This window comes from Pagrus pagrus (assembly GCF_965226575.1).
Source record: "Pagrus pagrus genome assembly, chromosome: 13".
Classification (NCBI taxonomy): Eukaryota; Metazoa; Chordata; class Actinopteri; order Spariformes; family Sparidae; genus Pagrus; species Pagrus pagrus.
The window spans coordinates 9,625,297-9,689,568 of record NC_140197.1 but is presented as its reverse complement, the minus strand read 5'-3'; the positions used below and the strand labels follow the sequence as shown (position 1 = coordinate 9,689,568).

At 42.7% G+C, this 64,272-nt stretch overlaps 1 protein-coding gene across 1 annotated transcript; it reads left to right on the top strand.

Moving 5' to 3' along the window:
* The first annotated feature begins 3,577 nt into the window (after window positions 1–3,577).
* ntn1b (netrin 1b) lies at window positions 3,578–51,632 on the top strand. Its single transcript, XM_084370708.1, has 7 exons — window positions 3,578–3,831; window positions 4,004–5,036; window positions 31,505–31,693; window positions 36,975–37,124; window positions 39,269–39,322; window positions 41,540–41,614; window positions 49,250–51,632. The coding sequence occupies exons 2-7, from the start codon at window positions 4,022–4,024 to the stop codon at window positions 49,567–49,569; spliced, it is 1,803 nt and encodes a 600-aa protein (XP_084226834.1). The 5' UTR covers window positions 3,578–3,831; window positions 4,004–4,021; the 3' UTR covers window positions 49,570–51,632.
* Window positions 51,633–64,272: the final 12,640 nt, after the last annotated feature.

The following is a 64,272-nucleotide window of genomic DNA, read 5'->3' as shown; positions in this document are numbered from 1 at the left end:
TTCCCCTTTTTGTTTCACTGTAATGTAAATGACATGTTTGGGCTCTCTTAACCAGCCAACGTTAACAGCGGATGTCTGTGAACACACTGTCTGTTTCAATGAAGCATCATACTTGAAACATAATATACCCAGACTCATTTTATCAAATCTAAATCACTTGTGCCTTCTTGTGAACGCTGCATTTAATGCAATACATTAAAGGGGCTCTATGTATTAATTTGTAGCAATTTACATGTATTAATCACTTGTGTATCGGCCACATGTGAGCGGATTTTAATGTAATGTTAAAAATGCAGTTTAAGTTGTTTATTACCTTGTAAAAAGCATTTGATAGAGTAGATTTTCCTAAATTTGTCTAAATTTGACATTTAAAAAGACTTGAACACAACCACTCACATTAAATGTTTCTTAACACACTTTTAGAGTCAGATGAATAGAAAAAGTAAAAAAACAACTTCTGACTTGGGACTTTAAAGGTCACAGACAGTGATGAAATGTAACTAAGTGTGTTTACTCAAGTACCGTACTTAAGTACAATTCTGAGGTACTTGTACTTGAGTATTTGCCTGTTCTTCTACTATTTTGGAGGCAAATATTGTACTTTTCACTCCAATATAACTTCAGTTACTAGTTATTTTGCAGATTGCTGTTTTGGAGCCTAAAGTAGCTAATTTTTTACTCAATTTATCAGGAATCAGATAAAATATTATTATAAATATCAGCTGTCAATCCACGTTTTAATTAACATGGTTTATGTTTTGAGTGAAAGTTTACATGAACGTGTCAGAACTGTTTTTAAATGTTGTTTAATGTGCTACTTCTCCTAAAAGATCAAACGGTAAAATAGAAAATAAAAGTCATTGTTAAAAAAAATGTAAATCCTGAAATTGTGATATTTGAGCTGAAAATAACAATGGCTGACAGTGATTTGAGTACTAGGTGTTACACATTAAGGTCTGTAGCTCTCTGTGAGGTTGAGGCCTCCATCACAGCGGGGTGGATCCAACTGGTGACACACACGGCCTCTTAGACGCTGCAACGGCAACAATCAAAAACACAGATCAGTCTTCTGAAACTTTAAAAACACTTTGTTGGTACTGGTACGTTGTTATACTAGAGACACAAACACATACAGAACAGGTGGTTAGACAAGCTGCGATGGTGTCATGTGTCCACCAGGTGTCAGGATTTCCCCTCACAATTAATTATAATAAGTCTTTCAATGAGCAGCTGTCACATCTGTGGGATTAAAACACATCTGGAGAGTCTGCAGCACTCAGCCATGATATGTCTGCATGTTTCTGCTGAGGGACTGTGGAGGAATTTAAGCAAATGAATGCCATTAACTTATAAAATGTGATATAATTACATATTTCTGCTTGTTTTACTTAATTACCTTTGTATTACTTCACTCTTCACTCATTTTTTCATGCATTTATTTCTGTATTCTGTGATCTACCTCTTGTCTTGATCTACTCTTCATGATATCTTTGCCTAACCTATACATAGTATCTTACCTGTACCTGGCTATAAGGGCCTGGGTGATCTGTTCCAGCCCAGCAGGGATGGGAGGAGGAGGTGAAGGGATGGGTGCCTGGCCATAAGCACCTTGCTGACTGCACAGGTGACCTGGCTGCATTATCCCTACTTGACACTGCTCATTGTACATCAGCTGTTGTCATAGTAGGAGCTCCTGTCTGGGGGGGACACACCCACCACATCCTCCAACCTGACTGTGTACAGGCTGAGGCTGGGGGATCTGTTCCAGCCCAGCAGAGTCAGGAGGAGGAGGTGAGGGGAAGGGTTGGTCGTCCAATCAATCATTTATGGCGTCCCGGAGAATGGACAACATCTCTTCCTGATCCATCCCCAATAGAACACGAGCTACATCTGTAATCATCTGCTCCATCTTGGCAGCAGATGATTCATTAACACAGTTTGTGGTCCTTTAATATACTCTCATCAAGTATCGGTTTCCTGACTTTAAAGTAAAGTCAACTTTTAAAAAAACAGTACTTTTTTATTTCTGTATTTGAGGTTGAATTTAAAGGCAGCTAAGAGATTAATTTATATAATAAAGTATTTTACACCAAGAAGTTAGCATACTTGAGTTTTTCCATTTTATGCTACTTTATACATAACCACATCAGAGGCATAATTTGCACTTTTTCTACTCCACTACATGTATTTAACAGCTCTAGTTACAAGTTACATTACAGATGAGGATTTTACATACAACACTTGAGATTAACTCATAAAATATGATGCATTGTTACAGATTTGACTACCATTTATCATTTATTATAACAGTATGTTGTGTGAAGTAAGTAGGCCTATCCTCCATGGCCTGCAAACATTAAATTAAATACATCAGGATGAATTTAAACACATGATATATTATAACTATAACCTGTTACTCTTGAGTGCACTTTGCTGATAATAGCCTTACTCCTGTACTCTCATCCAAGCAAAATGTTGAATCTACTTGTAGAAGTCTATTTTCACATTGTGGTATTTTTACTGAAATGAACTCTGCTCAGACACTGACTAGTGTTCAATTATGTTTGAAAGTAGCAAAAGGTCATATGAAACGCAGTATGAAGAACTCATTCAGACCTGCTCTCGTGGCACAACAGTGTGTGTGTAATGAATCTTTGCAAAGCAGAGCTGGTTCACTGTAAAACTGTTCAAACTGAACCTTTACTTGCATCTAGAGACACCCTCTGGTCAGACAGCTTTAACTTTAGTCTGCTTACATTTGGGTTGGTTATTTATTATTAGGCTGTAGAAGCAGCTTCACCATTAAGTTACTATCTCCATTGAAACACCCCAAAAATGACTCAAACATCACACAGTTTTAAGAATTTTAACAAATATACAACAGCCATTAATTCATTACATTGTTGCCATATTATTGAATGATTATATTTTGCATAAGAAAACTAAATAGATGATCACAAGATAAGAAAGACATTTTAAACATACACACTCCCAATCCTTTAGAAACCTTTAGCCTCGAGCTTTTTTCTCTCACTTCATAACAACAGTCAACTTTGTTTTTTTGCAGCTCATACTGCACACTGACTGTTCTCTCCACATAGATAAGGCACTGTGGATCGGTGAGATGTATAAACCCAGGATATATATCATTTCTTTTTTCAAAGATCGTTTCTCTTAAATCCTTGTATTTCTAACAGTATAGTCAGAAGTGAGATTCTGTCTCAAACTCTTTCAATGAAAGCCAAAAACCATTAAATGTATCATAATGACATGACTGCTGCTGTGATGTGACAAAAGGAAATATATTATTACATAAATACACATTGTATCCATAAAAGGGAAGGTATGGAAGGTCGTGAGAGGCACACATCACAAGATTTCCCTGCATCATATTTCTCTTTATAGGCCGTGGACTTGAGTGGTGTATTTTTCAACATGTAGTACCACTAAGGTGCCAGAAGATGTCGCCGCTCCCTCTCCCTGCGCAGAGACGCTCAGGAGGCTCCAGCTCCTCTCCTCTGAATGACTGGAGCCCCTTTTCTCCATTGTAAGAGAGAGGGAATGGGACAGACAGAGATAGAGGTGGGCAGAGGTGTGACTGAGTGGACAGACAGAGGCAGAGGGAGACTCAGAGCCAGCTGGGCTTTTGCCATATCTTATTTTTATTTAGGGTTTCCAGAGAGCGGAGGAAAGGCTCCAGCGCTCCAGCTGTATAGTTGTTCGTGCGTAAACGGGATAGGTCGCTCTCCAAATTTCTTAGGAGTTGTTCTACACTTTGAGACTGAGCAGTTTGTTTGGAGGTAGTGTCCTGGGTGGAGTTTTCTTTGCCTCGTAAGATTATTTCATTCACATTTAGTTTCTTGCATGATTGTGCGTCCAAGTTCTCCACCAGAGCATCATTTATTGTGATTCTCCTGCTTCTCCTCTTTTGTCTTCACCATCCTCCTCATCATTCATTCCCGTGTTATTAATTCTGCTGCTTTTTGTCTCCGTTACTTTTCAGCGCGCTGCACGGATTACAATGCAAAGGGTTTTGGAGGTTTGGGTCACCTTGGTGACAGTTTCTGCGCTCGCCGAGCGGGTGTTTGGAGGATACGGGCTCAGCATGTTCGCTGCGCAGTCTTCCCCTCCGGACCCGTGCTATGATGAGAACGGGAACCCTCGGAGGTGCATCCCCGACTTCGTCAACTCCGCGTTTGGGAAGGACGTGCGCGTGTCCAGCACCTGTGGCAGCCCCGCCGCCAGGTACTGCGTGGTGACCGAGAAGGGCGAGGAGAGGACGAGGGACTGCCACACGTGCGACGCCGGGGACCCCAAGAAGTCCCATCCACCTGCGTATTTAACAGACCTCAACAACCCGCACAACCTCACCTGCTGGCAGTCTGAAAACTACGTGCAGTTCCCGCAGAACGTCACCCTCACCTTGTCGCTGGGTAAAAAGTTTGAGGTCACCTATGTGAGCCTGCAGTTCTGCTCACCCAGACCTGAGTCGATGGCGATCTACAAGTCCATGGACTACGGCAAGTCGTGGGTGCCGTTTCAGTATTATTCCACTCAGTGCAAGAAAATGTACAACAGGCAGAATAAAGCGGCGATTACCAAGCAGAACGAGCAAGAGGCCATCTGCACGGACTCCCACACGGACATGCACCCTCTGACGGGCGGACTCATCGCCTTCAGCACGCTGGACGGCAGACCGTCGGCGCACGACTTCGACAACTCCCCCGTGCTGCAGGACTGGGTGACGGCCACCGACATCAAGGTGATCTTCAGCCGGCTGCATACTTTCGGAGACGAGAACGAGGACGACTCGGAGCTGGCCCGAGACTCCTACTTTTACGCGGTGTCGGACCTGCAGGTCGGAGGACGGTGCAAGTGCAACGGGCACGCTTCAAAGTGCGTCAAGGACAGAGAGGGGAACCTGGTCTGCGAGTGCAAACACAACACGGCGGGACCGGAGTGCGACAGGTGCAAACCTTTCCACTATGACCGACCTTGGCAGCGCGCCACGGCCAGAGAAGCCAACGAGTGTGTCGGTAAGTCGCCCCCTCTTTTGTCCTTCACTGCGGAATTATTCCACTTTTTTCCTCCTGCTTGATTATTTTATTCGATCCATGTAAAATGTTGACACAAATAAATCATATCTGGTGGTCGGTGTGTCCCGCCATTGCGCGCAAAAATGACGCACAGGCCTGTTCGTTAATTTGAATTTTTTAATATTTTTTCTTCCTGGGAATGACATTTAAAAACAACTCTCATCTGGAAAGTTCATGCTCCTGATTTCATTCTAAAGAAATGTTTGCGCTATAAACCCAGATTAACACGAGGGGGTCTGACTTTAAATGAGGTGATAATTAATTTTGGTTGTGGCTAAATAAATCCCAGAGTGAGAGGAGGAGGCCTCGAGCTGAAATCACACCCTGAACGGTAAAATAAGCATCCGGATCGTAAAAATCAAGAGACGGGGAAAATTATATTAAACATTTAAACTTAATTAAATTGGAGAAGTGACTCATCCGACAACCAAACTGATTTTTGCTTTTATTATGTCCAAAACAAAGGAAACTACTGCTGACACAGGCACAGATGTGTTCACATGAAACACAGGCTTTAACTGTAAATACATCCAGCTTCATTTAGGCCCGAATTAACTCCAAATAGATTAAATAAATTGTTGGATTCAGTCATTAAATTTTGTAGCAGAAATGAATGTAATATTTATATTAAAAAAATCGATTTAAAGACACTTAATTTAGCTGATTTATAATAATCATCACCAAGCCAGCTGTAGCGCACAACACACAGTCTGCCGAGAGAAAACCACAGTATTTAAGTGTTGTTTCTCGTGTTTCAGAGGCTACATATTTTGCTCAATGTGTGCACTTTGTCGACCCCCTGATTTTTATCAACATCCAGAAGAAAAGAAAAGGCCAGGAAGTCATTTCAGCAAACAAAGTGCGCCTGTCCCGATGCGTAATTGCGTTCTGACCCGTGTTTCCGACTGTAGTAGCGCTCTAATAGGAAGGAAACGTTGCAGCTGCAGAGATAGACTGCAGGGGCGTGTTGTGTTTCCATAAGCAGGTGCTATTACAGATTGGATGGGCGATTAAGGCGGTTTTATTGACATTTTTGGCACGTAGAGTATAAACTGCTACTTTAGAGCCAGCAAACTGCTCAGAAAGGAGGACAAAGCGCGAGGTAATCTGAAGCCACATTTGATTCTCGCAGCGAGTGTATTTGCTCTGATGCTTATTTTCAGCAGGGCAGGGTGGTGTGGTGGTGGTGGGGGGGCTTGTATCAACAGCTCCAGCCCCCCCTGAGCTGCAGCGAAACAAACCTGGAAAAGTAACAAGTTCCGACAGTGCCATGGTTTGCTCAACCAAACGGAACAAGTGAACAAGTTGTTCCCTTTGGCCTCCGCCTTTTGCCTCTGCACAGCCAGCATCTCGGTGTATTTTACTAAAACAAAAGGTTGTCACTGGTGGCATCCATCTCGCTGTCAGTGGGAGGCCCCTCTTTCACCATCCCGCTTTTTTGTGTGAGCGGTGTCATCAGATAAAACCGCAGAAAAGCCAGACCGAGCATGTCTCCCGAAGAGGAAATAATAAGGGTGGCCTGACACCTAAGCATAAAAGAAGAAGACCCGGGGGAGGGGTTGTTTCAATTGAGCAGTGGGTCCATATGGCCTGGCGGTGGGGATGCAGAGTGGCCGGTGCTAATGATCTGTCTGGATTCCTCCTCCCTGCTGCAGGACATCCACATACTGAGGGAGGGAGGTGTGGTTATGGGAGAGTAGCTGGTTTCATTCACAGGCGGCAGGCATCAAGGCAGTGAGACAAAGTCAATTTCCCATGACTCTGCCTGCAGGGTTGCCATCATTTTGTCAAGAGGCATTTATGTTGGCAGCAGTGGCTTTTACATTCCAGTCAGCCGGGGCTGCACATATTACACATGTGTGCATAAAACCAGGGCCAGAGCCAGAGGGGTGACCAGAGGTGGCACAGGCCTTCTGACTGGCCACCTGCCAGAGTCAGCAGATGATGGGTTGTTAGTATCATTGATGGGTGGAGCCCCAGGAACAGAATCAGAACCAGACATGACCACAAAGTGAAACCAAATATAAAATGAATATAAAAGGCACACAGAGCGATTATAAATTACAAAGAGATGCAAAATGACTGCAGTGAGAAACAGGATGACAGCAACAAGACACAAAATGACCACGAGAATAAAAATGACTACAAAGAGATGAGAAATGACAAAAAGAGATGCATAATACATAATACATAAAGTGACACAAAATGCTTGTAAAGAAACACAAAACAACCACAAAGAAACATAAAAAGACCAGCCAGAGAAGCAAAATGACTACAGAGGGGCAGGAAATGAGAACAAAATGACAAAACACGACTACAAATAGACACAAGAAGAAACAAAATTGAGAGTTGTCAAATGATTTCAAAGACACAACTAACCACAACAAAGACATAAAAAGAGATGCAAATTAACTACAAAGAGGCATGAAGCGACAACAAAAGCAACATAAAACGACCACGAAGACACAAAACTATCACAAAAAAATGCAAAATGACCACAGCGAGGCAGGAAACAACCACAGACAGACACAAAATGACTGCAAAGAAATGCAAAATGACTACAAAGAGGCAGGAAATGACAACAAAAAGACAAAAATGACCATGAACAGACAACAAATGAACTCAAGCAAAATGCTTACTGAGAGATAACAAATGACTACAAATACACAAATGACCACAACAAAGACATAAAGAGACACAAACTGATTACGACACAAAATGACGGGCCCTTCACATGTCTGTGTCCAGCTGGCTGCAGGCTTTCGGAGTTGATATTGTCTAATTCTAGCTGTTTATTTGGCATTTCCATTTTTAATGTAATGTAACTATAAATAATGTAGGCCTGTAGACTATTAATGTCATGAGTCTTTTTTCATTTTAATTCAATCAATAGGATAAAAAAAAACAAAAAACGAAAAGCTCTACATTTGTGTGATTCATTAATGCACGGTAATGTTTGACCATGACCTGTAATCATTTATGTAGATGAATGAAAGAGATTGAGAAACACACACACACACACACACACACACACACACACACATATGGTGACACGTCAGGCTCTCCTGTCCCAGGCAGCTGCTTCATATTCTCTCCGTGTTCAGCGTAGCACTGACCCCTGACAGTCAGGCCCCCACTCCTCTCCGGCCTGACTGATGGGCTGTGAAGGGAACTGTGGGAAACTTGCGCTTGCCAAGTGGGTTTTGAGGCAAGTTGAAAATGGTAGCCTTAGTCACTCATATGTGTAATTTTGCACGTTTGTTCAATTTCAGCTTTGTTTTTGCTGTCACCCTGCCATGCGATGTTCTGTTTTATAATGGCTGAGAGTCAGCTGGAGCTTCAATCAGTCTTGTTTTGTTACACTTTTGATGTGCTTTTAGAAGAGACCTCTCCTTCACATGTCTGTTCCGATGATTGAGAGGCGTGTATCTGGGTTTAGATGTATCTGATATGACGGGAAATTGAAAAGAGAGCAGGCATGGGATAGAAATCTGTGAATCCTTGATCTCAGAGTCTGTTCTTGTAGGGATCATTTTGTTTAGTGCTCTGTTCGAAGTATTTTGGCATTCATCAAACCTACGCACAAAGCTTTCTGAGGAAGAGCCGACGTGTTTGCCACCCACAAGGTAGCTGAATTAGGATATGATTGTATCAATTGCCGACTGGCTCCGCTCCCAGTCTGTGCAGCACATACTGGTACTCTCTCCAGCGGCTCTAAAAATAGAGTGTGGAATATAAAAACAGGCTTACTGATTTTTAATGAACCAACAGATTTGATTCTAAATATAATGGAAGAGATTTGAGAGCACAAATACACCTCTGTGTTGAAATCAAACACTAGCCTCCTGTAAGTCGTGTAATGAGTCTAGAGCTGTGGTTTTTATCAGACCTGTCAGGTGAACTTAAGTACATCCTTCAAATGTGTTCATCTGACTTTTAAAATGATTTTAAATCGCATGTTTAACATTGTTCAGTGGATCTTGCAATAATGGATTCATACAATTGCGTTGTTAGTTTCATTAATTGCATTTGTATCAACAAAATGTTGTCGTGGTAGAAGCTGGACCAAGCTTTAAACATTTATCCATCGTCTTTAGCTAACTGTTTCAACCACTTATCCATCATGTTTGGCTCACTATGGTCAGGGTAACTTCTCTGTTCAGTTGCTGTCTAGTCTCTACACGCTCTCAATCGCAACACGTGAAGTGAATTCCAATTTCTTTTGTTTTATATCAGTTGAGTTGAGTCAACAACGTTACCCATTGTTGTGCATCACTGGTCTAGACATCAGTTAATACTACAGTGCTTTGAGAAAACAGCATCCTGTCTTTCTTTGAACTACAAACCACTTACATTACAGAAGCTCAGAGAGAGGAAACAGGCACGAGGAGAGCAGACCCTTACAGTACAAGGACACCACATTTACCATTGTCTGTTGTACAGACCCAGGCCACATCTAAGATCTGCTTTCCTGTTTAGTTTACAATTGATTATTTGACTCATAAGATGCCCTCAGGGATGCAGGCTGACAGTGTCTCTGTGCTGGACCAGTCGCTGTCCATGTGTCTGCCCGGGACCATTGACACTGTTTCTGCTGATGGTGAATGTGCCGCCTGCCTCCCCTGGGTTGCCAGGTTGGGCCAGGCCAGGCCTGCTCACCATCTGGGTCGCATTTCAGCTCCGTGGCAGCAGCCCATGTGTCGGGAGAGAAGAATTTCAGTAAAACATGATGTCATAGATGTTCTTGTAATAGAAGTTGCACTGTCTCACTCGTTCTCTGGTATTTCGGCTCCTTCACTCTCCTTCTCTGTCTCCATGTCATTCTTTGGCCCATCACTGTGTGCCAGCGCCAGGGGACAGTCAGCTATTTCCATTTAATTTGTAAGCTGAGACATATTTGAGGGTTTTGACTTCTCACATGAATCCATTCAACAATAGCCAGAGGACATTTCTGTGGTTGTTTTTGTTTTGTTGACTTCTGTTTTGATCGGTCTCATGTTTAAATACATTTCCTTAACGTATTAATGCAGTAACGAAAAACAGGCTGTTTGCAAAGGCAACCACTCGCTTTAACGTGCAGTAGTTATGGCAAATGTGTATGAATTGAGACGCAGGATGGTTTGGTGACGAGACAGATTTTGTTCAACAACAAAGCCTTGGGTCAACACTCCTGACAGTAAGTATGTGTCATACTGAAGTACCCCTTGAGTCCCCACCAGCTCCTCAGGCTCTGACCTTTGACCCCACTCTTGTAGACAAACAGAAATCTCTCCTGTGGGGACGAATTTAAGCATGACAAACACGATATCCAGTAGCAAACATTTAAAGAACACTTTGGTCATGCAGGACAGAAAAACATGTCTGAAAGGAACATTTTACTGAAGGAGAGAAGAGATGATTTCTTTTTTCATTCCCCCCGTTGTCCACAGCAACCTTAACAACATTACAGCCTTCAGATGTGCTGAGCAAATAGTCTAAATAAGACCAAGACCTGAATACAACACAGCAAAGTACCTGTCATCAAGGACATACAAATAGTAATAGAAAAAATAAGAAACAAACACACATGTGGGAAAAAATAGATATTGGGTCAAGAAAGACATGGAATCTGGAGTGGTTCAGAGGAGACAGGTGTGCTGTAGGTTAGAGGACATTCAGGAACATTTTGGGCTTCACAGCAGAATTAAATGTTCCTTGTAAATCCCACCAGGAGCAGAGTGTCGGTTAGATGGGTAGATGAGTCTCAGTCATCCAGAACATGTCGGTGCTTGAGTGCAGCTCGGGGACACTGGGGAGGACAGTTCAAAGGGTTTGACCAGTGGGAGTTCAGAGAAAGCAATGGCAGACGCTAGTAAAGAGAAAAATATATGAAATATATTACACCAATCAGTTTCAATCAGCAAACTCAAATATAATGAGACTCGTGTGTTTTTCTTATGAGCATCTTCTTTTGATTATCTAATTATACCAGTAAAACCGCCTCTCAGAAATGATTCTGAATCCTCTGGTGACACACAGACCCAAACCAGCGACAGAAAACTGGAGCTGAACCTTGTGGAGAATGTGACAGGAACCAAAGTCATCCACAGGGACGTGAGGCAAATTTTGTTTTTACTAACTTTCCTGCAAATCAGTCACAGTGGAGTTGCTCAAGATCTGCCTGTGTGCGACTTCGACACACAGGGCCTGGTTCTCTGCTGCAGTTCATGTTCACAAAGACTGAAACGTATCAGACAAAAGGATTTTGTTTCATTTTTGCTTCCAGTTGTAAACACTTCTCAAGACCATGTGGTAGTCTTGATGTTTTAGCCAACAAACAAACTGTTTTTTTCTAAACTATACAAAATTAACAATTTTTGATTATTTGATTTTTGGTAAACTTGTTAATCTTAATACATTTATTCAATCTATTGCAATTTTGGTGTCTAAGTTATGTTATATTTATAACTGCAGTGAATGTCATTAACTAAAAGAGACAAGATATAAAGCCTTTTTAGAGACAGTGTACCCCAATTTACACCGTAATATCTTAACGGAACAATAACTCTCACACAGTCAGCACTTATCCTGTCTGTGACAAAACACAGTCTATTGTCTGTTTTCTATAAAACTGAACTTGGCTCAATGTATCGTACTAAACTTGAATCAAATTATGGGTTAAAGTATTATGACGCATGTCAAGGTGTGAACAAGCGCTTGTAGAAATAATGCCAATGATTCCTTACGCACATTAAAGCCAATTTTGTAACTACTACTAAAATCAATAAATACATCTGGAGAAGGAAAACAAACGACAAAATCAGTGCCACCTTGTCTTCTGCAAACAGAAAAATACAGAACTAATTTTCATACAGTCCCTTACAAAGTAACGTTTCATGATGACTCTGCCCAAACTCCTTCATGTTTTGTTTTTGACGCTCTCCATTTGCTCTTTGCTTTCATAGACTTCATTCAATTTCAATTAAATTACCATGGCCTCCAGAGAGTGCTGGCTGCCTGGATGTTGGGAAATTAAACCTTAAGTCTTTTTTATGGTTTAGAAAAAGGCCAGTACTGACAACGAGATATACACAGTTTGCAGTAAATTATGTAAACCTTGCATAAATTAGAGAAGGGGATTCAGTATCTTGTTCTGCACTACACAGATTGTCTAGTTAAGTATTGAATTCCTGACGCTACGTTATATTGAGAAAGCTGCGTTCAATAGCACTACCATCTACGTTTCTTTGATATTATCCACACGCTAACAGCAATAACAGCAGCCATTGTTTTGCGACGTATCCTATAACATCCTTTAACTCTGCTGTGATTACAAACGAGAGAGAACAATGCTTCTGGAATTGGTCTTTAATCTGTCGCCTCCAGTCCTTCTTGCAACATAAGCCTATGTGACTTTGCTAAGAGGTTGCTCTGTATACAATGAGACCATAAAACAAAGAGATGTATTTGGGGGATCTCAAAAAAAAAAAAAAAAAAAAAAAATCCAAGCTCTGCAACAATCCGGTGTCCGCTGGGTAAAGGCTGCATGTTTTGAGGATTTTGTTTTGTTGAGCTCATAATTCAAGACAGACATGATGGTTTGAGCCAGAAAGGTTTCACTCAGGCCTTTAAGTGCATACTGAAAAGTCTTGTTCTGCTATGCTGCGGACGGCGGTTTGGGATGGTGACTCAATGTTTAGAGAAATGTTAGCTTTGATTTAGCGTTGGGAGCATGGGCTGTTAGATATCTTGGCATGAATGTTGACCAATATGGAACATATACAGAATACAGTGGGTAAATCAACACATACAGATCATTGTGTTTGACAGAGAGGTGATAAGTGTATCAGCTGGCTTGACACACTGTGTTGTGTCATTATTCATACAGTGAACAGAAGCACTGATGCAGGCCTCTAGTAGGCAAAGCAGCATTCAAGACCTTCCATGATACAGATTCACTAAAATGTAACCAAACAGGCTATCGCTTAGACACAAACACACAGTTACAGACAGTTTTAGCTTCAGCATTGAGACAGTGAGTGAAGTTCAACCTTTAAAGAGGTTTTTTTTTTTTTTTACCAGATTCCTGATTAAGATTTGAAGTTTCTCTCTTTGCACAACTTGATAAATGGACACTCTGAAGTTAGGGACCGTCTCAAAAGTGCATGCACACAATGTCCAAGAGAGCTTCACAGATATTCATCAAGACTTCATACCAACTTTATTTTCCTATGGACTTCCTCCTGATTCATGCACATAGTTTTTGCGAAATCATTAAATAATAATAAGTTATAATAATACATTTTATTTATATAGCACCTTTCACAAAAGCTTCGCAAAATAAATAAATAAAAACACACGCAAAGAGATGGATCAACAGATTTTGAAAAAAAGAATCATGCACTATAGTTAAATGCAATTCTGCCTGTGATTTTACTGTGATATCTAAAACCTTCTATTAATTTTCCATCAATTCAACAAACCATGTTAAACAACCTTTTTGTGGGCGCATAGGGTTTGACATGCAAAGTGGTGGTACGGTTATTAACCATCCAGTTCCTTCACAGCTCTCATTTTGGAGACAATTTAACATTTTGGGGGTGGGGCTCAAAGACCAATTATCATTTTTTGTTTGGATCATTAATTTTTGCAACTGGCCCAAATGTTGTGTTATTTCAACCTCTGGTATGAATATGTAAAAAGATAATTTAGTGACAGATAAAGAGAGAGGATGTGCCCCTGCTGATGCATTTATTAACTGAGTTTGTGTGAACTGTGACCTAAAATGCAGTGTTACCCTTTGGGCCTCATCTCTGTTTGTCTGCGGGCACATAAACACAACAGACATCACTGTGTGACGCAGTCAGTGGATCCTGAATGGCTGGGACTTTTAAAATTGTTTGTTTTCTTGTCTGTTTATTTGAGCTTGTTCATGTTGTGCCTTGTTGTTCACTGAGCCAAGATGAAATAGATGCACATGTTTGTGCGTATGTGTGGATGCTCGACTCTTTGTGTCCACCGTCTGTCTACATGGAGCTGACTGCTGGGGCTTCCAGGGTGGCATCAGGACCACCTAGTGCGTGCACATCGAGCCCCTTTGAGGCGCTGAAGCAGGGCAGGCTGGGAATGATTAATGGGCCAGCGGAGTGACACGCTCCGCAGCTCAGCTTCAGACCCCCAGCCAGCTCTCCTGCTGCGCTGCCACCCGACACAGGCAGCTCAGTGACAGCGCTGTTTGTACGCCCACACACAACACACTTCCCCAGTGTCACTTACCCGACTTACCCCCTGTGCCACTTCCCCCTCTCCCCCCAAAAAGCATTAAGGAACTCTGCAGTGGAGGCATAAGCTCCTTTGGCTGGTACCATCCTCCCTGCTGTGCTGTCGACACAGGGGTCTTTTTACGGGAAGACAAAGGCAACAACTGACAACTGGATCAATTATAGTTGAATAAAGTCTTGATCCTTATTAGCATTACGCTTACAGTAAGTCTGCAGGGCCTTTTCTTACAGTTTTAGGGATATTTTGGAGCCGTCAGTGTTGAAATTAAATGTAACTGCAGCTTAATACTCCAAGCATCAGGAATGTTAGCTGCTAATTACCCCGCTCCTCTTTTCATTAACCGCCACTTATCTGCAGGACACTTTCAAACAAACGAAGTGTAGACATAACAAGCCCGCCTTGGAAAGGAAACGGAGATGTTGGTTCCCCTTTCATATTTATTTTTCCATATAACTTCTGTGCGAGCCTGTCCGAGGGTCTCTGCTGCTCCGTAATGGATTTCTACATCCTCCTGTGCTCTGCCTCCATCTCTCACATACCCAAGTGGCCAATTCTTCTCCGAGAGAGAATGAGGAACCACTTATTGGATTTGAAGGGATATCCAGCAGGAGAGATAGAGGAGAGGAGAACACATCGGCTACCAGACACCGGTCCCTACATGACTATAAATATCCCAGGGCTCCACATCTGCTCAAAGGAGGGAAAACCTGGGGATTCATCAATTGCAATCCTCCCTGTGCACACTGTGTGTTTGTGTGTGTGTGACAGAGGCAGAGGTTGGTCATACGGTGAGCAAAGGCAGAGGATTAAGCCGCCTTCCAGTCTCCCATAACTCTCCCAGTCTGGGTGGACATGGAGACAGAGGCAGCGTTCCCATCCTCTCCTCGTCTCCCGTCCAGGTCACCTGAGCTACTGTGGAGCAGATCCTTCACACGCTCAGTAGAAACAGTAGAAAGTCACTTCCTTCCTCTCCTGATTGGCTGCGCTCTGAGACATACATCAGGCGGTTTTCCTCCCTTCTCTGCCTGCAGGAAAACCAGAGTGTGATGTACGCTCACGGAGCAGCTCACAGCATGCATACATGTGTATGTGTGTGAATATGTGCCACGTTGTTTATTTATACAGATAGCGAGGCTCCATTTCTCATGATAGTGAGTTGGAGATAACGCTCTGTATCTGGTTCCCACTTACGGAGGCAGGCTGGGGAAAGGAATGACCTCAGAGCAGTGAGCGCAGACCACGTTAGATTACACTGTGATGTACAACAATCCTGGAGTGCCTGGGCTCTGTTAAGCAGGTTTTTATGTTCTGGAGTGACAGGATCGTATCTGGACGTACCTAAACAATGGGCTTATCACGCTGAGCAGAGGACAGTGAAAGACACGGAGCTGGCTGCAAGGCATCGTGGTTCAGTTTGGTGACATCCATGGTTACTGGTAGTCACAGCAAGTGCGGTTTAGTACCACATTCAACACTGCTAGAGCAACTACTTTTTGAGAAATACAACAAAAGAGCAACTGGTGCATCTGCTTATAGTGCAGCCAAACAAACCAAATTTGGTGTAAGTAGTTTTTCCACACAACAGAAGCAGCAGCAGTAACAGCTCACTGTATCTGCTCCTAGTGTTTCCATCACTCCCTGGATCTTTTACAAGTGATCCGCTGACTAAAAATGCCTGATATCAACATTTTGTAGGCACAGAACTGTTGGAACTACTACTACTACTACTGCAGTCAGTGCTTCACAATAAAAGCCTCCCTGTGTTTAGCCAGCAGAAGTAGGAAATGCTCTTTTTTGCATTGGATGTAACTTAATCCAGTGTTGGTTACGGTGTTATGGTGTTAGTACATTACAGTAATTAGTGAGTCTGTTATCAATGATTTCAAAATTACAAACACACACAAAAATCTGAATCCAGTGCAGAAATGGCAAACTCTGCCACTAGCAGAGGTGGGAATTGTGGAGTCATCAAGTCATCTCCATGCCATGTATTTGTTCTGTTCATGCACTAAACCAGCTGAGTCCAATCAGCACAGCTCTTCAGCCAGGAAGGTGAGCTAATTAGTGAATGCACCTGGTTCAGTGACTGAACAGAACAAATACATGGCATGGAGATGACTTGATGACTCCACAATTCCCACCTCTGGCCACTAGCTATTAAAAACTATGGTCAGCAGAATGTTAATATAATGAATTGTTAATGTTGAAAAATGCTAGCAATGTCACAAAAACCTTAAGGATTATATCTTTGAAGGGGTTCAGCAGAAAAGTGACAAAAACGGTCAAAAAAACTGCAAGAATGTAAGAACTGGCAACATGTCGGTCTATCACAAGAGTAACCGTTAACTGCTGCTCACTATAGCTGCCTTTAGCTTATTAACTCAGTTAACCTGGTGACTAGCGGTCCAGACTGGGAGCTCCGATTGGAATTGGGAGACAGGACGGGCTGGAGCTAGCTGGTAGCATGCCTACTTTATAAGATATATCTGCAACAAAATACATCGCCATCTTTGACATAACACCAAAATGTTTTAAAGAAAAAATCTTACTTATTGCACCTTTAATGACGTCATCAGGGTTTCCGAATCATCAGAGCAATGGTTGCATTTTCGATGTAACTGAAATGAGCCCAAACAGCTGAGTCAGAGAGGTTTGATTAACAGCTGGGGCCCCCATACTGGATTTTCTCATTAATCTGCAGCTCATAGCAGAGCATTTGTTTTACTCATTACTACTGTGGTTTAAGGTTCACCGAGCTCCTGCTAAGATCGCCAGCGGTCAGCTGGCTTAAGGAAGAACCAAGCCTTTTCCTCTTCAGCTCAGCACCATGTCCTGGAAGCCGCCTAGCAACCAGACCAAAGTTTTGGATCAAGATTAAGGCACTCGTAAAATGACCTCTCTGTATTTCCATTGAAACAATCTTTATCCATTAGTTTCCTTCTTTTTCCGTCATTTACACACAGCGACCGCAGTGTTCAGGTTGTGACCTTTTTTCCTGAGATGAGCTGTGTAACATGACTTTAACACTTGATTGGATTCGTGTAGAGAGCACACGCCGTATTAGTGCAAGGACTCAGCATCTCTGTGTACTGATAAGAAACGGGAAAATAAGTGCACTTTAAATGAATCTGAGATCAGTAAGATATAGGGTTAAATGTGTTGATGCAGTCTAAAAACACACGGACAGATATTTCTGACATAGGGATGTGGCTTGTTATAAATAGGCCCGTGGAGAAAAGGAGAGAAAAGCACAATAAACATGCCACAAGAACGATGGATTGTCACCTCAGCCTTATGATTTACAACCTAGTGGCTTCCTGCCTCCATCTCCCTTATTCCCTCAGCACAGGGGAGCACAGCGGAGAGTGCACGTGCCAGAGTGTTAAAATAACCTCCCCACTCTGTAGGGAAGATTTGGACCCCAGCCGAACACTGGCCCACAGCAACCTGGCCCTGTTTAAATGTTTCGTACAGGTTTAGTCTGGAGAACGTCCCCTCAGAACCACAAGCTCAATTATGCTGCATTCAGATTTACTGTAAATACAAGCTCCCAACTGGAGAGAAGTATTCAGGTCAACCTCAAGTTGGTGATTATGGTTAGGATAAGTGGGTGATTTTCAGATGTCTCCCAATTGTATCAACACTCAGACCAAAAATCCTTTTATCCAAATTACTCATAAGACACAAGGAGTAGGGATTTCACAGTAATTGAGACGATTCGGTTAAAATGGTAGAGAAACAATATGGTGCCACTAAAGACCGCACCACTCACAAATTTTATGTGATATCTTTCATCTGTCGCGACCACATTTTCTGCTGACTAAATTTGTGAGTAAACTTGTATAGGTGATAGAAAAGGATCTGGCAACCTACAAAGAAAATGTTGCTCAGCTAACAGCGAACTCTTTATTCATTAGCTGGATACATGAACATAGCTAAGAATTAAAAAGATACAAGCGCCACTTGACAAAAAAAAGAAATGAATATGATTAAACAGTGTTTTTCCCACATATTAGATCTTTGTGAACATTCGCAGAATTGTTGAATTGCTGAACTCGTTAGCTAAAGGTATTGGATAGCCTAAATGGTTCAATTGTTAGCTAAAGGTATTGTATGAACAATTGAATTAGCTAAAGTATTGGATACATGGTTGTAATAGTTAGCTAAAAGTAGGCTGCTGGATAAACAGTGTGGTCTAACTAGTTAAAACAATGGATAGATATTTGAAAAAGTCAGATAAAATAGGATTAGGATAGGTATTTCAAATAGCTCCAATAATTGTAGAATAATTTAGCTTAAAGCATTGTTAAGTAGTTTAAATAGTTAGCTTAAAGCATTGGATAGGGTAATAGAATGCAACAGTTAGCAACATACTATAGCCTATTGGGTAGAAAATTTAAATAGCTAAAGGTATTGAATAATAGTAGCAATATTTAGCTAAAATTATTGGATGAACAGTTCAAATAGGTAAAAGTAATATTGATAAATATAAAGTTTTGAAAAATAGCTGGGTGAACAATTTCAGTAGCTAAAACTATCAAATAAATGGTTGCAACAGCTAAAAGTAATGGTTAGGTGACTGAAGTAGATATCTAAAGTAAGGGGCAAACACTTAAAATAGTAAAAAAGGGCTATTGGTATGTCTGAAAAAGAAAGATTGAACCATTACAAACCTGTCTGTATCCATGCAGTGCACCCCAGGAAAAACTTCCTTTAGAAAACAGAACAGAGGGAACAGAATTTACTTATCAAGCGTAATGACCGTGGACCTTTTCATCACCTCTCCCATAAACTTGAGGAAATAAACTGGAGGAAGGAAAGGAGCAGCACTCCAGTCATCCTGTTTCCACACCTACAGCACAACTGAGGGAGCGCTCCAGTTCATCAATGGAAACATACAAGGCACCGATATATCACAGATTAATAAGATGTTATGAGATTATTACCCAAGAGAACATTTTAACTGCAGTCACAGCAGGCGTGTGTGTTTGCTGACGCGGTTGCGTGTCTGTTTATACACTCACACACACACACACACACACACACACACACACACACAAAGAGGAAGTATTTCCCAGTCAACGCCCCGAGCTCCTGCCAACCAATGACAGCAGGATGTTCCTCCACCAGGTCATCAGCTTTCTGCATTAATTGGTCATTTTAAGCCTTGTTTCCTCCGCTGGTCCCCTCAGGAAACAAACCTCACATTTGATAAAGTGACTGGATTTAAGATTTGGCTGCAGTTTTACATTTAAACTAATGACCTCTGGTGTGGTGTAAGAGGATCAGGTGCAAGAGAGGCCCTGAGAAACTCTGAGGAACTAGCGGACACTAACATACACGCTCTTCTTCTCTGCTCTCCTTTGTGTCTCTCTTTGTCCCATTCGCTGCCATTTCCTCCCATTTTTTTTTCATGGCATTGCCGCTTCAGTTTAGAGTATAGAAAGACGACACAAATGGGTCGATAGAAAACGGGTGACACGCAACAAAGATCCCAGGCGAGATTGTTGCAATTACACGGCATACGTTCCAGAGAACTGAACCAGCCATACGCCCACTCCCGCCTCCCCTGGACCGCTCCCAGCCCTGCAACAAGAGGATAAATGGGCTGAGATATGCTGGCCATTATGCATTATTATTCATAAGTGAGGGTGTGTTATCGTTGGCACCACCTAGCAGCGGCTGTTTAGAACTTGGAGTGAATAACTCTGGTCATTACTGATTGCACAATTACAAAATGTTAGCTCTTTTTCTCTTGTACCTAAAAAGGGTCCATGGTTCAGATCAGTATGGGCTCACATACTGAGTGTGACATGGTAAAGACAAATAGTAAAGACATCTGATATAAACACAGGTTGTCTCTCAGAGCAGATACGTGTTATAGTTTGTGGTGTTCAGCCTCCGTCTGTGCAGATCAACCAAACCTGCTAGAGAGCACTACCGTTCACGTCAGAGTCCCCACAAACAGGCCATTACTATGACCCACACACGTTATTACCAGCTAATCTTAAATTACACTGGCTGGTGGTGCATTGCGTGAGCTGATGTCACATTGCATTACCTAATGACACACAGTATGCTGCACTGAGAGGGAGCCCGCAGTGCTGCTCCGGCCAGGCTGACTTGGGTGGCTGTTTATGTTGAGGCAGTGCATTCCCCCGTTCGCCAGGCAACCGAACGGTTTACGAGCAGTTACTCACACAAAAGCGCGGGGCGGGCTGATTGCTCAGCTAATTGATCTCCACCAGAGATCACAGAGCTGCGCTCGTAAAGAAAGGGAACGCCTCCCATGACATCACCGCATGCTGCACGGTGAGACAAGGCTCGCAAGTCAGGGGGAGAGACTTATTCCCACACTGAGGGAGGCAGTCTGCAGAGAGAGGAGACACACACTCACACACAGACACACACACACATATGCAACTACTAATTAACAGTTAGAACAAGCAATCGACAGAGTATTCAGCTTCTGGTCTAGAGAGGCTGGCGGCATATAGGCGACCATTTTAGACCTTAGATTAAAACACACAAGCGACATTTGTTATGCAGTGCTGACGTTGAGATCTTAAAGGATGTTTCCAACCAAAATTTCGACTATTCTTAATATGCACAGGGTAATTCCTGAGAGGTCAGAGGTCAAACTTATCTGCTAAAGTTCCCATGGAGCTGATAGGTATTTATTGTCTTTCCCAAGGGCCCAACACAAGGGCTTGAACTCAGATTGTCCAGTCAAAGGTCCAATTTGTACGAATTCCCAGCGAGTCAAATACCGACGCTTTGGGATGGCGGCCGACCAGACCTACAGTCCCACAGGGTCAGTGTGTGACGAGTTGTTAATGAGATTAAAGAAAAAAACTTTCTTACAAGTTGGACCTTTAAAGGTGCACTACGTAGTTTTGGGAATAAATTTAAATCAGAAGAGGGAAATCTTTATTGACAGTTTTTTTTGCTTTCATGACAGAATAAACTGAATAAACAAACTGACCTTAAAAAACACTATTTCATACTGTTTTACTTTGTTTATATTTGGCGGACCCTGCCACCTTTCTAGCTTCCAACAGTGTAACTGAGACCTTATTTTCCTCTGAGAACAGCTTGTTTATTTGAATATTTATTATTATTATTATTATTTAAATTCTGAGTTTGAATTTCTTCTCAGTGCCCCTTCACAGAGGTCTCGCTAAGACGCCTGGGCTGCAGTTACTTAATCATGTGTTGAGAATTACACAATTTGTTCTTCGTGTAGAGCTCTGTCATTGTATTATATTACGGTTACGGTTATATTACCACGCTTCCTAGAAATCGCATTGTTATCCCTATTATGTTCTCGTGACAAATGTAACTGCTGCCTGGATTATGTTCATGGTCAGTGTTTTTTTGGACCACAGTTATCTGCCAAAGTTCACATTCACACTCCCGTCTGTGGTAACGCACGTTAAAGTTAAAGGAAAGATTGTGGTTTCAGCAAAATGTTAAATAACATTGTTACTTATGTATTAAACCTGACTATCTTTGCAAACCTTCATCCAGCGCCTCAACACAACCTTAAAACGTTAAATCATTGCAAGATTGTATATTTTGGCAGGACAAAACAATGAAACATTTGCCCGACATGTTAATGAACATTTCTTCTAATCATGTTGATACAGAAAGTAACCCGGTCTGCATTACGTTTCCTTCTAAATGTATTTTCTGTAGCAATTTACTTGTATATAAACATGATTTCTAGCAGAGAAGGGTTGTATATTTCATTTTTATTGGAGCTGCCATACTGTTGTTGTGGTTACAGAGATTTACAAGAACACACAAAGGTCTCTGGTACAATGTTTCATAATGATCTGCACACAGATGAAGATTTGTTTTCCTTGTTAAATACCCTGTGGTTATGGTATTAACAGTATGCAGCCAAATATTTACCTTCATATCGACCAGACTGAACAGATCTGTGGGAAACGTATGGCTGGAAAACGCTTCGTAAGCCTTTTTATGTCAGAGACTCTTTCCTGGATACTATGTCAAGACTTTTTCTGATCTCTTTTGCATTTCCACTCAGCCTGACCTGTGGCTATAACTGGACAAACATATTGACCAGCAGATTTTTTACACAGACACGAGAACGTGCTCAGACCTGGGCGGCAGAGAAGAGCGAGATGGCTTTAGATAGCCTTTCATGTCGGGGATAACTCAATTCATTAGCTCAGCTTATACCTTTTCATCTCTTATCTGGTCTCGGGGCACAAAGTGCACTCTTGTGTGGTTTGGCAGCTCTTCAGAGGTGAAAGGTGAGCTGAGTGATGGCTCATTATGTTTCTCTGTGTGCTGTTATGGTAGCAGAGCAGACACAACTCCCCACAGGGAACAGAGGTGTTGCTGCCAAATTGGCCATGATGGCATCGTTAGAGTGATAGCATCTGCTCTAATACCACCAGGCAGATGCAGCTCAACTGCTCTGTTGGCCTCCGCACTTGATATTAATTCTAAGGTGGACGGTGCTAATGGTTGAAAAAAATCAATGTGATGTTTTGAAGTCTTAAAGTGTGTGGTTTGTGGCTTGCTGTATCGGCATCCCTGCCATGCCCGCTTAATTGCTGGACGTGTCAGTGGGTCAACACTCGGCCTAAACTAGTGAGAGCGCTGCTAACGGGAGCAGATCTGCACACTTCATCTGGAAACCACAACATTTGGTCCTTCCTCATAGCTGGCAAACAAATGTTAGAGCCTGAGTATCCAGTTAGTCAAGTGAAACTGAAATTAAAATGTACATTTGCTGAAAAATGGGTGAAAAGAAATCTGTATATAGCCACTGTTAGCTGTTGCTTGGTGCCATGTGATTTTAGCAGGCCCTGTGTCACTGTCTGCTGTGGTTTGAATCATAATGTTCAGAGAGTTTGGGTAACAGGAGTAAAGCCTACCTGTTGCTGCAAGATAAAGCTAGCTAGACACTTCTTTGTATAATGTACCCAGTATTGAGTCTTTTTGGAAGTCCCCATCTAGTGGTCATTAAAGGAAATGCATTTCAAAGCACCTATAGATTGACTTTAAAGTCCGTGTAAAGCAAATTCAGCCATTTTCTTCTAAACACATTAAATAGGTTATAAATGTATTTCCTTAAAACATGTAAAAAGCCATTCAGCCATTTATAATTTAGTTATGGAGCTAGGCTGCCAAACTGTATTTCAACATTTCTGTGTTCAGGATTTAATGGGCGGGTCAGAAATCATAGCCGCGTTACGTAACGCGGCTATGATTAGCATAAACCCCGCCCTGCTGCGGAAGCAGTATAAATATGTTCAGTGCATTAGCTTCGGTGGTTTTCCGCTAGCTCTCGAGTCTCGGATAGCATCGCTTATGATAGTTTGCAGCTAGCTAACCAGTCATGTCTCCTCCACGTAGCTCATGCATCTTTCCTGGATGCCACAGTGTGCGGGCCAGGGTAACGGCTCAGTTAGCCTATTTAAGTCTCCTACCGAGACAACGTAAGGAAATGGTGGATCGATGTTGTCAAGAGGAGCTACTGTGGAGAGTTCAAAATCACCACCAACACCAGTCTCTGCAGTGTCCACATTACCCCCGATAGTTACAGCACGGCCACAGGCATTACGTGCCGCCACCGAGCCTCTCCATCCGCCGACAGCGGCTGCTACCATCACGGCCACCGGAGAGAGAGCACCTGCTGTCGGTGGCGGGCACGTAATGCCGGTGGCCGTGATGGTAGCAGCCGCTGTCGGCGGACGGAGAGAATGTGCCCGCCACCGATCCTCTCTGTCCCGCTGACAGCAGGTGCTCTCATCTCCGCCACCGGCATTACGTGCCCGCCACGATCTTCTCCGTCCCCGGCTTGCAGCCTCCCGTCCTGCCGACAGCGGCTGCTACCATCACGGCCACCGGCATTACGTGCCCGCCACCGATTCCCTCAGTCCCGCCGACAGCGGCTGCTACCATCACGCCACCGGCACTACGTGCCCGCCACCGACGGCAGGTGCTCTCATCTCCGGTGGCGGGCACATAATGCCGGTGGCCGTGATGGTAGCAGCCGCTTTCGGCGGGACGGGAGGATGCAAGCCGGGGACGGAGAAGATCGATGGCGGGCATCCTCTCTGTCCCGCCGAAAGTAGGTGCTCTCATCTCCGCCACCGGCATTACGTGCCCGCCAGTGTAAGTGTGTGCTTACGTTATAAATATTGTATTCGTTTAATTAAATGCATTTTGCTGAAGGTGCAAATCCTGAAAGTGATTTTACATCGTGCCCATGTAATGTTAGCAAATGTTATTGCATTTAATCATGACATGATTTGGCCTGATTCCCTGAGCGAGTCCATCTGACAGCACAATGATAATCCACAGGTAATATTTTATGTGCACCAATATAGCTATGACAAGGAATTATATGTAGACTGGGGTTTAAATTACTGGGAAATAAATTACCATTCTGATGGAGCCTGTGAGGAACGAGGCTGAGCACTATCAGTGTCGGACTCAAACAGGTAGTGCTGGGTCCTTCAGACGATGCTGCTAGCACTACCTTCCATTGTTGCTAGGCTACGTCCTTGTGCAGTACACAGAGGGCTCCCCTCCCGCGGTGGGCGTGGTTTCAGTGCCTCTAACTGACACGCCCCCAGCGTTTCACAGCAGAGAGAAGTGCTTGTTTTTCCATGATTTTGAGACCTAATTTTATATACTTAGCAATTTTTTTAATCTTTCAAATTTGGCTCAGTGGTCAATGATACATGTAACTGTGGTGTGACAAACTCATAACACATTTTTTTTGCTGCTTTACACGCACTTTAAAGGTGCAATATTTAAGAATTTTTGTTTAAAACATTGAAAAAAATGTACTATTGTGGAGATATCTATTGAAGTTAGCATGCTAACCTGCCAGCCCCTAGCCACTTTGTAGGGTATTGGTACGATAACAACAACACCAACACTCCCCCGGTGCTCCGGGCTCCCGGTCCGGACATAGTCAGCTAATACGACCGCTAGCTGCACTGCTAACTACAGCAGCTAAAGTTAGCAGCAGTTAATGGTTACTCTGGTTATATGCTGCCCCCTATTTGTTTGGAGTATGAATTAGATTCGGTGGCAAATTCTTACACATTGCACCTTTAACCTTCACTTGATTTTCACTTGCCAGTCGTTTGTTCTGTGACAGGCCAGAGAGGAGACGCTGCTTACTGAGGAAGACTAGCCACCACTCTCTGGAAGCTAATTGGGTTTCAATAAAGACTAAAGAATGAAGTATTCGACTTTGGAAAAAAGCAGAACGCACATCACTATACTTTGTTTCTGTTCTTGCCCTCAGTATGAAGTCTAACTGTGGACTATTTGCCAGTGAGGGCTTGGATTTTTGAGGGATTTTCATGATCACCTTCAGCCAGAACAAAGGAACCATTATTAAATGTCTTGCGATGTTTGATGGTCGCCTGTTCGGGTCCTCGAGGGACAACAGAAGAAATCTGAAAAACATGCATGGACTGACGTCATCATGTTTACAAAAGCCTAAAAAGCTTTGTCATCAGCACTTTTCAGCACGAAGGCAGGTGCAGCAAAGTGAACCCAGGATTCTCATTTTTCAAACATCCTCCGTCCTCCAGCATGTGTCTCATTAAAACCACATAACTCCTCGTGTTCCAGCTCAGTTGTTTGTCTTAACCATGCCATCTCGTTTCAGACTTGATCAAAGAGGAAGGTCTTTAAATAATTCTCATATTGGCACACATTTTGATGCTCTATTTGTTTATGTGACACCACGGTGACGGGGGTTGTTATTGATGAGGCAGTCTTCGGAGGTCATTGCGCAAACTTGCTCGGTCCTGTGCGAGATAGAAATCTCCCTGTAACGGCTCCAATTCTTTTTCTCTCACTGTTTACATTCTTCGCCTCGAGAGCAATCATCAAAAGCAGTCCGGAAACTCGTAAAAGGATTCATCATCTGGAGAGCCTGCTGCCGAAGTTCTTTGTTGTTGTCCTTGCCCTCATCAAAATCACAGCTGCCGCAGTGATGTGTGATCGAAATATTTATTGTGGGAAACGTGCGTCTAATGGAAGGAGTCCGAGGCAGCTGAGGGTGACGGATCATAGCGCTCGCCTTTTATGTTTGTGCATTACCGAGTCGAACGTGCTTCATCGGAGAAAGTCCACGAATGCTGTGTGACAGAAACACTTGTTTGTTGGAGTATTGGCCCCAATAAAAACGAGTCTCAGTGCACCCTGTTAGAGCCGTGGCAGCTGATACCACTTTTCTATAAAACTCCATTTATGACAGTGATTTATTGAACCTTCAAAGCAGAAAATCGCTTATGATTTACTTCCAGCCTTCCAGTACTATAATGATATTTTTGTGCCATCTATTTTTATGGAATATGATGTGATCAGTGACTCTTCATGATGTCTTTATAATCCCAAGGAGGAACTACTTCCAGGAAATAAAAACAGTCACTGACTTAATCGTTGCCTGATCAGCGTCCTGGTTTTCACGCAGCCCTGGCTTCATCCTTCACAGCTGCATTATTCTCTTTTTTCACATCGCAACCCACAGAGTTCAGTGCAGTTACTGTGTTGTTACTTCTTTTTTAATAATTACAGGGCACAGTTATGGCCAATTCATGGTTGTCTCATCCATGAGGATCCATGTGTCGTGAATAATCGCCATCTGCGGACATATGCAGACTTTATGTAGAGTATGCGTACCATTCATCTGTAAAATCTTTAACTTTTTAACTCTCAAACAGCTTTGTCTTGTCACATAATCACCAGCTGAGGTCATAAACATTACTTTTACATTTTTATGAACTGAAGCAAATACAAATACGGGAATAAAGTCCTATACTATAGTCCAGGGTACGCCGACTGCAACATATCACCATGATCATCCGTTGGTTTCTGCACTCTGAAGCCTTGAGTTTGGCATTGCGGCCATCTGCTATTATTTTGGAGACAGAGCTGACCATATTTGGATGAAAGGGTGGAGCTTGGCAGGACATCCTGATCATCCTGAAAGCATACCCGGCAATAAACTCATTAATAATCTGTTAACTGAGGTAGTACCTCAAGTGAGAAGTAGGGTAATTTTCTCATAAGCTTACATACAATCGGATTCCTTTTTGAAACCAGCCTTGAACCACTTCATTCATATCTTGCAGAGTCAGTGGTGCAGATTAGTTTACAGTTTCTTTTCCTGTATTTACAAAAATATTAACACTATAATTTGCGCGCTGTAATCTAACGTGTTAACTCTTTTTAAAACAGTGCATGAGCACTTCACAGACATTAATGCACTTCTGCGACCTCACCCACATATACAATACAGGTGTTACGCAAGCTTTGCATAATCTCTTTATTCTTTGCAGTCAAGTATATTTGATGTAACTTCAACAGCGTATGTGTGTGTGTGTGTGTGTGTGTGTGAGAGAGAGAGAGAGAGCTCAGTGAGAGTGAGGCCGACATGTGTACCAGAGCAATAAAAACACAAAGTAAGCAAACGCCTTAAAGAAACATGTGATACTGTCGAACCCACAGAGATGTTCACAACAAGCGCCGTTTTATTCCTGAGTGTGTGTGAGTGTCTGAGATATCCGACCACTAAATCAACTGTTGTCATGAAAATATGGCTCTGTAATCTGTTAAGGGCCAAGTGTTGTCTTTGCCTCAGATCGCAGGCTGTGATGAACCCTGTTTGATCTGGCACACATCATCAGCTCATGATAGCAGCGACTGTACGGGATTATACACACTGAGAGAGTAATTGATCCTGAATAAACAACAATTGCGCTGGAATCCCATCTTTCTCCGTCTCTGGAGGAGCGGTGCATTCTTCTCAGGGCGGATCAAACCCTGCCTCCAGTCGCTCACATCCACACACATCTACGTTTAAACATCTGACACCTGTTGACAAGGGTTGGTAAGTTTCTGCCGCAGCGGCGCTGAATTCCTGAAACCACCCGTAACCAGATTTCATTAGAGATCATCATGTACAGACGTTTGATTGTTTCTGAAGTGCGCTCTCCTCTGCAGACGGAGCGAAAAACCGCCTCCACCGAGCTGTGGGATGCATAATTTTTATCCAATATGCACACCCACCACGAGCGCTTCCTTCGCTAAGCCTGATAGATGGCACTTGAACATAAATAGATTGGAATAGCATAGCTCTAAGTAGGCCCTTGAAAGCAAATGAAAGCAGACCCAGAAAAGACACCTTGTTGCTTTGGATGTCCAGTGCAAAATCACAGTAACCACTCCATTATACATCCAATTTATATCTGGAGTTTCTTTACTACAATTCTATAATGATATGTGTATTGTTTCCTTTTCCAGTGGTATTTTTTTTCCTCAGATTTTTTAGCTTTTAGTAACAAACCGACTTCTGTTTATTCCAAACAAGCTACTGCTGGCAAAAAACATCACAACACATCACTTCCTGTGGTCCAGATTAATTCACAGATCTGACTCTGAGTGGAGGATACGCACAGAGCAAACATTAAAACTTTTTCAAAGAACAAAACCAGAGAGGGTCACCTGTGCCCTGACCTTTCAATGGTACATTAAATTATTTGGCAAATGTGTGACAGGTGTTGCGAGGGGGCATTTGGAGCCTGTCGCTCTAAACATGTCTTATCAGCGTCCGAGCTATTGTCACTGATGGACAGCTACTGCAGTGGCTGTGTGAGCAGGGCGGGGATGTGTGGATGAGATAGCACAGTGCTCATTAGAAGGGCCTGGGGACAGCTGTGGAGATAGTGCTTATTAGTCTCATGACGCTCTCTCACACACAGGATGAAGTCAGGTTTTACCTTGAGAGAGCAGTCTGCTGACTAAACTGCTGGAAGAGGAGATACATCCTGATGTATAGCCCACTACTGTTTTTAAAATGTAAGTGTGTGGGCGTGCAGTGTTACAATAAACACCTCTGTCTCTGAATATTTGGGAAGATTAAAGTTCACTACCAGCATCGGCTTTCTTCAGCACCGAAAACTAAGAGCATTCCATTTCCTATTCCTGAAGAAAGCCCCGCTGCATTTCCCCTCACACTTCCCTTAAGTGGAGATAACATCTGGGATAAGAGAGCAGTAAAGAGTAAGAGGGAAAGGGAGGAGGGTGTGAGGTCTGTGTGTGTGTGTGTGTGTGTGTGTGTGTGTGTGTGTGTGGTTATGAGTTCTTCAAAGCTTGCTGTAGTGTGTGTTGGATCATCCCTGGGGAGGGAAGTAAGGGAGATAAGCCTGTGACAGCTGCCAAACACCTCTGTGTGTGTGTGTGTGTGTGTGTGTGTGTGTGTGTGTGTGTGTGTGTGTGTGGGCCCCCCATTCACAGTCTTTCTAAATCCCAACCACCTGCCAGCTCTGGTCCCTTATGGCAGGTGTGAGTTGGCTTGTACGTGATTCAGACCGCTGATGAACGTGGAGCATATGTGACAGTCTTATCGCCCGCATCTCCCCGTAATAACATTAAGACGGGCGCGTCGATGGGGAGATTACCGAAATGTGAGGGATGGTGAGGGTTGATCTTGTCTAATTCAGCTTAGTAAAAGAAAAAAGTGACGTAAAGGAAAAGCATCACCGAAAGTAGAGAATATGGAGGCCCAAAGTTATTCTATATTCAAAAAAGTTGTTCTGAAATAACAAATGACGATAATAATAAATTGTGTAGAACATTTAAATGAAACAATAATTTGTGAAACAATTTAAGAAATGAACTCAACTCATTATTAAGGAGTTCATTTTTATTTCAGTCTACGTTTTCAATCTCCAAAATGACCTTTTTCAAATACCAGCATTCATCTTCATAATTACAGTTTTTCTCAATGACAGTTTCCTTTTATGTCAGTTTTTTATTTCATAATGTCAATTTCCAAAACAGTGTTTCTGCTCCTTCACCTTTTGGCCAGTCACACGGCCCATGACTGTCAAGGTAGTATACTCAACAACTGCTACCTAGCTAGCCTGCTAACAAGGTAGGTTTCATGTTAGCTTGGTACTTTAAGGGAAGAGACTGCATTAGTGTTACCTCAGTAGAGTTACCTTGGCAGCATTTATCTTCAAATATCTTCAGAGAAAGACATGTGGTAGCCAACAGGAGCTAGCTAATAATGCTAACACTGTTTCCAGACTTTGATACTGAGTAATGATCCAAGCGCAGCTTTGCTAGTTAGCTGGCTAGCTAGGAAAGCTAATTAATAGAGAGGTGTAGTTAATGTGTAGTAGTAAGATTAGTTTTAATACTTTCTTTAATACTTTTATTAAGTTGTTAGTTCATTTAGGCCGACCTTTTTTTTTAAAAAACAATATACTCATATGATTATTTATGTCTTTTTTATTCATTTAATATTGAACACTTCGGGCTTCCCTAACAGAAATCGTAGCCATGCATCAGTGCGTGAGGAATATGAACCTTTGGGTCAATATTAACGAGAGAAAATAGCAACGACAATAAATCACCAGTCTCTCAGAGTGTGTGTGTGTGTGTGTGTGTGTGTGTGTGTGTGTGTGTGTGTGTGTGTGTGTGGGAGAGCGGAAGAAAGTTTTCCTGCCTGACATCACCAGGGGTCGGAGGTTAAATTCACAAGCAGGTGGCCGAGCGAAAGAGATCCTGAACCAGGACGTTTCTTTTAGAGGCTCCATTATTCTCAGGCCAGACCAAAGCAGGCCAAGCCACGCCATCTGTTTCTATAACCTGTTGTCTGTCTTAACGTCACAAACTCACACCAGGAGATTCACATTTTGTCTTTTCATCTAAAAGCATTTTCTCAGGATCTCAACTGACTGCAGTTGGCTCTGAACCGCAACTGCGAATTGGACGGTCTGTAAATATTGTGTGTTGAGTTCATTGCTGTCAGAAAACAAGCTCATATTTCCAAAATGTCAGCTTGGTCAGGAGCAAAGAAAAACAGCACTGTATTGGAGCTGGATGACACTGCATTTGGTTTCATGAGTCGAAGAGTTTAGAGTTTCTCCGCTGACAGGGGGACTGAGTTACTATGCAACTGGAGGGTAAACATGAACATCAGCAAAACTGGAGTTACATGGTTTCCACATGGCAACCGTGCCACATGGAGTTGTTTAAATACTGAATGTATAATTTCGCTAAAAGGCATTATGACTAACTGATCTGCAAAATGTCACAATCTCACCCTCTCTCTCTCTCTCTCTCCCCAGCGTGCCACTGTAACCTGCACGCCCGTCGCTGCCGATTCAACATGGAGCTGTACAAGCTGTCAGGCCGCAGGAGCGGCGGCGTCTGTCTCAACTGTCGTCACAACACGGCGGGGCGCCACTGCCACTACTGCAAGGAGGGTTACTACAGGGACATGACCAAGTCCATCTCTCATCGGAGGGCTTGCAAAGGTAACAGGATGTGACGGAGGTTGGAGGTTTTAACATTATGTGTGCACAGTCGCCGCTGAAGTGTGCGTCTTATTAAATAAAAGAATGTGGTTATAGATTCAACACTTTCCTCGAAAAGTCAGAGTTACAGTAATGTTTTAAACAGTAATGTGGAAAGTAACCAAGTAATGTACTATACAATTCTGACGTACTAATTCTTACACTGTAAAATCTGACAAAGTGACTTTACTTTAAACCTCAAAATAACCAAGTAGACTAATAATTTTAACTTGTTAAAACTCTTTAGCTTGAAAAACTTGAATATAATAGTCTTCTTAACTAGATGATTCTGAGGGAATCGGTTTTCTTACTTTTAAAAGTAATGTCAACTTCTATTGTTGTCAGGTAACCTAGTTTCTTAATGGGATGTACGCTGTAACATACGCTGTAAGTTTAAGTTGTACAAGCTGAAAATCTTTAACAACTTAAAATTTATTATATCATATATTAGTCTCTTCTACTTGGTAATCGGTTTTCTAAGATCACCTTGTCAGTTTTTACAGTGTACGGTATCAATTTTTAGCAATTTCACCAAAGAAGAAACAACAAAGATTAAAGAAACGTCCAAAATATGAACATAAAGTTGTCTTACAGAACCATATTTGTTATTCTTTCCTCTTCCATTAATCATCTCACGAACCCTTTGACTCCTCAATTCATCCTCGCCACCCTGCCATCAAAGAAAGTACACTTCAGGTATTAAAAGAATTCTTTAAAAAGTTGTGGAGCAAAGCGCCCACCTGTCTGGGTGTCTGTGAGCTGACCCGTGCCGCCTCCGAGCTATCTGAGGTCCTCCGTGGATCCCTGACAAGACAAACATAACAAACAGAGCCGAGGTGTGAGCTGATGCACCCAACAGACTAGTGGAAACAACTCGCTAATCGTCCCTCCCCGCTATTCAAACTCACGGCACACAGGTGTGAGCACATACGTCAGGTTTGAGAGCAGGCGGCTGAGGATTAATGTGCGGGGAGAACAAAAGCTGAGCTCCTTCTGTCTCGCAGCTCCTCGGGGAGTAAAGACAGGCTCCTGAGCAAACACACTGCTGTCACTCAGTCAGTCTGTCTACACACTCACCAGCAAAATATCCCATAAATGCACTAAATACTTGAGCATATCCGTGCCTGTCTCTGTCTTTGTGACAGTATGTTTCCGTACAACCACTGACGAACATTAATGTTAATGACTGTTGTCGTTTCTGCAGGGAAAGTCTGTTTACAGTCTGTTTAAAATGGGGAAATTAACCTTAAACTTTTCATATGCTACTAAACAATATTGGATGTTGTTGTGCACTCACGTCCCAATTTCTTACCACATAATAATGACAAATGAGTGAGTCTGGGCAGACACACATATTGTGGTCTTGAGCAATACCCACCGCCGAGCTGTGATTGCCTGGTGACAGGGTGTCAGGATGCCTATCCTCCGGTGCCCCTATCCTTGGTACACCGCTGGCTGTTCAAACACAGGAACGGCAACATGATATTTCCGACTGCATGCCGCAACAGTCCTCCCCTCCTAATTCACTCTGACTCATTCAACTTTGAATGAAATGAAAGAGAAAACGCGGGCAACAGGGCCTGTTAAAGCATTTTTAGAGGGTTTTTTTTCTTTATATCAGAGACAGTCAGAGATCACTGTCAAACAGAGAGCTGGGATTCAACACAAGCTTCATAGATCATTTGTACTTCGCCGAAAAAACGACAGACGTTTCTTTGCAGCTTCACTCTGCCAGCTTAAACATTTCACAAGCTATACTTTGGGAGTGGTTAGGTTCAGGGGGACGAAGCTGGGAGCAAGCCAGTGTAACACTTTGCCTAATGATGTTGCAACATCCATAGATCTCTGCAAAGTCTTTCCAAACAGCTGGATCAGTACCCTGAAAAGTTCAAGCCCCTCTTCCGATCCCCACATATACCCGGCTCGGTGCTCCGGGATCAAACCCAAACCGCCTGATTGCTGCCTCTCTCCTCAGGTGACAAAAGCAGGGTGATGTGACATCAGTTAGAAACCGCTATATTTATTGTTCAAATCAGCCAACCATCCCACTCTGCTGTTGTTGGACAGGAAACACAGCACCGTGCCAGCACAGCCAGGAGGAAGTCTGCTTTCATTCCCCATTCCTTTACCCCCCCTCCCTCACCAGCACTCCACATCTCAACAAAATGTCCTCTCAACGATTTACTTAATAGTTAGAAGTAAAATGGAAAAAATGGCTCCCGCGCACCATACAGCGCCTACATCTCCTGTGGCAGCGTGGAATGCCTCATGCTTTATTTCCCAGATTAACAACTTCACCCCTCATCAAGCGCAGTGTAAACACGGCTCTTGGAGAACCACAGTGCACGCCCCCCCGCCCCTAACAGTTTGTTTTTTTTCCCCCCGTCCCCTCGTACGTTTGGCAGTCTGAGCCTTTAACTAGGCACAGCGATTCCACAGAGATGAAGCTGGTACATGGTTCGCTGCACCGCACTCCTCCGATCTCCCTCAGCGACCGTTGGGCTCCACAGGCCCCCCGCCACAGGTGGAAATTAATTAATGTGTCCAGCTTGCTGTGGTTTTGCATCAGGGGACTGCAGTGGTATGAAATACTGTCAGTCCACCTGTCAGTACCACAGCGTTCTTATATTTTATTGCTTAGAAACTTTATTCAGTCCATTTTGTGAAGAGTAAATCCAACAATTTGCAGCTTCTAAAAGGAGCAGTTTGACATTTTGAAAAAATTGAATTATTTGCTTTTTGTGCCTAAAGATTGATGCCACTCTCATCTGTACAGTAAATATGAAGCTACAGCCAACAGATGTTTAGCTTAGCTCAGCACAGAGGCTGGTAATGAGGAAACAGCCAGCCTGGACCTGTCTGAAGGTAACAGCAGTGATAGTTACAGTAAGTTCCTTGTAATAAGCATTAGTCAATAGGTATACGATACTTATGAACATGAAGAAGACTATATAAGTGTAAATTAAAGCATAATAAACACATTCATTGTCAGATTATAAGACAGTAACAAGCACAAATAAGTAACATGTTAGCAGTTTATAGCAGCTAAAGAGGCAATTAATCATGAGTTTCTTATGAAGACATTTACTGAGTTACATATGACTGTATGTCAACAATTAACTAACATTTTGCAGCAAGTGACAATAGTTCTTACTTAAAAAATGCTTGCTCGAGTTAATAGATCCTTTATAATGTACTAGTTAACAGTCAACTATGTTTTCTGCAGGTATCAGATCCAAAGCGAGAACAAAAAAATACTGAATTAACAAACAAACAATATAATATATAATATAATATATTTTTTTAATTAGATCATTTTCCTTAACTAAACATATGGAGTGAACCACACAACATACAGTTAAGTAAAGCTCTTTTCCAAGGCTGGGTGTTTTAGTTATTTACATTGTGACCAGTGTCACTGTGTGTTACTTCTGCAGTGGTGTGTCCAGAAGGCGGGTCCGGGGCAGCGCTGGCTTCTTAAGTACAGTATGATTGGCTGCCTGCCCAATGCGAGGCAGGACCTTAGTTTGGATGAGTTTAGTTGGACACACTGTTGTGTTTGGAATCTTTTAAATGCACCAATTGTAAGTCACTTCCAGTAAGTTAATGTAATATTATGTAAAAAAAAAAAAAAATGCCACCCCTGTAGTTTATCAGTGCCACACTTGGGCCACCTCTGTCAGATAAAGCAAGACGGGCCCCTCTTCTGCAGCAGAACCCAGAAGTTTTTGGTCCATTTACGGGACAGATATGAGAGATGTATCAATCTTCTTGTGTAGTTCTGCAAGAAAGCAAACGAGAGTATTTTTTAAAAATATCAAACCATCGCTTTAAAAAGTAGGTATAGACTGCAACTTCATAATGTTGGATTTTACATATAAAATCTCATTGTTCTGGTCGCACCCTAAAATATTTGTAAAAGCGTTAGAAGGTGATGCCCAGACATGAGTTTACTATCCGATTTTTATTTCATTGATTGCTGGTAGGTACCAACACACTTCAGCAGCCAGACGTTGTTGTTGTTAGCCATGCTGATGCTGTGATGTCACCGATCATTTTATTGCATTTTAAGTTTCCATTAAACACCTCAAGATCTCACTCGTGTTTAATTCTCAAAGGAAATGACCTGGATCCCGAAAAATTTCACAGTTTAGTTTAATTTCAGCAACTGTGTGCGAAGCTTTTTTACAATACACATCGAGACGAAGGAAAACAAAGAAGTTAGATTTAATAAGCATCTTTTAATGCTCGTGAAGCTCCATAAATTCCAACCAAAAGCAACTCCAACCTCTTCTGGACCACTTCAAGCACATTTCAAATGACTCTGCTGGTACATCTAACACATGGAGGGCTAATAGGGACTCTGGGCTTCCACTTCAAACACTGGCTTTATGGTAAACGTTTGGCAGAGCGCACGCACACACACACACACACACACACACACACACACACACACAGACACACACACACACACACACACACACACACACACAGAGCAAGAGAGAGAGAGAGAATGAATTTCTCACATTTAACTTGCAATCCCCCTAACTAACAGCTTAAACAGACTTTGAAGTGAGTTCCACTCGTCCATTAATGGGAAACATTATTCAGGCGGTATTTGCAGGGAACTCTTTGCCCAACAGCTTTACATTGGAAACTCAATCTGAAGAGCACACAGTGTGTCTGATCACGACGGTGGAGAGGACACAAAGCCTGCTCTCAAGGAGCTCAAAGACACATTCGCTCCTAAACACACACACACACACACATACCGACATACATTTTGTGTTACACACAGTGGAGTGATACTGTGCGGAGAGAGGGAAATATAATTAATCAAGTTATTTACTCTTCTGCGTGCCTTCCAGAGCAGACCTAATGAAGAATCCTCAGCTTGTAATGGGTGGAGGGAAGCAGGGTAATTTGATTGAGGTTTTTTGCTGGTGCAAGGCCCAGTTCCCCATCTGTGATGGTCTGGAAGGAAAGCACAGCCTGCTCTAATGTGAATGATTCTCACAAGGTTTTACTGCGAAGATTACTTTTATTGTATGGAATATGTAGAGTCAGCAGCAGAGGACAGACCAGAGACATGCTGCAGTCATTTGAAAGCTGATATTTGTTTTCTAACAGCGCTGGTTTTGTAAACCACTCGTGTTCGCATTTTTCACATTGCAAGTTGTTTACGCGGCTACAATGGAGCTTGATGTTGTCGTGCTTTTATATTTCTCCTCTCCCTCCGCAGCATGTGATTGCCATCCGGTCGGAGCAGCAGGGAAGACGTGTAACCAGACAACAGGTCAATGCCCCTGCAAGGACGGAGTGACCGGGATCACCTGTAACCGCTGCGCCAAGGGCTACCAGCAGAGCCGCTCCCCCATCGCCCCCTGCATCAGTAAGGCCGACTTCTACCACCTCTGTATACAAAGACCCGATCCGGAGAATATTAATCTGTGTTCACTGCACAAACAACAACTTCCTTCAGGGCATCTGGTGCGCTGTCTTAGTGAGAACCACTTCAAATAGTTCACACAGTTTTATTCATGTTAACAAACCAGTAATATATGTTCTTCGTGGATCAGCAATAATAAGCCTACCATAAGAAATCTTTTTGGTTGCCAAGTTGTGAAAAAAATCCATTTGGCTGCAGTGTATCCCTTTGTTTGACTGGCGCTCTGCCTCACCATGCTTGAAGACTTATTAGTTGTTAGCTAAAGAATCAGTGCTACAAATGCAAGAGGCTCCAAATCTTAAAATTCTGGTAGCCTGCTGCTGAAAGCTAAACAGTTCAGCTAAAATAAAATATTTTAAACTTGATCAAGCTCAGTTGACCATGGTCACACACCAACACACACACTTAAGGACTCATCACACCAGAAGTGTTATTTATTACTGTATTGGAGCTCAGTGATGCAGCGACTACTTTTCTGGCCTAGTTAGCTCTCCACTGCAGCTGCGAGCTACAACAGTGACAATCGTTCCTTCTTCTAACCCCTCTCCCGTTATGTTTATCATTTTACACAATTTTGTTCAATAAAAAGTTATTAAAGAGGCCAAATAAAGTAAGCATACACATTAGTTTAGCTTTAACAGGACAATAAGTTCCCACAGTTTACTCAAAGGATGTTGTACCATTGACTCCTGTCATTAACTCTCTGCAGCCCAGTGCCCTTTTGAGAAGCAGTTTATTCTCTGACTTAGGAGGCTGAATAATAGTTGGTGGTGACGCACCGCAAATACGTGCCCTCCATTTTGGACTCTCCGGCTCTCAGCAGTCAACAGTGGAAAGCTTACCACCCTAGTTTTAATTTAGTCAGATTTAAATCAGTGCATCTATTAAGTGCTTGGGATCCATTCAAATGAATTGAGGCTGATATTATTAGATGTTATAAATTGCTGACAGGACAGTGTCTATATTTCAGCTAAATCCTCCTGTCCAAGCTGTGGTACCTGGACTCTGTCAGCAAAAGCAAATCCTGATAAGTCCCTCCGTATCTCAGGACGAGACCTGAAAAGGACAAGAGGACATGCTTGTTATGCATGAATGCATGGCTCTCACTCATCTTGTGTTATTTTTGAGATATTTTGGACAGATATTTTGGCTGTTTAAAGCAGAGCCTGGATAAACAGACCATTAGAGCTCGCCTAACATGGCCTTGTGTGCCTTCAGCACCATTAACAGTCCGTCTCACAATAAATCCCCAGAACGAGTCCAAGGGAATGATGGCTGATATGTTTATTGGCTGTATCTGCTGCCTGCAGATTCCAGGCCCTCGGCAATAAACGCCAACGCCTCACAGAAACAGAGATGGGTCGCTAGTAGCTGCTTAGCTAGGAGCATCAAGTAGCTGGCTGGCACGGACAGATAAGATAAGTGATGTCTGGCAGGACGTGTACACGCCACCAGTTGTCCACCCTGTTGCTCGGGTTGACATATCTGATAAAGTCTTGTGTGGAAATTGGACATGGTCTCCGTGGACCTCAGAGTGATGTGTTTGGCGAGGATCCACAACGATAATTTAAACCTGTGAACCTGCTGGAACAGGATTTCTTTAATTTTGTTGGGAAGCTAACAAATGTGGTGTAAAAGTTGGAGGAAGCGGGGCTCTTGAAAAGGAGAATATATTTGGTTTCTCGTATATTTTTTGAGATAATGTCTTTTGGTTTAATAGTATGATATTAAATGTTTGTGATATCTAGCTCCCTGCCAGCTATGACTTTAACAAGACCGGCGGCCTTGGCTCTCTGCACTTACAACATACCACAATCAGGAGGGAGCGGAGCATTAATAGGAAACTCAGAGTCTCGATGCACATGTTTTAGCACATCTGTGTGTCAGAATCAGCTTTCATTAACAAGACATCCTGGTAAATCCATCCCTAAGTGTAATGCATATGGACTCTGAGGTTCTCACATGCTCTTCGGAGAATAACCAGGAAATTGAGCTACATTTATTCCTCATCACAATAAGTTTTATTCTGTGCGCATTATAAGGTGATGACATTGTAAAGTCTGAATCCATTCCTCTCTGTGTCACAGAGATCCCAGTTGCATCTCCGACAGCATCTTACAGCAGCTACGAGGAGCCGTCAGGTCAGTAACACATCGTATATACTCTCATTAATATTGTAAATATTACATTTCTGAGTTTCAATTTCTTCTCCAAAACTACGCAGTGCCCCTTTAAAGTCTTATTTTTATGATATGTTCCAACTTCAAGCTCACCTGCACAATTAAGTGTTATTTCTTTTTATGTTTTTTTGATGTAACTGCTCCTTCATGCAAGTAACTGTACATTTCTCGCACATGCAAGTTTTTCCAGACGTTCACAGTCTCCCCCCCTCAACTAAACACAAGTCAGTGAGGTCTGACTGCCGCTGATGTAAACTCCAGATATTTTGCTAGTTCTCCCTGTGGCCTCGTTGCCTGTATTCCCAGCCTGCCCAGCAGCCTCCCCAGGGTTTCAGCCCTAATCTGATTACATGCTTCATTTGCACCAGTTTGTATTTCAATCTAGGCTGGCTGTGCCGACAGTGAAGCCCTGCCCGACCCTATTGTTCATGTGCTCTGACATGGGTCTCCATGTTGGGCTGCTGACATTAGACGATGTGCAATAAAAATATTGACCTGCAACTTAGTTTCTCTATCTGTCTTTTACTGCCTGATTAGATTCGAACTATTACTATTCGTAAATGAAATAAGATGGGAGCAAACAGGCTGTAAACCTGTTGCCTTGGCTGTTTAGGTATTTATTAAATTAGAGTAAATCAATTAGTTTTTACCATGATAAAGGTTTGGTTAAATAGGCTGAGTCACCCCCGATCATCGATCAGTGTCTGATGAGAGTGGCGCCAGTGACTTCATTCAGCTTTGTTGTGAGTCCCACTTCCTACTATAGTGACTGCCGAGGCTGTGTGGAGTTTGGACTCCTGTCAGAAACTCCACACAGTCACCACCCTCCAAATTAGGAGCAGTGTGGTCCCCAGGGACCCTGCAGAATGAACGTGGCACTGCTGCAGAGACACACAAAGGGGGCGTTTGTCCTCGCAGCAGGAGATTGGACCTTAATGAGAGCTGCGGGTGTAATGGCCCAGTGCGGCGATTGCGCTAAGGGGCTAATGGGCAACGTCAGCTATCAAAGGGAGGTATGATAAAGGCCCCCAGGGGCCAGCGGGAGATAAAGAGGCCCCCCGCCCTCAGCACTTCATTTACATGGAAATCAGGCGTGCTCGATATGGACTCGTCAAATTCATTTACTTTGGGATTTCCTCTTTTCTTATTTCTCCCGCCAGCCGAGAAAGCAGCTCCGGCATTCCACCAGAAATGCTTTCTCTACATACATGAATTCGATCCTCATCCCACGTCCCAAACGCTCTTTTTTTTTTTTTTTTTTTTTTGAGAGGGAGGAGAGGGGCGTTTTTTTCTTCCTCAATCATTACCCAGGCAACCTCATTCACACGGAGTATAATGGGAAAGAAAGGGGAAGACTGGACAGAGGGCTGGAAGAAATAATGAAGTTTGTCCATATTCAGGCAAGCTGAAAGGTCCCCCCTCTCTCTCAACTGCCCCCTCCTTTCTCTCCAGACTGCCCAGCCCCGCTTTCCCACCCCCCCACCCCCCAGAAAAAGAGCACAAGGCTTATTGCTCTGGGAGAGGCGGAGAGGGAGGGGGGCAACACTCGGAGATGATCTGGTTCCAATTTGTGTCAGTCAGTGGAAAGCGTAGGGAACAAATGATTTCAATTTTCAGTTTGGCCTCTTGTCCCACCAACACCCCTCATTACAAAGGTACCTGGCGCAGTGACAGCACGACAGCAGTGGCCGTCGATAAAGCCCTTTGGCGAGCTAACCCAGGTGCACACACACTGGTGTAAAGGATATATCGCAAGGACATTAATCATAAGGCTTCCTGGGGACCACAGAACATTAAGTCTCAGTTCTCATGTGGTTTAGATGCCGCTCAGGGTCCCCGCTAATTTTTGGTAGGTCACTAGCTAATTTTCCCCCGTGACCTTCTTTTGTGCCGGGCTGACCTCCGTCGCCCTCGGAGCGCAGACAATGCATGCCAGGACACTGACGAGGGAGCAGGCTGGAGTGGAAAAGTTGGGAGGAGTATAGTAGGAGTGTGTTGACGGACACAGGAGGATCTGTGTATGCCATAATCCATTTCACAGTGGCACTTTGAAGGCATGTCGGCGACTGTGGGGGCACAAATAGTGTGACACAAGGGACCACATTTAAAGACTGATGATTTAATAGCAGCCATCTAACTTTGACTCTGTCTTTCCCTCCCTTTACCTCTCTTTCCTAGATTGCGAATCTCACTGTAAAGCTTCCAAGGGAAAGATGAAGATCACCATGAAGAAGTACTGTAAAAAAGACTACGGTGAGTGAGTCCAATGTGCAGGAATGTGTGCCGCCAGACGTCAGCCAGCAGTCAAGAGGTCAGACGTCTCAATTAATCAGAGCCCAAGCAGAGCCAATCCACACCCTGGTTTCTGTAATGGCTTGCTTAAACAGCCGGAGGCAGTGTCCTCGAATTCAGATCAATCTGAAAACATTTATTTTTTGTCTTTTGTGGGCTTCCACACACATCGGGCAGACAATTCCCATCCCTCAAAACGGAGGTTTTCAAAAATGTTCCCCAGAGTGGATCATTTTCTATGTCTGGACGGCAAAAACGGAGCCTTTCAAGACATTTGACCGTCAGCCAGTGCTCTGTCGCTTGTAACTGCTCATTCTGTATGCTGACACAGCTGATGTGATCACACAGAACAGGTGTTTTCATTGACAACTCTATGATTTGCTGTCATCGAGTAACAGCAAGAGTATAACATTGAGTCAATTGAGGGGCTTTGTGCAGATGCAGCAGGTATCATTTAGCCTTGATCAAATTACTATTGAATGCCTGAACAGCCATACAGCAGCAGAAATATACTCCAGAGACAGGCCGGGCTATACACCTGTATTATGTGACCATTTATCTATTGTGAAACACAGATCATAGAGAAGGATGGAAGCAACAGAATGGAGCCAAGCCCCGCTGTGATCAAACAGGATCCTAACTTATCTGTCAAAGTGATCTATAGATTTATAGTGTGGTCACATGCTCCTCAGATGGTCCCATGTCCAGAGCTGAAGAAACAAAGACGATGTGCTCTTAAACAAAGTGATCTCGTTCCAGATGTGTTGCTGCACCAGTAGATTCACTAAAACTACTAATATATCGCTTCACCTGATATATAACTTTTCTAACTAATCTAGGTCACTTTACGTGGGACAGTAAATAACAGTTACAACCTAGTACCATGTCTCAAATTACATGTGAGCGAAGAAGCTGACATGCAATACGTCAACCACACATTTACTTTCGTCCGCCATGTTCCTGTGTTCATGATGTCAAAGCCGGCACGTCCTGTACCAAAATGTCCGGCGACTTTCCAAGGTGATTTTCCAACTTGAGGGGGCGTTCATTTGAATTTTCCCAGCCGGCAACTCATTTTTCTCATTATCCCGACACCACATGAATGTACTATTAGCCACAGTCCTTACCAGATGTTCATGGTAAGGAGTGGGGTTGTTTGCTAACTGGAGCGAAGGAAAGAAAGAGTTTCCCAGTACAGCACTGTACTGTTTTGTAATTTTGTGAAAAAATACCTAAAAAGTGTGATAAAGTGTGGATAGAACGTGGTTTGACAAGCAAACAGTGGTCAGGCATGTCTCAAAGGAACAGTTTGACCATTTGGAAAATACACTTATTTGCTTTCTTGTCAAGAGTTAGATGAGAAGGTAGATACTACTCTCATAACTGCCAGGTAGACATGTAGCTGGTGTTGGTAGCCACTTAACTTAGCTTAGCATAAAGACTGGAAACAGTTAGCCTGACTCTGACACGGTAACATCCTGGCTGAGAAATATAACAACATATAACGCGTTAGCTAGTGAGCTTGAGAGGGGCTGAAAGGTTGGTTTTGTTACCTTTGGACAGAGCCAGGCTAGCTGTCTCCCCTTGTTTCCAGGCTTTATGCTATGCTAAGCTAATCAACTGCTGGCTCCAGCTACATATTTACCGTACAGAGGTGAGAGTGGCATCGATTTTGCTATCCAACACTCAGCAAGAGAACAAAAACACACATTTCTCAAAGTATTCCTTTAACGTACTGAGCAGCCTACACCGGAGCAACAACAGTTTGTTCCTGGCAGCTCACACAAATGAAATATGAACAAGCTGAATATTTCTTTAAGGTCTTTTTCCAAATTAACTTCACTAACTAACCGTAGAATGTGTAATTGCTATCCTCCAGTGAAAGCCTCTGCACCCCCCTGGGTCGTGTCAGCTTCTCCCGCCCCGCAGCACCTCCTCTCTGGCCAGTCATAAAAGAGTCAAAGTGTGGATGTCTGAACTATGGTAAACACATGGTAGACTTGCACCCCTGTGGACACTGTAGAGGAGGAACAGACTGCAGGAGTAACGGTGGATAAGCTTTGTCCAGCACAGTCAGCTTGAGGCATTTGGCAAAAACCTTTAGCCGTTTTAGAGCAAATCCCAAACTGATAAGAGAAGCCAAAACACACAGCAAACACATTATGTTGTCACTGAATCCACAGAACAAGTGCTGCAGCTGAAACACATCTAACAGAGCCGCGGCAGGCAAATAAATATCATGTTACAGGTTCTGAAACTAAATTATTGGAACCACCAACAACTTAGCACAAGAAGGAAATCTGATGTTTTATGATTGATGATACCGATCCATTATCCCTCAAACACAAACCACAACACTAGAGGAGCATCATACCTGTAATTCCAACCCAGGAGGATGCAGGGCTGCAACAGAGGCAGCAGCCGATTATTTTTTTCATCGCACTGTCCCACTGTGTAGCTCTACTTTCACTCACATATCAAATGATCCGATCCGTTCTTTGGATTTTCTGCACCATTAATCATCTCAATATAATGCTTTATGTGTTATTGGTGGATCCACATCTGTAAACCACAGAGGCAAAAGAAAAACCCTTTGAGGCAGATCCAACGTGACACAGGATATACTCTCCTCTCAGCCAGGTTTTTGGAAGTATTGTATCCCCTCAGCACACAGCAAGGTTCAATCCCATCTCCAATTTTCATCCCTGCTCCTCGTCTTCGAGTGCTCCCTTGCCCCTCATTATAGAGTTACAGGCAGTAGAGGTTGAAATCTCCCTCTATGAAATGGGACAACTCTTCAAGACCTTCATATGTCATCAGTAGTCTTCGACGGCAATTATGCAAACAGACGCGACTGGAAAAAATCCATTATGCCTGCTTCTTACATTACTGTGGCAATCTTGGTATGATGTCAATGCCATTTGCCATTTTTCTGATTGAGATAGAAGACCACAGATGCTTGTAATTCATTTATAACTTCACGCTATGATATCAAGTGATCAAATATAAAGGAACACGACTTCATTACCTGGTCACTAGCAGTGCTTTGTAGGCTAACACAGTAGTTTGTGGTATTATCCTGCCATCTGCATTGATATTAGAGTAGCGGTACAAAGTGCAGCAACTTCACTGCTTTAGCTAAATTTCAGGCATCAAAGCTAAAATGTTCATGTCATGTTAAAATGCAGGACTGTCATGCAAAAAACAATGTAACGTTAGCTAGCTAGCTAGTAAGGCGAATGTTTTTTTGCTTGTTATAAAGACAAAGAATATAATGAAGCATTCACTAGCTGTCAGAATTATGCGAAAAACGTATTTCTGATGTGAACGCCATCTCAAGCCGGAACAACAACTCAGAAAGTCGCCGAGTTGACGTCCTATGATGCTGAAACATGGCGGACGGATGTAAACACTGGGTCGATGGTAACTTTTACCAAAGTTATATTTTGTATAGACATTGTATCATTTATTAGAAACAGCTGTCAATATATTGTTTGTATGCTCTGAGCAATAACATGCTTCTTCTTTTTGGCGTCCAAATTGCTCCCACGCACATGAACACACAAAGTTGGAAAACGACTAAATGCAACTAAATGCAGCATAATACCAAAAACAATAGAGAGCTCTCATAAGCCTTGGTTTGCCTACGATTGGAGGGCAATGTAGCCTTAACACTTCACCCTACCCCTCTAACCCTACAAGAATCGGGACACTCTAACCCTAGGAGTGAAAGTGTAAAACAGAGGGCTAGGGTTAAGTGATAGAGGCAAGGAGTGTATTGGGGTTGGGCCTAAAAGTGTTCTTTCATGTTTTATTAATTTGTGCATTTATAAGTTATCATTAACTGCCATCACTATTAGCTCTGCTGGAACCCTGTCAGCTCCCTGAGTGTTAATTTCATTCAGAGATGACGAACTTGTCTCCCATTCAAAATCATCATCGGTGAAACTTCATCAGTCTGTCAGAAAAACATATACTTCATATACTTTAAACAGCCTCCAACTGAAAATTGGCCAAACGTATTTTATTCCCTCTTACAGCTGAGTAGACAGTAATTCAGGCCATTTGTTGCATTCTGCTGGGAAGCCAAACGCAGCCATTATTCATATTTCCAGTGACTTAAATCTTAATCGTCAGAGCTGAGACAGGCCCTGCATCTATAAATCAGTCTGTCTGATTCAAGCAAAGCGGGCGTTTCCTGTCGGTTTCCTCTGAAGTTCCTCTAAAAAAAAAGTCTGGAAGCAGATGATTCTGCCTGAACCGCGCTGAGGCAGTATGGCACACATCATTGCTTAGCATGCATTCCCCCTGCCTCTGTGTAATTCATTTCTCAGGCCTGTCGCCTCGCTTTTGTGGGGCTTCAGAGTCTCTCCTCTGTTCTTCAGGGGGCCACAACCCCCATGTGTGAGTGGTGATGCAGGCCCCCGGGGGTCACGGGAAGGGGCCCTCTGTTTAAACACAGTTGTGCGCTCTGCCGGCGCCGAGCATTCCTCGCGGCACAAACAGGTGGTAAATTAGGCAGACGGTGACGGATTGCCACCCGGAGAGAAAGAAATATGTTTTGTTTATTCAATTTTTGTTTTTCATCACTGCCGTAGCTAAGGAGACGGAGAACACAAAGGGATTATATTCTCGCCTGACACCCGCCTCTGCACACACGCACCCTCCCTCTCCCTGCCACCAGGAGGACAATGAATCAAAGGGCCGCGTGTTTACAGACGCTCCGGGATAGTGCTCAAAGACAGGGCCCCCCAGCCTCCATGGCCACCCCTCTGCGTTCACCCAAGGGTAACAGGTCCCTGATCATTCACTCAGCTGATAACCAGAGGGGACAGGGGCCTCAGTGCGGTAATTAAGCGAGCTCTAATTTCATTAGCCCTTGCTTGTTGGTGGCATGCAGTGTCAAGCTGCAGCACACTGCCCAAAGAAGATAAACCCAGTGGGAAGTCTGGCTGTGAGGGAGGCTGTATTGGCAGCCATTGTGCAGGAGCGGGATCATCTCACACTTATCTCTTCTCTCTCACTGTCTGACGACTCAAACAGTGTCAGCACGCACTATTTTGTAATAGATTGTTTGACCCCGCGCTCTCAGTGTCTCTCTGGTGGCTACTTAGCTCAAACCAAGAGGCAGAGGGTGTGTGCGTGCGTGGATCTGTGTGTGTTTAAATACACGGCGCAGACTGAGAACATACTTGAAGAAGAAAGGAAAAGAGGTAGACCGAGCCAGGATGCTGTAACTGAGTCTCCTCCTCGGCCTGGAGAGGAGAGCGCTATCTCCGCTGGATTCTCACGCTGTGAAGTTGGATGGGGCTCTGGGAGCAGAACCCGGATAGCTCATGAGGTCGGAAACACATCCCGATTCTCCTGGAACTTTTTCTGTGGCTGGGAAGACAAATAGTGGCCCCTCCTCCCCCTCCTCTCACGCACCCTTTATGTGTCTGGATGAAGGAGAGGGCTGCAATGAATGGCAGGGCTGTGAGAGCTCGCTCTACTCAGCCCAACAAACCTTCTTTCTTCTGAAATTGTGTGCAATTTGCTCACACCATGCATTGACACACATACTCAAACACCCCGCTCCTCCGGTTCTCCTCATTCTTGGCAGCAGCAGGGGTTGACCGACGAACACCTAAAGTGATCATGTTAAGCCAGAAAGGCAAAGAAAGATTGACTTACCACGAAATACATTTCAGAGTTTATCATCACAAAGGTTGGTTGAAGCATTAAAGGCCGAAGATAAATATAAGATTCCTCACATGCGTATCCAACCGACTGTCTTTCCCATCGTCTGATCCAATCTTCTCCAGATTCGATTAGATCTCACAATTGTTAGCGAACCCCCCCCCACACACACACACACACCACACACTTAAACGTTAATAGCACATTCCTAGTTAAACCCATGGGGTAAAGCACTTCACTTCAAGCACAGATTAGCTCTATCGCTGTTGAGCTGTTTGCCTCTTGTAGCAATCAGTGTGATGACGTAATAGCTGCTTCATCCGACAGAGAATCCGTGCAGGGGAGTTTCTTTACTCATTTCCTGGTATGAAAATTAAAGTGGTTTTCCAATAGTTACCAGGTTTAGCTTGATTTAGCCAGAGGTTGTTAATGTTCAGATGTTCCGAGTCCAGTTTAACACCTGATAGACCAATTGGAAATGATTTTGTTGAGAATTAAGTCCTATATTGTTAACAGATGTGCCATTTTTCTATAAAAATTCTCTTTTGGACATATGTTACCCAATATCACCTCTACTGTGAGCCTGGCCACCCTTAGGATAAGTGTTTCTCTGCCCCTCACTGTGAAGTGTGCTTTCAGATGTTCTCCATCAGGAAGCGTTGTCTTCACACAGGGAGTGCTATGGCAACTGTTGCTGTAATAGGGAGAATGCTCAGGAGCACAACAAGGAGAGGGCAAAGGTCAGAGATGAAGGGAGGGACCAGTGACACGCAACAAAGTCAGAAATTTCTGGGTCATGTTTATACAGCAGGTTTTATTGGAGCTTTTATACAAAGTTGTATAAAAGTGTTGGCATCTGTCTGCTGCCTTACACAGATGCCAACACTTTAAAGGAGGAGGTGTTTCAGTTTATGTCTGATGGACTCCGCAGCCCTGTCAGATGATTGCAAGTACCCCTTCATTGCCATTGCAGCTGATCCAAACTTGGTCTTTTAAACTCGTTTTAAAATGAATGTTATTTAACAGTTTTAATTATAAGTTGATATAATTACACATATTTTTTGCACCCATTTTTCTGTCAGTTTTTTGGTCAGTTAGATTTAGCTAAATATTGAAACCATTTATGCATTACTTTTAGCTAACTACCATCGGCCCTTTAGCGAAGCTACTTTTAGCTAGGCTAACTACGCTATTTCAAATCTTTATTCTTTAATTATTTTTTTTACTAAACCTCTATATCAATTACTAGCTATAGTAATAGCTATATAATAGCTAACTATCTTATACAGAAGGGCTACTTGTTGCTAACTGCTTCAACTGTTTGTCTATTACTATTAACTAAATATTTCGGCTTTATCTTCCACTTTTAGCTAACTATTCCAACTATGCTATTAATCCATTAGGCTACTTTTAGCTAAATATTTAAACTATTAATGCATGTAATTATAGCTGACTGCGTTCATCCCTTAGGCTAGCCTTCTTTTAGCGAGGTTAACTAGGCTATTGATTCTTAACTTTAAGTTAACTAGGCCTCCATTACTTTTAGCTAACTATTTTATGCAGTAGGGCGACTTGTTGCTGATTTCTTGAAATGCTTTTCTATTACTGAGCAAAATATTTCAACTAGGCTATTTATTATTTTATATTTCAGCTAACTGCCTATTATTCATTACTTTTAGTTATTTCAGCAGTTTCCACATTAGCCTTCTCTTACCTAAATAGGTTTGTTAGCACTCTCAATTGTATTGTGGTGCTCAAATGTGACATCTGATTTAAAATGTGGATATATTAACTGAGGTGAACATACTGTAGTATACCCAGGGGAACAAGGGGAATAGGTATCCCTCCTTTGGACACTTACGAATGACTTTTTCATGCAGGTGATCTAACCCCAGCTTTTCCCTTCTCCTCCACCAGCTGTCCAAGTCCACGTTCTAAAAGGAGACAAAGCAGGCGAGTGGTGGAAGTTCACCGTCAACATCATCTCTGTCTACAAGCAAGGTGAGCACCGCATCCGCCGCGGGGACCAGCTGCTGTGGGTGCGCGCCAAGGACGTGGCCTGCAAATGCCCAAAGATCAAGCCCGGGAGGAAGTACCTGCTCCTGGGCACAGACGACGATTCCCCCGGGCAGAGCGGCGTGGTGGCGGACAAGGGAAGCCTGCTCATCCCTTGGAAGGACCTGTGGGGCCGCCGGCTGAGGAAGTTCCAACAGCGTGACAAGAGGGGAAAGTGCTAAAAGTCGCTGGAGAGGAGAGAGAGATTGAGGGAGAGGTGGAGGCAAAAGAACGTCTCCACTGGGAGGAACGCAAGGAAGAGGAGAGGATGAAAGAAAAAGAAAAAAATAAACTGGAAGAGTGTAAGATAGAACGACACAGGTGAAAAGTAGGAGAGATGGGGGAATGACTGAGTGCTGCTGCTCTGAGTTGGAGCGAAGAGTTTAGTGTTTTTTAGGAACTTTTGTGAAGGAGCTCATTCTACAGTTGTTCTGTCTCTGTTTGTCTTTCAAGGTTTGTTTTGTTGTGTAATTGCAGAGTTTGCACCTAATGTTACAGATATGTCACATCCTGACTATTTTACCCATGATGCCCTTGTTGTTTTTTTGTTTTTTTACAGGCCCTCGTTCAGTTGTTTTACAGAGCAGTGTGTCTACTGTATCACCCTTTTGTCTTTTAAGAGGATCTCTTTCCACTGTGCCGTGTGAAGCATTATCCTGTTAAATGAAGAGACACTGCCACTCATGTACGCGTGATACGTCGCTTATGTAACCTGCCAAACTTTAGATAAACTTTTCAACAGCTGAAAGTGAAAAATTGTGAAATTACTCATAACTGTGGAAACATAATAGGTGCCATTTTGCTGAGAGCCCCCTTGCTCATATGTGAGTGTTACCTCAGTGAAACAACTCGTGTTGTGGGAACAAAATGCCATAATGATCCTCTGCTCGTTCTGTTCAACGATCATGTTTCACATCACAAGCAAGTCTGTGCTCAGCGCTTACTGATATATCAACAGTGTGCTGTGGTTGTGACCTCTGCAATGTAAAGTAACCATACGTGCATACATAGACATTATGTTTTAGTCGGTGATGCAGTAGCATCAGCTAGATGTAGAGTAGACATGTCAACCATGCACTTATTTTTACTAGTTAGAACATATGAGATATGTTCACATTTTTAGAGTGGCATCCAAAAAGGACTAAATGTAAGTTCCCGAACATTTCCGAGGGAGAACACAGATGAAGAGAACCCTCTCACTTCTTTAAAAAAAAAAGGAGAATATCGACCTATCAAGCAAGCCTCATACCACTGACATAATGCATGCTCATTATTTACTGTAGCTGATTGATAGCTAACAATGATTGTGAATTATGTACACATTTAATTTGTATACAGTATTCAATGTTGTGGGAAAATAACCTGTGGAGTGATAAAATATCACAGATGTTTATTGTACAGTGCATTCAGCACGCCGTGTCAAATGTTCGTCACCTCAGAGCGACTCTTTGAGGACTGGATCACGTTATCAAGACTTGGTACTCGACAAAAAGGCATGACCGATTGTCTACGTGTTATATAGCTGTATAGTATTACTTTTTTTTTATTTTTATTTTTTCTTAAACATTAACTAGATCTATCTCCATGTGAACTTAACCAGAGTTTTAAATACTAGAGGCTTAATAAATGGAAAGACAAATACATCAGTGTCAGAGAGATGTCTCATGTTTACGTGAGCACCCGCCGGAGGATCACACAGTTTACACATGCACAAAACCACACACAGCACATATACACAGATGCAGGACCACACCCTGACACACACATGTGCACACATGTAAACACACATAAATACGAGGGTACACCTCAGTACTCTGTGCATCATACTGTATGTCTTTGAAAACTACAACGCACTTATAAAGTCTCTGCCAAAACATCTGTACCGACACACAGAGGTACTCCCCACCAGACTCTCCATAAATATTATTCCTGAATAATTATCTCTGCTCATGTTTATACATTGGCTTGTAAATGTTGTTTAGCAGCGTCCATTGCAAATGGTTGTGTAATGTCTTGTAATACTAATATATTATGTTTATCACAAATGAATATATTTAATGACACATGAAATAATGTGGCTTTTGTGGTTTTTATTTTTTTGATCTTTTATTTTTTACTTTTTGCATTGAACTGTAGACGGCTGTAAAGTATTGATAAGTGTTTGGCTATTGAACAGCCTGATAGAACTGAAAATTAATTCATCTGAAATAAAGCTGTGTGGAAAAAAAAAAAAACCTGAAGACGATCCCAGCTGAAGTGACATTTTTAGTACATTATTTTCACAACAATGCACCACACAACACACATGTAAAACACTGTTGTTGCAATTCATATAACAATGCGCTCTAACACAATTTTGTAATTGTTAAAAAATGTGGAATATAAAACATCATGAGCCAACAGCATTCGTAATTAGTGGCCCTACAACTAACTTATAATTACTAAATATAAAAGGCCCGCAAACATTTACTTGGTCAACACTTTAAAATAGAGATTCATTATTTATTATATCCAGGGAATTAATAAAATATGAGCTAGAAGATGAGGCAAGGGAATAAGGGGGTAACATATTTGTGTTTAAGTGGACTAGAGGGGCTAATTAAACCTTATTCTTCTTTTTTGAATTACAGAGTACCTATTTAATAGGCCTAATTACAGGGTGCAGGGATAATATTACTGGATGCCAAGGAAAATAAGGGGAACATGTTAATATTGTTGATATTGCAATGAAATTCATGATAGTATCATTTATTTTAAAACGATGAAAATGTATATGAATGTTGTTGCTGAGGAACAAGACTAACATGGGTGTGCCTTTAAAGTGATAAAGCCATAAAAAATACATTTATTTTAGAACGATGATAAAATACAGTAATGTAGTTTCCAAGGTTCAAAGCTTTATTTGGCATTGTACAACAAAGTGTTGCATTACAAAATAAAAGTCTGTAACATCTTCACGCTACGGAAACATGGAACATATGTGCAGCTATCGTATGCATCTTGTATGTACACACCCGGGAAATAATCCTGTGGTGCGTTGGGGTTCAACTTAAAATCCATCAAACAATCAACACCGAGGTCAGAGAGGAACTAAGACAAGCTTTTATGTCCTTACATATCATCAGATCTACAACAATTAAGGAGCCAAATACATACTTTCACTTACAAACTAACTTCACTCAGGTCAACTCGACAACTTCATTATGCATTTGTTTGCATCAGGAACTACAGCCAAGGTGATGGGTGTTAATAACCACCCAATGATCCAATGCAAGTCCGCTGTATGTGGGCAGTAAAATGTTGTTTTTTTCCACTGTAATTGCAGTGTGATAACAGGATACGTTAAAGTATAGAATAATACTAAGTGATGTAATGAAGTACAGTAGCTATTGTAAAAGGACATAGTCTCAGCCTGCTGGTCCCCAGTCTGCACTGTGCAGTTATTTGTTATTTACCGCAGGGATGCCCAAACTTTTTCCCAATCAGGGCAAAAACTAGATATTCAACAGTGGAATGCAAAATGTTACAGTACAGAAGCCCCAAGAGGCAAGTGAGAAAATAAAATCTAGTGATTGATTTTCTAAGTCTGATCTCAACTGCTTTCTCTCCTGTATACGTGACCAGAAGAGGTGAAAAACGTGGAAAATCCAGGGCAATCTTTCTGATTTCCTGAATTTCTTTCATTCGTCTCTCAGGGCTTCTGTAGTACTGAATCTTAAATTCCCTTAATTGACTGACTTCCTGCTCAAAGTGTCACTCTGCCTGCTATGCTCGTCAAGTCATGAATAAACAAATCCAAAGGGATTGAAAATATCTAAAGAGCACAAAAAATAAAACAGCATAAACAACAAGTCATATCATATTTTATTTCTTTATTTATTGTTGCTAGAAACTTCTGGCGGGCCAAATCAAACCATGTGGCGGGCCAACTTTGGTCCGCAGGCTCCACTTTACTGATTTACTGGTTAATTAAAAAATAACTTGGTCTCCAATATGCAATGTATTGCCTCTACTGCTACCTGTGTACCTATAAGGGCTCACAAAGTATTTAATTGATCATCTACATATAAAAAGTATTTACACTGTAAATTGCGACGTGTGATGTAAAGCTTTCCAACATTTTATTTGCTGAGACGCCAGGTGTAGGAATTTAATTTTGCAACACTTGATAAAATAAGATGCTACTTTCACTTTAACAGATTATAATCCCTTTGTAATGTAGATATTTACTTCAGTAAAGGATTTTAGAACTCTTTCATCCTCAAAGAAATATGTGAAGCCAATAGTTAAGCATTAGAAGTGCATGAATTAAAACATGAGCTTCAGCCAGAACTTCAAGCATGTCCTGCAGCACACATCATCATTTGTGTTGGATCCTGCGCCTCCATAAACTTCACAGACAATAAGGACTGGCTGTTAGGATTGCTATAATGCAGGCATATTACTAAAAGGGTGATATCACCAACGTGTCTAATCCAAACCGCAGATGTTATTGTTGTAGCTGGGAGGTTCTGGCATCAGTGGAAACCCTTAACTTATTCCTATGGGAGCTTTACACGAAAACACACAATTCTGAACCTGCTCCAAATGAGAGTCCATCTGTCTTGGCTTGAGGACAGGGTATTGATATACTGCTCCCCCAATGCCCAGTGCAAAATACTCCAAAGGGGCCAACCAATTATACAGTCACTGCTGAAAGCTTAAGCTGTGTTCTCCATTAATATAAGGCCACCAGGATTACTACCCATAAAACCGCTCTTAAGTATTGGTAGGTGGAGGAGGGAGAGCCCGGGATGAAGAGGCCAGTGCATGAGTGCGTGTTTGAGGCCTTATAGGTTTTGTGGTGAGAAGTATGTTAACGTGCCTGTTCAGGTTCCCTGGCTTCACTCACAATGACATCACAATGTCATTCAGAGCCTGCAAGAAAATGAACAATTTCACTCCAGCCCATTAAGACTGAACGACTGTTGCACAAGCTCACAGTGGGACTGTGATTTCTCCCATGATTTGGGCGGGATGGGAGAGTTGAAAAGAGATCTGGGTGTGTGTGAACTTCCCTCTCAGTGTGCGCAAAGATGAAGCTGGAACAACAAACACACAGGCGCGATATGACCAAAGTTTCTGGCATTCATACCACGCAGAAGCGGACTGAATGCAGAGGTCGGGTTTCCATCAGCAGCACCGACTTGGAACTTTCCGTACAGATGAATCCCCTGGTCACACTGCTGCCATTGTCTCCCTGTTAACAGTGAGAGTCCTCCTCTGGAAAACAGAGTCAGCGCTGATGATGCGACACGCTGAGGTTGTCCTGGCTTTGGTGGCAGGGTGGCCCTCTGCCCTTTGATTGTACGCTGTGCCGACAGCTGCCAGGAAGTGGAAACAGCCAGTGGTTGAGTGAAACGGCTCAAACTCCCATGACATGTATTCTATATGTCTGCTGATGAGGACGGGATGGAGAAGACCCTGATTTCTTTGTCAGACTGGGCACATAAAACATTTGGAGGGGTTGAATTTATTGCCTTTTCCTTATTCTTCCTTACCCCCTTGTTTTTCCCTGACAGGTAGGTGGTAAGTGTTACGAGACCACTGCGGCTGTCTGCAACGTTGAAACAACATCACATCAGGGGATTCTGTGACTTCCATGGCGTTTTGTTGCGTTTTATAACTCTGTGGGGAAACTTTGTGTTTCCTCCAATATCCTTAGACCCAGGAGGCCCGACATTAGTGAACCAACTTAGAAAGGAAATGTTCAACTGGACTATTTAAAAAACTTAAAGGATCAATATGTAAGAATGCTGCTAACTGTAGTGGTCATTAGCTAATTAGCTCAGTTAGCCTTGCAGCTAGTGGTTCGGAATGGGAGCTCAGGACAAGGGGAGTGTTACTGTTTACACTGCTAGCACAGGACCTCTTGAGTGGGACAGGACAGGGCTAGCTGGTTAGCATGCTAACTTCAGAAGACATCTCTACAACACAATATGCAAAAGTCATAATGTCAAAACTTTAATTCATTAACATTCTTTTGACAATTTCAGTTGATTTTTGAATGTTTTCAACTAGAATTAAAGCCTTGCATCGCCAAGAAACGGTTGATTAATGAAGTTGAGCTGGAAGTTGCTGGTGAGAAAACATTGCTAATAACAACCTACTTGCTGTTGACTGTCACGGTTTGGGTTTTTGGTGAGTCACTTCCTGTTTTATTTTGTAGATTTATCCTCATGTGTCTTGTTGTGACTTTCCACTTCCTGTCTTTGTGCTTTTCCCAACATCTTTCTGTGTACGCCTGTGTTTCCGCTTTGTTCTCCGTGGCTTCTGGTTTGTCTTCATTTTGTATTCAGAGTTTTCTTTGGACTTTCCTTTGCCTGCCTTTGGATTTTGGACTTTGTATATCAGCTCATCATTAAAGCTCACTTCTAGTTACACGTAATAGAGAAACCTACGGACAAATCTAAAGCTCCTAACATCTCTTGAGACGGATGACCACCATGGTGGGACAGGAAGCATCCCAGACAGCTTAATCCCATTCACACACCCTCATCAACAGGCCCCATAGAGCCTTTAAGTAAAGAAAAGGGAAAAGTGAAAACGATGTATTCAAATTGTTCAATAACAATCTAATTAGCAGGTGATTACAGTGTATTGACAAGACGTTCATTAACTTTAACAGTGTAAATGGACAATGTTTTAATGGCTATGACTGGTGTTTTATTACACAGGCAGGGTGAGAACTAATTATTGAGGTCTACCCAAATGAGAGCGGCGAGGCCTGTGATACTTAAGTGGATTAGCTGTTTGGGAAGAAGGAGGAACACCAGAGGGGATCACAGGGACTGATTTGTATTACCCGGCAGCCACGGACCTTTAGCGCCACCATTTCTAATCTCTATTCACACGAGTGCCACAGCACATTTTAGTTCAATCATTTCCATCAAGTCCCGTCAGATTTGAAGTTTGATTTCATGCATGAGATCTATGCTGCCACCACTCTGAGCGGGAAAACTATATGCAATCACGGTCTTTGTTATTTTTCCGAAACCCACATGGCCTCCTGCTCCTTCTTCTTAACCCTCCGTAAAACCAGAGCTGCGCCACAGATGCTGTTTTGTTTGCTCCCAAGTACCCAACTAAACAGGGAACAATATAACTCTGTGTTTTCTCAGCTGACTAAATGTATTTCCAAGCACTGTTTGCTTTGCTCCTCTCGAAGATGGGAAAACAAACACATGATTTACAAATGCAGAGCAAATTTCAGTTCATGCAAATGTGCATGAAGATCGCCAGAACATGTCAAATAAACAAAAATCAATACTGTCAAAATAAATCTCGGGAATTTGGCCTGACTTGTGTCTTTTGGGGAAACCGTGAGAGACATCAACACATTACCCTCCTTCACTTCTAAACGTTTTTCACTTGTCACCCGTTTGACTGCAATCTATACACACTACCAGGTGGTGTGCTGCATTTTCCGCTCTCCTTTTCTTAGCGCTGCCTTCACTTCCATCCCCTGATGGCCGCTCTTGTGCTTCCCAGCCTTCATTCGCAGTCAGGCTTCAGCAGAATGAGGGAATGGGGCTCCCTGAAACAAAGCGTGAAGCACCTTCGGAGGTGGAAGGAGTCTAAAGAGGTGCTTGATATCAGGCCACTGTGTGACCACCGTGTACACACACACACACACACACACACACACACACACACAGACACACACACACACCGACACAAAAACCACTGCCAAAAAAACATATATGTGCACACACACACACACACACAGACTCCAAATGTATTACACACTCTGCTTTTGACACTAACACCTTCAGAGCCCTCCCCAACATCCTCCCCTCCACTCACTCATTCACTCTCTCCCAAACTGCCTCTCCATTTCCCTCTTTCTTGCAATGCACATGGTTCAAAAGCTGTATTTCTGGCTTACTAGATTGGAGCACAAAGGCTCTTCTTATGCATCCTGGAGAAGCCCCACTAGAGAGGCCTCGATCCCATCCTGGATAGTGAGAGTGCACACAGACAGAGTCAGTCCTCTTTTTTTCTCATTACCATTTCCATACAGGATTAAGCCACTTGGCTTTTGGATGGTGTGTACTATATTTTTTCACCCGTCCAGCCTCCCCCCGCTGCATTCTCCAGGTCCAAGTTAAATGATCAGTTAGACAATCAGCTCATAAACCAGCTCTTTTTAATGTCCATTCACGCACACTGCTGGGCCCAGAGGATGCCGAGTGGATGGATCTCATTGGAGTCTGCGCCGTGAGGAGAGCCCTTCAGTCGCCTCACAGTAGCAGCCTGTTTTCACAATCCAGGCTTCAACAGGGACAAAAGCACACCAAACAGAGTTTAAAAGATATTAAAAGCAATTTGACATTTTATGTGCTGATTACTGTGACTTTAAAGTTACAACTCTCACAGATTTGCTTCAAATCAAAACAACTTTGGATGCTATTTATGGTTTGCATTATTTGGCCATTCAGTGTATTCACAATAAGTGATCATCTCTTTATACAGCACTTTTATTGCTTGTGGCGGAGTCCGCCACTCAAAATTGCCTACGTAGCGTGAGTAATTCACAGGAAACAATGCAGCATGTAATATCTGCCCCACTGCTCACTCTCCTAAAGCCACATCAGAGCTGTATTAATGCATTAGTAGCTCACATAACAAGCATTCAACCAGTGAAACGAATGGTGACCTTTATTGTGAAGCAGTGACAGGAAACACAGTTTGATTGAGGAATCAGGCATCAAATTTTCTGAATATTGATATACATATATCAATATTCAATCCAAAGTGTGTAACCATGCTAATATGGATGCAACCTGATGTATTTTTGCTTTCATTTGCTATTTTTTATGTGAAAACTTCAATAATGCAAAAAATATTATTCTATCTAGATGTAATATGTTTACGATAGAGAAAATTAGAGAAAATATGGAAAAGAAACACAAGAGACATATGAAAATCTGGAACTTTCCTCCTCTGTACTTGGCTGTATCCCGCTTTTCCTTTCCCTCCCTGACCCTCCCTTCCTTCTAATTCGAATACATTAATATCTGAAAGTGTTGGCTCACACAAAAAATACTCATGGACTAAACAAAGTGCAGAGTGACTTCAGGGTCTGGGATCTTCAAATAAACCCTGCCTGGGTGTCATGGGGACCAGGAAGTGGAATTAACTGCTATATTAGCTGACCTTCATCTTGTTGTTTGTCCCAACCTGCCTGGCTGGGCCCCGGGCTGGCCCGTAACCACGGTCTCCGGGCCCAACAATGCGGGCATTTCCCTCAGCGAAAAAACACAGGCCTCGGGGGTTTACTGAGCAAACAAGACGAGCCGTGCCAAACACTCCTCGCTCCCACATTTCACAATCACTTTTTCTATCGCCATTTTTCCCTCTTTGCTCTTGCCCGTCCGCGGAGCTCTGAGAAGCTACCAGACAGTTCTGGGTCGAGTAGGAGACAGAACTGTAGGAAAACAGAGCGCTGACCTGTGTTGAGGTTCGGTGTTAGAGAAAACGGCTCATGTTGACGATCTGTAACTCTCAGGATGTCTCGCTGTAGAGACGTTAAGCTATACAAATGAACTTCATATTTAATTTAGAACTCAAAATTTTTATCATTATTTGTACTTTTATACATTTCCAGAACATGAACAACCACATACCAAGAAAATCCCATGAACAAAAGGCATTTTTAGGGGATCAAAATATCCCAGAAGTTAGAAAAACCTTGGAAAAAATACTCTTAGATAACTAAGATGAGAATATCAACTGCACTCATAAATAAAATACAAGGATACAGTCAGCTTAGTTAGCTTAGCTTAGTACAAAGCCTTGGAGCAGGGGAAACTGTTCAAAACCGGCCTACTAGCACCTCAAGGTAAATATGTAAAATAAAAGATGGGTTATATGACATACTATTTCATGGCCGGCCAGAGTAACTTGAAATGAGTCCTAAAAACATGGCAACAGGTTAGCAATTTTGCATTTCTGGCTTCCTTGTTTCGAAGTGGTGAGGGCTTAGGGTTGAAGACATTTTTCTACAACATAGAAAACATCAGTAAATACCCAACTTGTGAAGACTACAGAGGTTATCAGGGACATAAAACGTCATTCATCCTACGCCGAACACGGAGACTCATCCACTCACTTTAGCTGCAAACTATTCTAACTTCACAACTTTTAGATTAATCAATTTATAGTAAAGTGGGTAGTGTATAGTGTCCTTGTAGGAAGCTTAGAGGTGGTGACAGTGAAGTCATACGACCACAATGTAGTTCATTTACAGCCTCTGTTAGCTTTTTACCTTTAGCGATTTCATTTAGGCTACGCTTCAAAAATCATAAAAGTGGCGTCCATTTGTGAAGATAAATCTGCTGAACGAAACATGTAAGTATTATAAACTTGTGTTTGCGATGGAGCCTATTTTCTATAATAATCCAAAATGCAATTGAAAACTTGTTGCCGTGGGAACCTGGGCAATGCTAACTTCTGTACTTCAACTCCTTTGCAATTTAAAGTTGCTTTTACTATTTTTTTTTTCGTATAGATTAAACAAAGAAGCTACAACTTTTTAATTAGTGACCTTAAATAGAGCTTGTTTGCAGATTTAGTTACCTTTAGAGTGAGCCAGGTTAGCTTCCCCCCTCCTTTGTGCTAAGCTAAGCCAAAAGGCTACGACACCTGGATCATTCTCTTCTACTCCTCCGCCAGAAAACACAAAGCATATTTCCAAAAATGTTTTCAAAACTTTTGCTGTAACAATAAATCATATCCAATGAAAATGTCTTCATGTACTTTGACTATATGACCGGACTCTGTTGAGTTTAAGAGGTTTGGGTCTGCTTTCACCATTAGTCAGTGTGTTGTTCCATCCTACAGAAGTTGACATAAAAGCAGAGTAAAAGTGAAGTGGTCCTGCGTTGCTAGTAAATCAGGCTCCGTGCTCGGATTAATACAGGAAGACATCAAACGCTCAGGAAACAGAACTGTTGTATTAAAACCAGTGGAGAGTGACAGGAGAAAACTGCCATTTCACTGCAAGGCCACGACTTTTCTGTATCTCCTGTGAGTAAAAAAAAAAGGACCATATCAATTGGTCTCAGGGAATTTAAAAAAATAGCTATATGATAAAATATAATATGTCTGAGGTTTGAGGGCTGCAGCTCCGTAACAGATCCCTTTAATTAAAGCATTAAAGGGTGTGGGCAGACTGTCAGAAAAACGACAAATATCAATGCTCCGGATCAAAGAGAGAAGAAGGAAATCGCACCTCCTGTTTAGATACAAGGTGTGATGGTGCGATTTGGTCAACTGTGTGTATGTGTGTCGCAGAGGGTGGTCGGATTCAATCTCACCGCGGCATCAAAGTGGGGCGGCCATCAAAAGCCCAGCATCAGCGCAGGGATCAAACACGTCTCAGTCACAGCAATCATCCACAGGGTCACAGGAGGAGGACCCGGGTCAGACCGCCAGCCAGGAGCAAATCTATTTACACGTACCTGCACATACAGCCATCACACACACACACACACACACACACCTTCCACCTTCAGGATGGTGACCTTGGGTTTCATGCTGCCTTATTATTAGCAGGATTGTTACTTGAATATTTCAATGGATATTTTCAAAGAATGATAAACAGACTTCAAATCAATGTCTTAGTTTGTGATTACAATATTGTTCTGCAAAAGTGCTCAAATCTTTCAGTGTTTGTTCAGTTTTCCTGCACAAAGGTGATGAATACTGTAGTTACATATGTTGGAAATACAGTCCATACCAGGCGGTGGGGCTGGATGCGTTGGAGAGTTCAAGAAAAAGTCTGTCCCCAAACTTGTGGCCTGACAGTCTGACGTTGCCGTCCATAAAACCAAGCTGCTAGCATGCTATGATTATACCTACTACTTTAAATTAATGTAATATGGTGATTCTCTGACCGTCTGTCCAGTTATTCTCTCAGTTAAAGCACTGAACAGCCACCAGGTGGACCGTTTCATTGGTCAGGCTCCTCCTGATCTTCAATAAAAAGTTAATGTGGGAGCAGGTACACTTGTTGCACTGTGCACGACATTAAATGTACAACGAGGGAACTTTCAAAATAAGTTTAAAAAGATTCCTGCGGGCCGATCTAAGGGAAAGCAGTTTGATCCCCGCTGTGAGTGGCTGACCAGAGGCTCAGACCGTCCAGCCCTTGGCATTACACTTGTCCTCTGTGGCCAGGAAAGGAAAACAGCTCAGTGCTCTTGACTCACATTCTCTGCTCATCCAATCGTGTTAAAGATTCCTGAGTGATGTGTGCTGTCTGCTCCCATCTGGACAACAGCTCCTTTTTCCATGATGAAAGAGAGGACAGAAAAAGCCTGCGCTCAAAACCACGTCTTTTTAAACCCAAAAAGATACTAGGACTGTGAAATTCAGCAGCGATGGGCAGTCACGTCTAACGCAAGGCTTGTCACACAGGATAACCTGCCATGCCTGTAAATCAACAGGTCCCAAATTTGTTTTGCTTGGGAAAACAAGCACTCCACGTTCAGACCAATTTAACAGCTAAGCCGCCCTCATGGGAGACGTTGATAAACCGAATACTTCTAATGACACGAACCCATTACCAGAGTGTGTCAGTGCATCTCAATACACGAACATCTCACAGAGGGAGGTGTGAGTCTTTCAGCACCTTAATAAGCAGTGTCTAGACACATGTATCCTGCAAATTACCAGCAATTAATGAATTAATTTACTAAATGAAAATAGCTTGGAACATTGCAAGTACAGTGAGTAATGCAGACGTATTTAAATCAACTCAGTCAATTTTCTTGTGATTTCTCTCGCTGTGGATCATTCCCCTTCTACAGACTGGTATCCATCAAACGTGTATTTCACAAATTTCTCATGGAGCCACGAGAAAAAAACAACACGAAAGAATTGAGTGCATTTATTTAGCGCTTTTCTGGTCCAAGCAAACACTCAAAGCGCTTTATAACACAAATCACCATTCACACACTGGTGGCAGAGGCTACTATGTAAGGCGCCACCTGCTTTCCTATGCACACTCACACAAGAGCAATTGTCGTTCAGTGTCTTGCCCAAGGACACTTTGGAATTTAGACTGCAGAGGATGGGGCTCGAACTGCTGACCTTCTGATAGATGGATGACCACTTTACCTCCCGTGGCACAGACATAAAACTGCAACACAACTACAAATGATTATTAATGTAACTATTAATAATCTAAAGTTCATTATTGCCAGGAACCAGGGCTTTAAATGAGAGTTTAAAGGTGAGGTTGCATATTGCAACAAACTGAATATCCCTCGCCTTATCCTCCCGTTCAAAGTGTGAAGGAGAGCCTACAGCGGCTACTGAAAACTTGATAAAAAGTAAAAGGCTCTCCCTAGAGTCAGTGTTTGGTTTGTCCATTCTGGGCTACCATAGAAACATTGCGGTACAACATGACGGACTCTGAGGAAGGGGAATTGTCCCCTCTGTAGATATAAAAGGCTCATTCTAAGGTAATGAAGGTAAGTTTCAGGTAATTATACACTAATGAACACATGATTGTGAGTATTATATTCCATTTATGCCAACAGATCCCTCTAAATCATACACACCTTTACTCTGCCTCCTTTAAAACTGCGACCCAGTCTAAACCTCCTTATTGAAAAGTTCATATTGAAAACAATGGATCAGGACTGAGTCACATTTTATTTCCTATCTCGTTCTCATCTCTGACTCATTCTCACCTCTGTCTTTGTTATTAAGCAATCACTACAGAGGCCTTGCTGACCTGTTCCTTCCCTATTGTTATTTTTTGCTCTCGCTAACCCTCCTCGACACTCAGGCGGCCCCCAGACAGTCACTCAGCGGGTTGTACTGAGGATGTGTGCGAGCTGTCTCCGCTTTGATCCAGACAGAACGACGGGATGTTATACACAAGGAAAGGAAGAGGGTGGTGTCGCATTATCTTCCATTCTTCCGGTTTGGACTGGATGGGACAGCAGTGAGACACGAGACGGACACATTCCCTTTCAATTTCTCATGGAGGCTGCAGAGGAATGGCACGATACTGTGTGTCCTTTATCGTGTCTGACAGCATCGATTCTTCCAGTCCAGTTATTGAGTGTTGCTCATCTTGTTTGTGATCTACAAGATACTTCTCATGAGCCTGATTCTAATCAACCCTCATCAGTGTATCAGATTAGTTGTTGATGTTACATTAGATTCAACAGATGAGCTAACGGCTGGCGATTCTGAGTCACCCTGGAGGAAGAGACAAGGTCAAAACAATGTCCAGACCTTGACATCCACAGGAACAATCCCTCCGACGGAGCAGGGGGGATTACCGGCGCGACAGCTGAAACACATTGAAAGATGGTAATCATTAACCACTTTGAATAAGACGTCAGATCGGAGAGGTCAAGACTGCATCAATAACACGGCGAACCGCAGGCACCGGGGTCTGTACGTGACTTTTACTGGGGCAGGCATATCATATGGAATAGATAGATGTGAGCCCCGAATCCCTTTTATTAGACTACTTCACCTTGCGTGCTGCATCACCGAGAGGGAGAGTGGAAACAGTCTCCATGTAGACTCAACAAACTAAAGGTGTGTGTAATAGAGAGCCCTCCTGACTGTACAAAACCAAATGAACATGGTATGTGTATCTGTATACACTGATTTCAATGTCCAGCATGCGTGTGAAGCTTGACTGCTCTCCCCTCTCCTCTCTCCAGGGGAGGTGCTGTGAAAAACGCGATGGACGTCTCTCTTCCCGGCATCTGGCTCTTAGAAGTGTCTGCGAACACATGGGCCCATTAGTTCCACCTCCGGGTGGACTCCCGCCCAATCCACACTGATGTGATCTCACAGGGGCCCGGGCCAGC

Excerpts from the sequence above, each read along its gene's own strand:
- ntn1b (XM_084370708.1), top strand. The coding sequence starts at position 4,022 with ATGCAAAGGGTTTTGGAGGTTTGGGTCACCTTGGTGACAGTTTCTGCG. Across the intron at positions 5,037-31,504 it reads AGAAGCCAACGAGTGTGTCG|CGTGCCACTGTAACCTGCAC; the intron begins GTAAGTCGCCCC and ends CTCTCTCCCCAG. Across the intron at positions 41,615-49,249 it reads GTACTGTAAAAAAGACTACG|CTGTCCAAGTCCACGTTCTA; the intron begins GTGAGTGAGTCC and ends CTCCTCCACCAG.